The sequence below is a fragment of the Nyctereutes procyonoides genome, unplaced genomic scaffold (assembly GCF_905146905.1).
Source record: "Nyctereutes procyonoides isolate TBG_1078 unplaced genomic scaffold, NYPRO_anot_genome, whole genome shotgun sequence".
In the NCBI taxonomy this organism is placed as follows: Eukaryota; Metazoa; Chordata; class Mammalia; order Carnivora; family Canidae; genus Nyctereutes; species Nyctereutes procyonoides.
This window is the reverse complement of record NW_026575131.1, coordinates 42,279,333-42,350,278: the sequence shown is the minus strand read 5'-3', so window position 1 is coordinate 42,350,278 and position 70,946 is coordinate 42,279,333. Positions and strand designations below refer to the sequence as shown.

At 45.2% G+C, this 70,946-nt stretch overlaps 4 protein-coding genes across 5 annotated transcripts; 1 reads left to right on the top strand and 3 right to left on the bottom strand.

Annotated features, from left to right (window-relative positions):
• The first annotated feature begins 14,278 nt into the window (after nucleotides 1-14,278).
• RTP3 (receptor transporter protein 3) lies at nucleotides 14,279-20,170 on the top strand. Its single transcript, XM_055344771.1, has 2 exons — nucleotides 14,279-14,544; nucleotides 18,761-20,170. The coding sequence occupies exons 1-2, from the start codon at nucleotides 14,390-14,392 to the stop codon at nucleotides 19,497-19,499; spliced, it is 894 nt and encodes a 297-aa protein (XP_055200746.1). The 5' UTR covers nucleotides 14,279-14,389; the 3' UTR covers nucleotides 19,500-20,170.
• Nucleotides 16,799-17,853, bottom strand: LOC129522473 (transformer-2 protein homolog beta-like). The gene has a single exon (XM_055344773.1). The coding sequence runs from the start codon at nucleotides 17,763-17,765 to the stop codon at nucleotides 17,199-17,201; it is 567 nt and encodes a 188-aa protein (XP_055200748.1). The 5' UTR covers nucleotides 17,766-17,853; the 3' UTR covers nucleotides 16,799-17,198.
• A 2,821-nt stretch (nucleotides 20,171-22,991) lies between the features above and the next one.
• LRRC2 (leucine rich repeat containing 2) lies at nucleotides 22,992-61,393 on the bottom strand. Of its 2 annotated transcripts, XM_055344769.1 has the most exons (10): nucleotides 61,272-61,380; nucleotides 54,953-54,996; nucleotides 48,862-49,005; nucleotides 39,678-39,885; nucleotides 37,557-37,713; nucleotides 36,086-36,222; nucleotides 32,077-32,222; nucleotides 30,378-30,533; nucleotides 27,944-28,080; nucleotides 22,992-25,365 (listed from the first exon to the last, which is right to left on the bottom strand). In XM_055344769.1, exons 3-10 carry the CDS (start codon nucleotides 48,984-48,986, stop codon nucleotides 25,316-25,318), a joined length of 1,116 nt encoding a protein of 371 aa, XP_055200744.1. In that variant the 5' UTR covers nucleotides 48,987-49,005; nucleotides 54,953-54,996; nucleotides 61,272-61,380; the 3' UTR covers nucleotides 22,992-25,315. The 2 variants fall into 2 exon arrangements, with proteins under 2 accessions (XP_055200744.1, XP_055200745.1); XM_055344770.1 differs by lacking the exon at nucleotides 54,953-54,996 and having other exon boundaries at nucleotides 61,272-61,393.
• On the bottom strand, nucleotides 44,020-44,580 carry LOC129522474 (60S ribosomal protein L21-like). The gene has a single exon (XM_055344774.1). It carries the CDS (start codon nucleotides 44,552-44,554, stop codon nucleotides 44,072-44,074), a length of 483 nt encoding a protein of 160 aa, XP_055200749.1. The 5' UTR covers nucleotides 44,555-44,580; the 3' UTR covers nucleotides 44,020-44,071.
• Nucleotides 61,394-70,946: the final 9,553 nt, after the last annotated feature.

Below are 70,946 nucleotides of genomic sequence, written 5' to 3'. Positions count from 1 at the left end.
GAAACTTGGAGGGCTGAGGCAGCCCTGAGAGAGGAAGGACAGGAGGATGGGGACGGGGGGAGAGGGCAGTGGCCTGTCCTCCTGAAGTGACAGGAGAGAGCACAGGCATGTGGGCACTGAGAAAGGGGCAAGAGTGGGTCTGTGCCCAGAATCCCTGCTCTCCTGCAGGCCACACTGCAGATCCCACCCCCAGGCAGGAACAAGAACAAGGAAGCTCTAGGGTTGCTGGCCTCCTGACCCACAACTGTGCCCTGGTGGCCTGAGTGGGAGGAAGGCCCAAGGGAGAAATGATGCCAAGTGTGCGGAGGGATGACCTCAGACAGGACAGTCACCCAGAGCTTGAAAGTGACACATACCAGCCACGAGATGAATGGCCACGTTCAGCTTCCAACGGTGTGCCAGGGCTGAGTGGCATTTCCAATTCGCCAATTTGAGCCTCAGTATTCTCATCTGTAAAATGGGAACAATAATCTCCAGGGTTGTAATGGGGATTCGATCATTTCTATTTTAAGAAGCTTAACATGGTGTCTGGCCTAGTAAACATTGGTTCCAGTCTTCCTTTCTGTCCTGTCGGCCATCTACCAAAGCTAGGTACTGCTGGTGTGTTACAAACTGTATATGTGAATGAATGAAGGAAGGAAGGAATGAATGAATGAACGAATGAATGAATGAACGAATGAATGAATGAACGAATGAGAGAAAGGAGACAGGGAGGGAGGCAGGAAGGGAAGGGGAGAGAGTAGATAGTAGGAAGGCCAACCAATACAGATTCTACTCCCAAATTCCTCAGAGCCTCCCTAGGAGGTTCCAGGCTGAGCCAGGACTCCAAGGCCAGGCTCTTCCCTATCCAGACCTTCCCTCCACCCCACTGCACCCTGAGGGCCTGTCAAAGGCCTGAAAACTTTTGCTGAACTTTCCAGAGGGTGGAGGAGGTTCCCAGTGAGAGCCAGGCTGCATCATCCGTGAGCCTCAAAGTTCTCGAAGCCTGCAGGGATGCATGCTTCCCCTCTGTCATGACCTCGGGACGAGAGCTGTGTGACGAGGTCCAGGAGGGGTGTGGGCTGCTTTGTAGAAGTGTTCTGTAACTGCGTGCCGGGTCTGTCTCTCTCTCTCCCACTCTTCCTTCACCTCCTCCTCTCCCTCCTCCCCCCACTCTCTCTCAAATAGCTCAGACACCCTTTCCAAAAGAGCAGAGAGCTGCAGGCCCTGGAAGCCACGCTCCCCCTGGGAGGGCAGCTACAACTTGTCTCTAGAAGGACAAGCGGGGCTCCTGTCCCAACCCCCAGAAAGGTTGGAGACTGGGGCAGCCAGAGTTCAGGAAGGCTTTTAACTCCCAAAACTAAAAATCTGAAAGGCCTCTCCGGCTCAACTAGTTCCCTGAAGGTAGAGAGGAGGAGCGTGGCAACTGGCCACCCGTTCTTCCCTGGGGCTCAGATGCGGCCGAGGGACTCCTGCCATCCATTCACTCAAGAGGCATTTCTGGAGCACTGGGCTGGGCCGGCGACATACCAGTGAACACAACCAAAGTCGCTTTCTTCCTACTGACACTGTGGGGACAACGAGGTGGGGAGAGCCAGATAACATCAACTTCCCAGGGCAGAAACATGACTGGAACTCTTAAGAAATAAACTCAAGACATCTAAAAATTATTTAGAGTTTTATCTGAGCACAAATCCACAGGAATCGGGCAGCGCCAAGCCAGAGTGCTCAGGAGTGCTCGGGCGACAGGGACAGGAAGCCAGGACAGGAAACTATTGAGCGCCTGTAGTTTAAAGGCCCGTTCGCTGTGATGGGTGGTCCTTATCATTTGGATTTTGAAACCTTGAGACATTTACAGGCTTAGGTTTTGGATGCTTACATAGGGGCCACCTGAGACTAGCAGCCGCCTTGTTTCTAACCATGCCGCCACCAGGGTCCCCACAGTGGGTCCCAGCATGCTCACTCAGCATCTCCTTCCACCCCAAGGGGTGCGACGGATCCTGGGGCTCACAGCAGGCAGGGTGACAGCAGGGTGGAACCCCGGTCTCCTCACTCACAACGTTATGCTCTGCCACCAGAAGGGCTAAGGCTCTGTTCCCTGGAAGTAAATCTAGCCCACCCAGAAGAAGGGTGGTGCAACCAAACCAAGTCTCACCTCCTGGAAGGGCGGTCTCTACATAGGTTCTTGGAATTCTTCTATAAAGAAGATTTGTCTTTCTGTCTTACTTTAAATTTGCTCATTTATTTCTATCAATATGAATTCATGTATGTTTATGTTACACTTTGGGTTTTAATCCAATACTATATTACTTTGTGGCTCAGATTTGCTCCAGCTTTGGCCATCGGGAGCTCGGTCACCTTTGTCCCGGAGTCCCTTTGATGTGCCCCCATCTTTCTGACTTTTGAGCACTTCCTTACTTTTCTGGCACTACAGAAAGGCTCATCTTGTATCTCTTCCTGCCATATCACCAAGGCGCCTTCACTCCTTTACCAGAGAATGATATTTAGAAACCAAGTTGTGAGCACTGGGTGTGCTTGTTGCTACGGGCACCTCTCAGCAGACGAGTCTGGGTGGATGTGTGTATGGGTAACGAACTTATTTGTTCAACCCCAACACGCCCATGAAGTAATGTCAGAACAGCCCCCCTCTGGGAAATGAGTTCACCAATTCGGGTATGATACTTGCAGATCCTTGCATCTTCAGCCCAACTGTGTCCAGGCCAAACACTGTTTTCCAAAGTGAGTTGGATGGGCTCCTTGTCCCCAGCTGCTTTAGTGTGGTTATGTCACGCATTTGTACAGTTCTGTGTCAATGGTAAGGTAGAGCCTCCCGTCTCTGGGTGTATCCTCCAGCATCCTTTAGAATGAACAAGACTACTTTAGGGGAAGCTTTCTCGGTAGAGGGCGCTGGAGGGACGTGGCAGGAGGAAGCCGTCCTCCTGTGGTTTGCAGTGTCCGGCTGGGGAAGAGCAGGGTGTCTGTAAGGACAGGCAACCGGGCTGCAAACTGACAGCCTGGGTCTGATGATAATCCTTTCAGCAGCCCTCTGACACAGCCTGGAGCCCCGTGCTCCCTCTCCGAGGCTCTGTGTGGCAGCACAAAGTGGCCTGTGGCCCCAAGGATCATGCACTCATCTGCAGCTCCATGGCCCAGGCACTCAGAAGGCCTCCTCTCCCTGCTGGTGCCCAGCAGATGCTGGGCTCACCACACCGTATACTTCCTTCAACTCTCCTTTGGCTCTGCAGTACTATATAGAGTGACCTTACACCTCTAGTCTTGTAGTGTAGTTTATATTTCTGTATCAGCTTCCCTGCTACCCCAAGAACACTCCTGCTGGGAGAGATTAGTTGGCTTCAGACTCAAAGGAATGCGTTCTAATTTAATAAAGCAGCCAAATGATGGCACCTCGGGACCAAAGCCGGTGGGATGAGAAATGCAGACTCAGGCTGGTGGTCTGTGCCCCGAGTCTGGAGACAAGAGCTGCAGGGCTGGTTGGCCTCCCATTCCCAAACCCCAGCCTTAAGCGTTCACTTGGAGCTCAACTGTGGGGGCACTGACCAGGATCCCTCCTGGTGCCTCTCCCTGGCTTTATGTGTGCCAGTGAGAGTGTGTCTGATGTTTCTGGACCAGGTGAGCTTCTCTCTGTGGCAGGCTGGTCCCAGGGCCAGACTAAGTACAGCCTCCACCATAAGGAGGTAGGACCTAAAAGGAAACCAGGCTCAGAGAGAACCCAGTGTCACAAATAAGCTTTCTCTTATTTGAGTCCAGTGTGTTCTCTGGACCACAGTTCTTGCAGCATTTAAAAGGGGAGGTAGCATGCTCCCTCCCAAGCCTGAGACGGAAACACTGTCTAGGGCCATAGTAGGGGAAACTCATGACCCCACACACAGCCATGGGCTCACCTAAGACCCCCCAAAAAAGACCTGAGTCAGGGCACAGGGACCTGCCAAAAAAGCACAGTTTGGAGTCCTTAAAGAGACTCTGTACTCCTTCCCTCATCTGATGTCTTTGTGCTTTTAATCTATAAAATACTTTAAGCATATATGAATTGATTGATTGTAAGATTGAACAATCAGGCTACTTGCAGCTTAAGAAATGGAATATCATCAACAGAGACAATGCCCCCACATGCTCCCTCCTTTTTTTAAGATTTTATTTATTTATTCATAGAGACATAGAGAGAGAGAGACAGGCAGAGACACAGGCAGAGGAAGAAGCAGGCCCCATGCAGGGAACCCAATGTGGGACTCAATCCCGGGTCCCCAGGATCACACCCCGGGCTGCAGGCGGCGCTAAACCGCTGCGCCACCAGGGCTGCCCCACATGCCCCCTCCTTGATTGCACCAACCCTCCCTTGTGTTTATGAATTTCCTTATGTCCTAGTGCAAGTGTGTGAGTCCCTACGTGACACAGAGCACCTTGCTATGGTTCTGTCCTTCATATGAGTGGTTTTCATACTGTATATATTCTTCAGCAACTTGAATTCTTTGCCCAACCCTGTGATTGGGCCATACGTCCATGTTGATATAGGTAGCTCTAGTTCAAAGGTCAGTAAGCCTCTTCCTGGAAAGAGCCAGATAATATGAATTCAGGCTTTAAGAAGCAAGAGGCAAAATTGAGGGTATCATGTATTTCTAGAACAAGAAGGAAGTCAAATTTCCACTAAACTTTTATTGATGAAATTGAAAATATAATAATGATTGAATAAAAATTGTAATATAGGTCTAATAGCAAGAAGACCAAAAATTTTTTTAAAGATTTTATTTATTTATTCATGAGAGACAGAGAGAGAGAGAGAGAGAGAGAGAGAGAGGCAGAGACAGAAGCAGGCTCCATGAGGGAGCCCGATGTGGGACTCGATCCCGGGACTCCAGGATCATGCTCTGGGCTGAAGGCAGGTGCTAATCCACTGAGCCACTCAGGGATCCCCAAAATTCTTTTTGATTAACATCAAAGTTAAGGTTCCCTATCTCTTGCAATTGTTCATCTTTATAAACCATTCTTGGTTGTCCAATTGTACAAAAACAGGTGATGGGCCAGATTTGGTGATAGTTTGCCTACCCCTACTCTGGATCATTTGTTTGTTCTGCTGCATAAAATTCTATTGGATAGGGGTGTGTGAGTGGCTCAGTCGGTTAAGCGTCTGCCTTCGGCTCAGGTCAGAGTCCTTGGATAGAGCCAGAGCCCAGAGTCCAGTTGAGTCAGGCCCACCTGCTCAGCTAGAAGTTTGCTTCTCCCTCTCCCTCTGCCCCGCATCACGCTTGTGCTCTCACTCTCTTTCTCTATCTCTCAAATAGATAAAATCTTTTTTTTTTTAAATAAATACATAGGATCCCTGGGTGGCGCAGTGGTTTGGCGCCTGCCTTTGGCCGGGGCGTGATCCTGGAGTCCCGGGATCGAGCCCCGCGTCGGGCTCCGGTGCATGGAGCCTGCTTCTCCCTCTGCCTGTGTGTCTGCCTCTCTCTCTCTCTCTCTCTCTGTGACTATCATAAATAAATAGAAAAAAAATTAAATAAATACATAAAAATTCCATTGAATGACTCTAAAAAAATCATTTATTTATTCACAGGGGATGGAGGAATTCCAGTTGTTTTGATAATAAAATAATAGTTCGGGCAGCCCCCATGGCCCAGCGGTTTAGCGCCACCTGCAGCCCAGGGTGTGATCCTGAGGTCCCGGGTTCGAGTCCCACGTTGGGCTCCCTGCATGGAGCCTGCTTCTCCCCCTGCCTGTGTCTCTGCCTCTCTCTCTCATGAATAAATAAAATATTTTTTAAAAATAGTTCATATCTGTGCACTACATGTATAAGTATTTTTCTGGGTAGTATACATAGAAGCAGAATTGCCAATAGTTGAATAGGGCATGTGGATCTTTAATAGTGAACTGCTTTCCAAGATGGGTGTACTAATTTCTACAGAGATCGTTAGTGTGTATATGATGGGCCACATACTTATAACACTTGGTGTATCATAGTTTCAGGTTTTGAAAATCTGAATGGTGTGCGATGTTTTGACTTTAATTTTCATTCCTGGATTACAGGTGAGGTGGAGGTTGAATATTTTTTCAAATGTTCACTGACCTTTCGTACTTCCTTTTCTGTAAATTGTCTGTTCATACCTTTTGCCCATTTTTCTATTGAGTTGTTTAAATTTTTCTCACTGATTTGTGAAAGTTCTTCATCTATCAATTAACTCCTTTTTTATTCAAATGTGTTGAAAATGCCTTCTTCCACTTTGTGCCTTTTTCCCATTTTTAAGAGTGTCTTTCTTAGGAAAAGAGTTTTGTTAAATGTACAGCTCTTTTTTTGTGTGTCTTGTTTAAATATGCCCTTGAAAAACTTTTGAAATTTTGCTTTTCACATTTAGGTTATTAATCTACAGGAGATTAAGGTAGGGATCTAATTGAATTTATTGGATAGCACATTGTCCTGAAAAAATGGACTGTTGGCTCCACCTTTCCCTAATAATCTTTAGGGCTGTCTCTCTCCTATATCATATCTCCAGGTGTGGGTGGGGCCACTTCTGGACTGTTAATCTGTTTAATTAGGTAATTTGTACACATTGCTTTGACTTACTAGTGTGTGTTTGTGTGTATGTGTGTGTGTGTTTTAAGATTTTATTTATTTATTCATGAGAGATAGAGGCAGAGACATAGGCAGAGGGAGAAGCAGGCTCCCCGCGGGGAGCCAGATGTAGGACTCCATCCTGGGAACCCAGAATCACCACCTGAGCCAAAGGCAGATGCTCAACCACTGAGCCACCCACGTGCCCCTCTGCAGTGTTTTTTATTCTTTCCCCAATCAGTCAAGAACGTGGTTAAGTCCCCTTTATTTAACCCTAATCGTTCTCATTTTCATGGAAAACATCGTGAAAAACGTGTTACTTTGTGCAATACTCACTCACCTCTTCTGAACCTTGGTTCTACTTCAGGACGACTTCCTGGGGCTGGAGATGCTCCGGTTGGGGCGAGGGTGGGATGAGTACCAAGGAGGCATTTCGACCCTGGGCGTCTGTCGATTCAGCGTGTAACCTGGGGGACCCAGTGGGACTGCGGGGGCCCAGGACCCCCTCCACGGCAGGGCCCCTCCTCGCTGCCTTCTCTTTTCCCCTTCACCGTGAGGCTTGGAGTCAGTGTGTTTTATGGGGTCTGAGGGCACAAACCCTAAAACTTGAATAATTTGAAATAGTACGTGTAAGGGAGTTTGTTCCTTTACGTAGCTTCTGTACTCGAACTGCATCAGCAGCTCGCGCAGCCACCGAGCCCCCGCCTTGCCCCGCCTTGCTCTCCCAGAACACTTCCGGCCCCGCCCAGCCGCCCCCAGCGCACTTCCGGCCGCCCCTCCCCACCCCCAGCAGGCTGGAGTTCTCGCGGGATCTGTAGCATCCCGGCCACCTGGTCCACCACCTCTGGTCGCGGGCGGCGGGGGGGTGGGGAGAGGGGTCTCTCCTGGAGTGACCTTGAAGGGCGCGAAGCGCCCATTGAAAGCAGTCACCTTTAGCAGCCCAAGGCCCACACCAGGACCCTCGATTTAAATTCGAATTCCAGATGAGCAGGAATCAGCTCTTAGTATAAGATCTTAATTGTAGGGGCACCTGGGTAGCTCAGGTCATGGTCCCAGGGTCCTGGGATGGAGCCCCGGAAATGGGCTCCCTGCATGGAGCCTGCTCCCCTCTCTGCCTGGGTCTCTGCCTCCTTCTCTGTGTCTCTTATGAATAAATAAAATAAAAAATTTTTAAAAATGATACTAATTATAGTGTAAAATTGGCTAAGAATATTACTCATTGTTAATGAAATTGGAATTTAATGGAAGTTCAGATCCAAGTGACTTTTGTTTACCATTAGCAACAGAAATTTGTTTTTCATTTTAAAAATAAAAACTTGCACGAGAGGACAGAGTCTCTGCAGCGAAAGAGTCACTGCCCACCCTGGGGGTCTCCATCCTCGTGGCCAGGGCAGGTCAGGGGCCTCGTGGCTCAAGCATCTCTGGGTACCGCACTGGCCTGTACACCTCCAGTTCCAGAAGTTAGGGGCCTCTGCCCAAGCTGCCCCACCTGCTGCACCAAGGGAGAGATTCCTGTGGCCCGGCCAGGCTTCTGAAGTCACATGGTCTCAGGCTGGTTCTGGACTGTTCATTACATGAGCCCTGGCCCAGGCTGTGAACCTGAACTCCAGGATGGTGATGTTCCATCAGTGAACAGATGGAAACTTTTATCATATAGAGGACGAGTCATCTGTTGGGCTGAACTACAGATTTCTCTGTTGAATAATAAACCCTGTGGTTCAAATGGAACTTGCACAAGTCCCAGGCGTGGCATATTGTGTTCTTAGGGATTGGTGATGAGAAGACTGATGAGGGTTTTATCAGTCTCTGAGGGAACTGAATTGGTTTATAAAGTTTTATTTGGGTTTGGTTTGGTTTTTGCTCTTGCAGCCAGCACAGGGACAGTGCAAAATCGAAGAAAAATAGTGGAAGTCATTTTGATTAAACTTGACTTAGCAATTTCCTTGGGGAATAAGATCTCAGAGCCTGGTATATGGTCAAATTTGAAGGAAAAGAGGCTTGCCTTGACCTAAATGCTCTCAAAGCTAGGACTCCAGGGGTGCCTGGGTGGCACAGTAGGTTAAGCATCTGACTTCGGCTCAGGTCATGATCTTGGGGTCCTGGGATTGAGCTCTGTATGGGGCTCCCTGCTCAACAGGGAGTCTGCTTCTCCCTCTGCCCCTTCCCTCCACTTCTGCACTCTCTCTTAAATAAATAAAAAAATTAAAACAAACAAAAACAAAACTAGGACTCTGAAAGAAGGCTCTCACCCTTGAAATCATTTTGCACCTACCGTAATCAGCCCAGGTGCCAGATACTAGATAACCAGGGATAGGCTGTATTTCTAGGAACTCAGAAATTTATTCAAGTTAGCCAATCCACAGGGAGCCCATGAAACCTAGTTAACCCTACCCTGCTTGCCATATACAAACTGCCCCTTATAGCTCTGACTGTTACCTTGTCCTGAGATGCAACCCTCCCACAGGCCTCTCTCGTTCTGAACCATAAATAACAAAAAGTTCTGCCTTTCATCTATCTGAGGGTCATTGTGTTGTGCCACTATACTTTAAAACACCCTTTAGGGATCCCTGGGTGGCTCAGCGGTTTAGCGCCTGCCTTTGGCCCAGGGCGTGATCCTGGAGTCCCGGGATTGAGTCCCACATTGGGCTCCCGGCATGGAGCCTGCTTCTCCCTCCTCCTGCCTCTCTCTCTCTCTCTCTCTCTCTCTCTCTCTCTCTATCATAAATAAATAAAAATAAATTTAAAAAAAAAACACCCTTTAAATCTTATAAAACAGATCTCATCTCAAGATAATTATAGCTGCAAAGACCCTTTTTCCAAATACAGTCATATTCATAGGTGAACATCTTTTGGAGGTCCACAAATCAACCCGCTATACCCTCCTTGAGAAACTTGACATCTCATTTCTTGGATCATCCTCCTTTTCCTAATCTCTACACAATGGAGCATCACAGGACTGAGCCCTGGGGCCTCTTCATTCTCTGTATCAGTACTCACTGCAGAGATAACCTCTTCTACTCCTATGGCTTGAAGATTATCTATACCCCCAGTGACTCCCACATTTGTGTCTTCAGTCTTCCCGTACTGGGATTCATATATCCAACCTCCAGCTTGATATTGCCACCTGGGTGTTTTAATATGAACCCCAAGCTTAGCATGCACCAAACCAAACATCTGATTTCCCCCGTCCATGTGTTCCAATCCTTCAATGTCTACCTCTCAACAAATGATATTTCCACTTAATTTTGAAGTTCTGGCTCAAGCCAAAAATCTTTTTTTTTTCAAGCCAAAAATCTTAAAATCATTCTAGACTCATCATTCTCTTACATGCCCAAACCAAATCATCAGCATTCTTATAGGTATTACATCCAGAAAACACAACTTCTGGTCATCTTCTCCATGACCACTCTGGCCTACACCTCTGCAATAGTTCCCTGACCTCCTGCAGCAGCCTCTTGATGGGTGTGGTGTGTCTGCTTTGTCTTTGACCTACTAGGCAAACCCATTGCACCTTTAGCTCAATGCAGAGACAGCAGAGAGCCTGAGTGGACAGGTCAGACAATAGATATCACCATGTGAAATCAGACCTTATCACTCTTCTAGGCATAAAATCCTACAAGGCCCTGTAGCCCTCAGCTGCATCTCCAACCTCATGTATTCCTTTTCTGCTCACTTGGTTCTGGCCACCCTGGTTTCCCTCCTCCTCCACAGACATACCAGGCCCACTTCTATCTCAAGGCTTTTACACTGGCTGTCCCCTCTGATCTGGATGTGCCTCCCTGACATACATACTTGGCCCATTCCTTCACTTCAGACAGATCATGGTTCAAATGTCATCTCAAGCGGCAGCCCTCTGTAACCTCCCACTTAGAGCAGCTGTCCCTACCATCACCCCACCCACGCTGTTTCTCTCTCCATCCCCTTGCCCTGCTGTTTTCCTCCATAGCACTCGTGGCTGCCCGATATGACATGGCATATATGCTTGTTTATTGGGTCATTGTCTATCTCCCCATCTGAGTAAAACATAAGCTCTGTGAGAGCAGTCTTTGCTTTATTTGCCACTGTATCCCTGGCATCTAGAACACAGAAACTGACACTAATATTTTTGAATAAATGGAGGAACATCCTAATGATGTCTGCTGGTGTCCTTTCACCAACCACCTAGTGAATGAATGATTGAGGCTCCCAGTGGTGCCTGTCGGCACATTGTGGTGTCACACAGATGATTTCCTATGGGATTGACACAGAGACTGCAGATGCTCTACTGTTTGGGGAAAGACCCAGGAGTATCTCAGGGGAAAGCGATGATAAGAGACTCCCAGAAGTGGCCAGACTGTCTTTGGCACAGGACTTGAAAAGCACTGAGCTGAGGATGGAGTGGACTTGCTTTCCTGGAATATATACACCACTCCCCAGGTTCCAGGCAATTTGGTACATTGCAGTAAAAAGAAACTGCTGTCTGAAATGGTCAGATTTACAGTTCCTGGTGCGTTCGATCAGTTATAGCCAAAGTGAGGGGTGCACTTTCAGCAAGCCACCAGTTCAGAAGCCTCACTGGGAAAAGAGTGATACCTGGATCTCTGGGCTGCAGACAAGGCAGGGGATGGCAGAGGGCCTGGAGATACGGTGGGGTCTAATAGTAGAGCTAACTGCACTAGTCATTAGCAACTTTCTGGACAAAAACTGGCTAATGGATGAGGGCCAGGCTCAGAAGTGACTTAATTTCACCAAGCCAGTTCTCCCCATGGAAGGGTGGGAGGGAAAACAAACCACTAGGTACGCAAAGGTAAATGCAGCCCCTTCTCTTTATTTGTGGGGGTTATATTCCTATAAAGTTGCCAACAACACTGAAATAGCAAATACCGAACCATCACTCCCTGGGGAAATACAGACTTAGTTCCTGCCAGCCTCTAGTAACATCTCGGTCAACTGATCGATACATAATCTTATGTTGTTTCTGTTTAAAGACACCTTATGTGGTAAATATTGTTAATTTATTAACATTGAGCTTGCATGCGGCAGCACTAGAACTGGTGCCTGAATGAAGCTTATCTAGCACACATTCTCTCCCGGAGGCACATCTCAGCCTTCTCGCCACTGGGGGTGCTAGACCAAGCACTAGACTTCGAAGCCATTTGAAACCATGAAATCACCAACAAAAAACAACAATCTGACTAACGTGGCACAGATAGACTGTGAAAAGGACACTTGCTGTCAGTGCAAGAGCTGAGACAAGAAGGCAGAGTGTTGTCTTGCTCAAGCTCAGCTGGGCCTATCCCAAGCTTTCAGCCATGGCCCCTCCCAGCAGCAGAGCCAAGGCCCAGCCCATGTTCAGAAAGAGTCACATCAAGAGTCTGATCCTTGGGATCCCTGGGTGGTGCAGTGGTTTGGCACCTGCCTTTGGCCCAGGGCGCGATCCTGGGGACCTGGGATTGAATCCCATGTCGGGCTCCCAGTGCATGGAGCCTGCTTCTCCTTCTGCCTGTGTCTCTGCCTCTCTCTCACTGTGTGCCTATCATAAATAAAAAATTAAAAAAAATTAAAAAAAAAAAAAGAGTCTGATCCTGCTGCGAAGAGAATGGCCTTTGGGTTAGAGGCTGGGTGTGAGGAGGGCCATACCCTAGCCATTGCCCAGGAGGAAGGGAGTAAGAGAACCCTGGCCAGGAAGAGGCAGTGAGGAGAGCTTGTTTGTCTACCCAGTTCCAGAGTGGAGGCGTTTCAATGACAGTCACTGTTCCAAGTGACGCCCTGGGAATTGCTTTTTTTCAAGCTTCAGGGACAAGTGTTGGCTTTCTTCTGGTGCCAGGCATGCCTAGTAGCCTTCTGCATTGAACACGGCATTTCATCCTCAAAAATCTCGAAGTGACTTGTCCTTTGTCACACAACTATCAGAGCCCCAGACTGAAGACCCTCAGACTTTCAGCTCGATTCTGTCCCCTGACCCCTCACTCCCTTTATAAATCTTCTCTGCAGCCGCAGGAAGGCCAGGAAGGAGGTTGACAAGAGAGGCTCTAGCAAACCCCTCCCTACCCCCCCAACCTTTCCTTTTCCTCCCTCCACTTCCTCTCTCCCACCCCATCTGCCTCCTCCCCTCTTCTGGAAGCCCACTACTCAGACCACCAGGATCTGACCCAGCCGGCGGATGCAACCTGGCTGCCCTAGGACCTCTTCCCCACAAAACAGCATCTGTAAGCCTTGCTGATTTTACCACAGTGCTGCAGGGGAGGGGCACCTCTGGCTCTTGGTCTGTGATTGCTGACCAGAACCTATACACATTGTCCTGCCCTCAGCCTCCCGGCGTGGTGTCCATTATAACCAGGTCTTGGAATCGCTTGAGGAAATTTTAGAGACCTGATGCCCAGATCAATTCAATGAGAACTTCATGGTCGGTCTGAGGAATACAGATCTCCAGCTATCTTCAGCCCTGTTGAGCTCGTGTGCTTTTTTTTCTCCGGGGCCTTGGTTGGCATCCCTGCCCCCACTCGAGAAATCCAGAATTCTCTGGTAGATCAGATCAGGTAAATGATGTTACTCATGATAGTTAGAAGGAAGACATTTAGCCTATGTTAATAAATTAATTAATTTTTAGAGGTAGGGAGGAGCAGGGAGAGAGAGAGAGAGAGAGAGAATCTTAAGCATGCTCCACACCCAGGGCAGATCCCAATGCGGGGCTTGATCTCTTGAGCCTGAGATCATGACCTGAGCCAGAATCAAGAGTTGGTCACTTAACCAACTGGTTAAGTGTGTTAACTTAGGCCCACCACTGAGAGGGGGCTTTCCTCTGGGGAGGGAGTCAGTGACGTAGACCAGAGTTAGGCTATCTGCTGAGGGGGTGGTGGCATGCAGACACGCAGAATATAGCCAGCCCTCCCTGGGCTGTTTCCTGCCCCCTGCTCCTCTCTCCTTTTATCAGCCTCTCCTCAAGGAAGTGGGGTCGGGGGGCAGCCAGTGGCCCTTTGTGAGGACCTTGCAGCCTCATCTGAGCACACGGGCTACATCAGCTTTGGTTTCCCTCTCTCTCTTTTTTTAATATTTTATTTCTTTACATATTTATTTAAGAGAGAGAGAGCACAAGCAGGGGGAGGAGCAGAAGGAGAGGAAGAAGCAGACTCTCCACCAAGCAGGGAGCCTGATACAGGGCTCAATTCCAGGACTCTGGGATCATGAGCTGCTCTGAAGGCAGATGTTCAACTGACTAAGCCACCCAGCTGCCCCTCAGCTTTGGTTTCTGATGAGTAGAAGATGAGACTCGAGAGTCTCCTTGGGCAGCTTGGGGGCTATGAGATCCAGTCATGCAGAGACCAGTGGAAACAGGAAGCAGAGAGCCCAGAGCAGATATACACGGAACGGGGAGAGCCCATGATGGCCATGTCCTTCTTCTTTGCATCTCTCCTCCCCGGTCACAAGCCCAGCAGCCCAATGGATAAGGACTTCCAAGTGTTAGAACAGAAAGAGCACCTGCAACCTCTCTCCACCATTTCCAGAGGCTTCAGAAGTAAAGGATGTATCTCCAGGTTAAAGGCAGGTAATCAGCAGAGTCAAACTGAGATCCACTCCTCCCAATACAGAGTCCAGAGCCTTCCTTTGGGAATGTTTTGTTGGATGAAACCATGCATTGTGTGTCTTTGAAAAGTCTCTGTGGAAACTAATGCTGTTCTCTGAACTGGGAGCCAAATTAAACTGACCTTTGTCCTTGAGGCAAAGACCTGCTCCATCGGCCCAGGTCAGGTACAGAAACGAAGAGCAGGCCCTAGCCCTCGTTCTTTAAAGTGGGAAATCTCTTGTCCTGCTACAGACCTGTCAGAGTCCTGGAGATCTGGATGCACCCAGCTCACCACATAGCATGCAATGGATCAGGACATGGAGGTATGGAAGCAAATATTCCAGGAATTAATTCAGGAAGTGAAGCCATGGCACAAATGGACCCTGAGAGTAGACAAAGACCTTCTTCCCAACAACCTGAAGCTGGGGTGGTCACAATACCAGCAGTGGGGCTTTGCCAGGTGAGTGGGGAATGGGATGGTACATATTCCAGAAAGTTCTTGTTTATTTGTTACTGTGTATACTTGCTTCTTTTCTTGTTCTATTCCATGTTTGCAAATTGAAGACTACAGGAAGTGAGCTGCTCATCATCCAAGAAGCTTTAGCTTCAGTAAAGGTTTTTTTTTTTTCCTTATGACAGGGAACCCCAAACAGCAGGACTTGGCACTGAATGTGGGCTGCATGGGGCTGAGGGAGAGCAGTGAGGAAGAGGGAGGGGAGGAGCTGCAGGAAAGCTGGGTTAGCAAAGTTCCCTGCCTATGCTCCTGGCCTCAGAGGACCTGAAGCTCACTGTGGTGCCCAAGAGGGAGAGGTCCCATAGGCTGAGGAGTTCCCTCCAGGATAGGGCAGAGAATAGGGTAGTTGAGCAACGTGCAGCAATCTTGCCCCCTCCACTCTGGGCTGATGGACCTTTTTAAACTAAGATCCTTGGAAGTCATCCAAAGCTTTACCTTTTTTTCCAGGTGGGAAAGCAAAGCTCCAAAGGTTAGGGGGTGGGGCTCCCCCCCATCACGCCCCACACAGAGGGTGGTGACCTGAGACTCTCCTGGGACTGGGGTAGGGGCTTGGTGCCTGCCCACTGCCCTCTTCTCTGGAGGAGGATTTGGGCAGAGGAAGCAGAGTTTTCCTCTCCTTGTGGTGTCACCAGGAGCTTCCAAGTAAAATCTCAGCTCATTTGTGTGTGTGTGTGTGTGTGTGTGTGTGTGAGAGAGAGAGAGTGAGAGAGAGAGAGAGAGAGAGAGAGAGGGAGAGAGAACCTTGAACTCTGAGATGGCACATGAACAGAGCAGCATGACCCAGAGGGAAGGCTGGGGATGGCAGCCTGGGAGGGCAGAGCCCAGGCCCCTGTGCACCACTGACTCTGAATGACCCCAGGAAGGTCATCTCACTTGTGGGGTCACAGCCTCTTGGCCTCTTCCCTTCATGTCATGGCCATACTCACCCTGTCCAGTGCAGCTGGAATCAAGAGACAAGAAGGAAACCTTGACTGGCTCATTCTTCCCAGCCCCTTCCAATTCACCCTCCCAGTTTAAGCTAGGCTTGCCTGCTCTAACAGATACACCTCAGAATATCAGTGATTTGACCTAACACGTCATCCCCAGGTCACCGAAGCAGAGGAAGAGGACCTGGAGGGTTTTCCAAGAGCTTCTGTGTCAGACTTGGAAATAGCACATGTCACTGCCCACATCCCATTGGGCAACCAGTCATATTGCCCAACCTCACTGCGAGGGGGCTGGGAAGCAGACGGGAGTGCATGGATAATTTGATGAGCATGAAATGTCCCTGCTGTACTATAGCTTCTGCCTCTCCCATAATTCTTGTCCTGAGTGCAACCATATGCTTGCCTGCCTTCTTCCCCTCTCTTCATCTATCCTGACATGTATTTGTCCAAATATATGGGATCAGGAAAACGGCCCTCTTCCCTGCAGAGATGAAGTGTCATTCTCTTGTACCCTGAAGCCAGGTACACACAGAATATGGAGCTTTCCAGAATATGAATATGAATTGGGCTGGAGGAGGGGCAAAAGGAGAGAGAGCGGGGCCCTGTGATCTCCCCATAATACTGGCAGATGGGGGTCAAGATGCTCTGGGCAACAAGGCAGAGCAATGATTTTTCTAGGACACTAGACCCTCCCTGATCTGTGGATCTACAACTTACTCTCTCAGTCTGTTTGGGCAACTATAAAATAAGATGAGATGAGATAAGATAATATTAAAAATAAAATAAAAGAACACCAGACTGGGCAGCTTATACACAGCAGAAATGTATTGCTTACAGTTCTAGAGGCTGGAAGTCCAAGATTAGGGTGCCAGCTGGTCTGGTGAGAGCCCTCTTCTGGGTGGTGAACTTCTCGTGTATCCTCACATGGTGGAAGGAGCTCTATGGGATCTCTTTGATAAAAAGCACTAATCGCATTCACATAGGCCCCACCCTCATGACCTAATCACATCCCAATGGCCTTCTAGCATCATCACCTCTCGGAGCTAGGATTCCAACATGTGAATATGAGGGAGACACAAACATTCAGATAGTAGCCCTTCACAACATCCCTTGTACCATCGTGGATTTCAGTTCGGGGCTCTTGGGCTGACTTAACGGCTCCTGTTGCACCTATAGCCTCTGACCCACTTCAGTCTACATTTGAAGAACTCCTGGTTTGAGGTCAGGAGACTGGAGATCCAGTCCTACTCTTTTTTTTTTTTTTTGTTAGAAAGAAAAGTAAAAACCAAACTTTATTGTTGCTTTTTACCATTTGGTAACATTTTTACACACAGGCTTCGATCTTCAGAATACCCTGGATTCAGTAGAAAAAACCTTTTAAATGAAGTTTTGTACAATAGAAACTTCTCAGCAGTCAAAATTTAGACTGTAAAAAAATACATGCGAAACATACTTTTCTGAAAACACTTAACTTTGAACAAAGCACCGAACTACACAAATGCAGAATGAAAACAGCATTTCAACTCCACCAAAAGTAGTCATCATAAAAGGTGTAAAAGTCACCTAACTTCACTAGGCACTGTTCACTTTTTAAACAGGAGACAATAAAAAATATTGTCCACAAACAATATCCCAACTTTAGGGTAGGTTTCAGAAAGTCTTCATCTTCATGCTTTAATAGTGACGAGGTGAGTATGATCGAGATCTAGAACGCGATCTGTATCCTCCACGACTATAGTAAGGAGAAGGTGACCGCCTTCTGTAAATATGATCCCTATCTTGAGCAGTTCTCCATCCTCCTCCTCCTCCACCACCTCCTCTGTATGATCTACTATAGTAGTCACGATCATCATAGCCTCGATCATATCCTCTGTCACAGTAATCCTCACGGTGTGAGCTGCCATAGGTAGGTCTCCCCATGTAAATTTCTGGTGTTGGGTTATGTGGTCTTTTTGTTATAGAGAAATCAACTCGGATCCCAGGTCCATCAAGCTCCATTCCATTGGCACGCTCTTTTGCTTCCTTGGCATCGTCTACATTTTCAGAATATACAAAGGCAAATCCTCTGGAATGCCTAGATTGCTGGTCATATACAATAGACACATCAGCAATGGGGCCACATTTAGAGAACACTTCTCTTAGATCTCTTTCTGTAGTGTACAAGCTCAATCCAAATACTCCACAATAGCAGTTGGGGTCGGGATTTGCCCGATTCCCAACATGACGCCTGTGAGTAGACATGGGAGAGTGACTGTGGCTATGCCGTCTTCCAGAATCTTGACTGTAAGACCTGCTACGGGATCATCTATGGGAGCTGGGAGCGGGACTGAGGTCTTGATCTGGTATAATGCCTCCGAGAACTTCTTCTGGACCTAGACCTAGATTCAGGTCTGGACCTGGACTTTGATCTGGAATGCCTGGAATCTTCCTTGGAGCGAGATCTTGCAGGGGTATGCCTTGCAGATTTCCCAGATCCATGAGCACTTCCACTTCTGGAAGCAGAGCAGGATTCCCGCTCGCCGTAGTTCTGCTCGCCGCTGTCGCTCATGACTCCTAGATGCTGTCGCCGCTCGACGGGCTTCAATCGAAGCTGCCAACCTCTGGCGCCTTCTGTATAGAGGCTCTGCCGCAGCCTCACAGAAGGCACGGGCTCCCGAGCCGCAGAGTACCCAAGTGCTCCGCACCGCCTCCGGATGGGCTCTAAGTCTCCAGTCCTACTCCTGACACCCACAGAGTTTCTGCATATGATAGGCTCCAGAGTATGTGTCATCTGTAGCACTGTCATGTCAGACTTAGAAAGTCTCTTCCAGCCCCAACAGCTTGTGATCTGCTATCTTTTTTTTTTTCAAAAAAAATTTATTTATTAATGAGCGACACACAGAGAGAGGCAGAGACATAGGCAGAGGGAGAAGCAGGCTTCTCTCAGGGACCCCAATGCAAGACTAGATCCCAGGATCCCAGGATCATGACCTGAGCCAGAGACATATATGCTCAACCACTGTGCCACCCAAGTGCCCCATGATCTGCTATCTTTGTGACAGACACTTGTGGGTGACAGGACATGTTGGTGGCACAGTAGAGACAGGAGAAAGGGGCTCGCTAATTTCTCCCCCAACTAACCTTGATCCCAGTCAAGTCGCATCTCTGTGTCCTTGGGTTCCCCTTCCTCCCTGTGGCCCAGCCCACAACCTGGCCACTCCAGGGCAAGCTGAGGTTCTTGTCTTTTGTTCTTGCAGGTTCCAATGCTCCTTGTGCTCTCGAAGTTGGGCCTCTGCTCAAGTGCATGTCCTTTTCCACATGCACAAGAGTGAGGGGAAGCCCAGGGGCAAAGTGAAGATGAGAGTCTTTGCCCAGAGATGTCGGAACTGCGATCAGTCTCCATTTGAGTTTCCCGAGTTCACAAAAGAGAACATCTCAAGGATCCTGAACAACCTGGTGTTCCGAATCCTGAAGAAATGCTACAGAGAAGGATTTAAGTCAATGGAAGAGATTCCCGTGATCAAGGAAATCACTCTTGAAGGGCCACACGACAAGAACAACTGCGAGGCGTGTCTGCAGGGCTATTGTGCTCAGGGTGGGTTACGTGAGGCCATGCAGTCACCAGTGTCGCTGACACCTCCCACCATAAGCTCACCTGCTCTTGAGACAGACATTCCCATGCCCTCTCCCATAAGGAGTGGCACCACCATGGACGCCGTGAAGGGGAACGCTGGGGCCAACAAGAGTAAGGCTTTACCCCGACCCTGGTGTTCTGGGCCCACACAGAATGCGATCCTCCCCACCCACTGGAGCCCGAGAGCAAACACCCACTATGGCATGGAGAGGAGAGCCCAGGTCAGCACCTCAAGTGAGGTGCTTTATTCTCACATACCCCAGAATCCCAGGTACAGGAATTTGAATGCTTGCTACTGTTTTCTCCTTCTGATCATTGTAGTGGTGATTATCGTAGAAACCATTCAGTGGACCTCAACATGATGCCAAGTTCAAAGTCATGCAATATGATCCCACTGATAGGAAATATCCAGAACAGGTACATCCAGAGACAGGTAGTAGACTTGGTGGTGGCCAGGGGCTTCTTCAGCAAAGGGGATTAATCTGTACGGGCCTTTTGGGGGGCCAAGGGTGGATGGTGATGATGATGTCTGGCACAAGACGGAGGGAGGGGTCATACAACACTGGGCATGCAGTAAATGCCATTGAATTGTTCATTTTAAGGTGTTTGGTTTCGTGTGATTTTTTAATGGTTGGTGTTAATTTCACCTCAATTAAATTTTGTGTGAAAAACACTGAAATTCTGCTCATTCTCTGGAGAACTGAGACTAAAGCCTTTATGCTCACAGAACCACTTGGAAATCTCATGAGACCTGTGGATGTTCTTTCCCCTGAGAAGCTTGCACAGACTCTATGACATCAGCCCATGGAGGCACTTGGCATGGTTTTCATTAGGCTGAAAATCTGGGTCTCGAAGCAGTGTTCTCCACCACAGGGTCCACACAGCTCAGGGCTGCGGCAGGACCATCCACCCAGGTTGGGGAGATAAGCTTCAAATTCTATTTCATGTTTCTTTGTACTTTACTATTTCTCGCTGCATGGTGTATAATGTAGGTTAGTGTACTAATAGAATGGTGGTGTGATACGATGCGTAATTAAAGAAATATACACCCCTCTGGAATGCACCTGTTTCTCATGGACTTTTCACTGACTTTTTCATTTTCAGAACTGAAACTCTATACCCGTTAAACAACGATTTGTGGTTTCTCCCTCCTTTGTCCCTACTAACCACCATTCCTCAGGACTACCCTGAGGACCTCATGTAAGTGGAGTCATACGGTATTTGTCCTCCTGTCACTAGTTTATTTCACTTAGCATAAAGTCTTCAAGTTTCATTCATATTGTGGCATGTGATTGGATTTCCTTCCTTTTTAAGGCTGAATAACATTCCATGGTATATATATATACCACATTTTGTTTATCCATCTTCAGACATCTGGATGGCTTCCACCTCTTGGCTATTGTGAGTAGTGCTGCTAGGAATATGGGTATACCAATAGCTCTTTGAGACCCTGCTTTCAACATACTCAGAAGTGGAACTGCTGGATCATATAGTAATTCTACTTTTAAGTTTTGGCAGATTGGCCATGCTATCTTCCATAGCAATTGCATCATCTTACATTTCCACCAACAGGGACAAGGGTTCCAATTTCTCCATTTCCTCGCCAATAATGATTTTGTTTAATTCTTTTATAATAGCTGTGCCAAAGGGTGTAAGGTGATATCACACTGTACCTTTGATTTGGATTTCTAGAAAATGCAATTCTTATGATGTATGTTTACTATTTTAAGGCAATAGCAGAAATAGTATTTGTAGATCTCAGCACAGATAGAAGTATTGGGAACACAACAGAAATGCATGGGTAAATTCTTCACAGACTTGCTATTTGTTTTCAAATATTTGGGCATAGTCTGCATATCTATTCGGCAAACGCCAGAAACTTCAAATGTAATAGTGAACAAGATAGTTACAAATACATGCCTAAGGAAAAAGCATGTAAGAGAAACAAGTGTGCCCAGCAGCCTAGACGTAGCTGGAAGCTGAGTGACCAGTGAAGTAGGGAGGACATGCTGAGTTGTTAATATAAAAAGGGGGTCTTTTTTTAAGATTTTATTTATTTATTCATGGGAGACACACACACTCACAGAGAGAGAGAGAGAGAGAGAGAGAGAGAGAGGCAGAGACACAGGCAGAGGGAGAAGCAGGCTCCATGCAGGGAGCTCGACTCGGGACTCGATCCGGATCTCCAGGATCACACCCCGGGCTGAAGGCAGCGCTAAATCACTGAGCCACCCAGGCTGCCCCTAAAAAGGGGTTCTTAGTGGAAGGCAAGTCATATAATGTTAAAGATGGAATCAACCTTAGAAATCATCTTCTCCAACTACTTTTTATAGGTGGGTAAAAGCTGAAATGATTTTCCCAAAATTATGCAGTGTGTTAGTAAAAGAGCTAGCCTTGCAATTCTGGATCCGAGTCCCAGGGCTGATCAGCTTCCAGAAGAGATGAGAATGTGCTTACGTGCATGTGTGCATGTGTACACTTTTCCACAATAAAGGCAGATTACGGGGAGATGTGAAACATTTGCCAATATCTCCAGACAGACTCTACAGTATTCAAAGAGAGGCAGGGATGGGTGGAATGATTTGGTGTATGTCAATAAGAAAAATAAACGAGAAAATGGAATTTAGATCATTGGGACATTAAGGCAAGTGAAAGTTGAATGATTTGTGAGCTCAATGAAGACTAGCCTCAAGAACGTTAATTTTAGGAGCCTGGGTAGCTCAGTGGTTGAGCATATGCCTTCAGCTCAGGTCGTGATCCCTGAGTCCTGGGATCCAGTCCTGCACTGGGCTCTCCACAGGGTGCCTACTTCTCCCTCTACCTATGTCTCTGCCTCTCTTTCTCTGAGTCTCTCATGAATAAATACATAAAATCTTTTAAAAAATTAATTTTTTTATAGATTTATTTATTCATGAGAGAGAGAGACAGAGACACAGGCAGAAGGAGAAGCAGGCTCCATGCAGGGAGCTCAATGTGGGACTCGATCCCAGGTCTCCAGGATCACACTCTGGGCCAAAGGCGGTGCTAAACCGCTGAGCCACCCGGGCTGCCCAAGAAATTTAATTTCAAGAAAGAATTGGAAAGTCCTTTAAGATGCCAAGAAATGTTATTACATTATTAAAGTTTCTCTGATAGCACATACTGCTACAGACAAGTAGGTTGGGAGAAGCTAGGCAAAGTGTTGTCGCTATGAATCAGGAACAGACCAGCTCTAGGACAAAGGAAATGAGAATCACATAAACTTACACCCACCACAACACAACACCTCAAAGTACACTTCTTTCCCACTCAGGAGTAGTGAGAGACTCAAGAGACATGTTGAGGAGGGAAGAAAGGGACACAGAGAAGGAAAGGCAGTAATTGATGTCTGGAGTTTATCGTTTGCCATCATCATTAAGTGACCCTAACCTGGTATTTGGCAAGCATGCCTAATGGTCATTCTAGAAAACTTGAGTCAAGAAATGTGTGTGGTCCTTGGTGGTAATTAAAATGCACTACTCGATGATTTTACCTAAGTGTCTTTGCCCCTTAATATCCAACGTCTGAAAAACGGGTATAATAATAAGTTTTTGGAACCAGAACATTTTTATTCTTGGAATTACATTTTATTCTTTTATTCATATTGCTTTAATGCCCAATCATATCTCTTTTTTAAAACATTTTTTTATTGGAGTTCAATTTGCCAACATATAGCATAACACCCAGTGCTCATCTGCCAAGTGCCCCCCTCAGTGCCCATCCCCAGTCACCCCAACCCCCCGCCCACCTCCCCTTCCACTACCCCTTGTTCATTTCCCACAGTTAAGTGTCTCTCATGTTTTGTCACCCTCAGTGATATTTTCATTCATTTTCACTCCTTTCCCTTTATTACCTTTCACTATTTTTTATATTCCCCAAATGAATGAGACCATATAACCAAACCTATATCTCATTATGAAAATTCCTTTTCCAAATTATGAATCAGTTCATATGCAGCACATAAAATTTTCAAATCTCCATATTTCCACTAAGATGCACATTCTACATTATAATCTTGCTCCATTTTTGCATTTATTTGAATGAACTAAATAGTATCTCTACAAACATCACATTCAAACACTATAATTGGTACGGAATATTATGTAACATGAGATAATTATGGTGCAATACTTTTCCTTTGTTTATATGTAACACCAACACAAGGTTTTTGCATAAAAGACTGGTTTTATTGAAACAAATTTTACATAAGTTATGGACAATTTGTGTGAAAGCCCCTACTTGCCCCCTTTTAAGATTTATTTCCAATTTGGCTGTATATAATATAGACCTAGCATGAAATAAAGTGTCAAAATCATTCAAGTAGTACAACCAATAAATTTCAGTTCTATTTTTGAAGAGTTAAAAAGAAGAATACAATTGTTTGAGGTTCTAATGAAGTGATTTCTCGTTTTCCTACTCTTTTCATCTCTTAACCTACTTCTCAGTTTGTTTTTAACTTGAGGCAATCCTCCGCTGAAGTATTACCATATGGTTTTAGAATGCTCTGCCTGTTTTGCATCTGTTGAGGATAAAACACTTGAAATTATGATTAAATCTATCAAGACAAAATATAGAGGGTGTCAATAGTGGCAGTTCTGGGGACAGACTATTCCTCAGATAAGAGAAGATAAAAATCACCCTTCATTTCTTTCCAAAACCCAACTGGCTAGAATTGTGTGTCCAATATGGCAGCCACCTGTGGCAATCTAAATTAAATTTTTTATTTATTTATTCATGAGAGACACAAAGAGGGAGAGAGGCAGAGACACAGGCAGAGGGAGAAGCAGGCTCCATGCAGGGACCCCGATGTGGGACTCAATCCTGGGACTCCAGATGCCCTGGGCCGAAGGCAGATGCTAAACTGCTGAGCCACCCAGGGGTCCCCACTAAATTTAAATTTAATTAAAAATCCTTAATTAATTAAAAGTTCTTCAGTAACACCATTGTTCAGTAGTCAAAAAGCACATGTGTCTGGTGGTCACTACATTTGAACGGCACAGATACAGAACATTTCCATCACTATAGAAAATTCTATCGGAGGGTACTGAACTAGACCATGTAGGAGCCAATGCATATATGAATATATGTGAATATATGCACTTTTTCCTTCTTAGTCACAAAAGCCACTTGTTAAAGCTTATCTTCAACTCACAATCCTGGTTTGTTTTTTTTTTAGCCCAAAATAGTGGTATAAAAATAGATATTTGTACAATTTCCCCAAATCATATGATGTAGTGTAAGTGTTAAAAGCCCTATCATGAATCCCAACTTTGCCAGTATAAAACAGTCTCATGAGTTCCCTGTGGACCATAGCATTATGGCCATGGGCAGAGTTCTGTGGTACCTGCCAGGAAGCTTTGCTAGGGGTTCCTCATTAGTATGGACTAGTCATCCCTGCTACCCTGTATGGGCACCTTGGAGGAGGAGTCCCTGAGGGTACTGCCTCTGCTCCCTACTCTAAGGTGGGTCCCAGGACCCCCAAGATGCCCACTCAGGACAGGAGGACCACCTATGCAGGCCACATAAGGCTTCCCAGGACCAGTCAGGCCCATGCTACCTCTGCAAGGGCTACCAGTGCACCATCTGCGTGTCCTGTGCCCAATGCATGGGCAGACAATCAGCATTTCTTTCTACCTTCAATACCCATATTATACCTGAAGTCTCTCCCAAGACCCTACACTTACAAAATATAATTAAAACATATGAAAATAGCAGTTTGTATTAACCCAAGGACAGCTTTTCTCAGTAAAAGAAATATCTCATTAAAACTCTTTCAAAATAAAATAAAATCTCATTTGACTAGTCCAATATAAATGCTCTTTTTATAACCCCTTTATCCCTGGATTCCTAAAAACAGTGCAATCAGCTTCAGATTTTGGTCTTTGAGTTATAATTTTTTTAGAAAAACACATTTTCTAAAATATTAAATGTGCATTATTTAGATACAAGTATTTGCAAATGAGCCTTTATATATAAACCAGCTTATCAATTCTCCAGTCAACAGAGGGAAGAATTCACAAATGTGAAATTTGAAAGTCATTTTTCCTAACTATGACTGTGGTTTCTAGACTTTGTCCTTAAGCACAAACCATTATTTCACAATACCAAGATTTACAGCTCCACAGCACAGGGAGATTATGTAGTCTTCTGATGGATGGTATCAAAGCTGAAGGCTAAAAGATACTTTGGTGGTATAACTGGGAACAGATTCTGTAACAAAATAAACAAATATACTCAACCATTCCCCATTTTATTACAAAGTGCAGCTACATGTCATGGTTCATGTTAACACACAAATTACTACCACTTCCTATGTTAAGTATGGAAATAAATGGATTTACCTATCCCCATTAAGTCAGCTTTCACAAACGTTTAGTCATACTTTAGAAATATTTAGATCTAAGGTAGGATTATTAACTGTCATTCTTTTGCACTCTAACAAACTGACATGGGTACATCAGAATCTGGGAAACAGTATGATCCTAAAATAATAAAAATTGACAAAACAGAAATAGACAAAATCAAAGACCTGAGACACCAGGTCAGATACCAAGAAGGGAAGATGGTTTATAAGCAAAGTTTGGACTATTCTTAAACCCAGCATGATCTTAGGAAGTACCCCTTTACTCAGTCTTTCTCTTCCCACTGGTTACTGCCCATTCTCCCTTCACAGACAAATTTTGTCAAAGGATGGTCTCTATACTAATGACTCTTTCTCAAGGTGAGGCACCTGGGAACTTGTTAGAACTGCACATTCTAGGCCCTACCCCAGAGCTGGTGAGGCAAAATCTCTGAGGGCAGGGCCTGCAGATAATTCTCAAGGTCACTAACACTTGAGGACCAGCAAAGGGTCTTTGCTCTTTGTTCTTGAATCACATGAGGCTGGAAGTCCACGTGACTCACTAACGCTACTTTTTTTTTTTTCTACAGCTATGGACTTTGGTCAAAACCAGCTGAATATTGGCGATATCATATGAACAATACAAATATATGAAGGATAGAATTATTATAATTATTTAGAAATAAGTGAACGAATTCAAAAGCTATCATCACTAAAGTTAACCCTACAAAGCAAATTATTCTATCACTGACCAACAGATCCAAAGCTAAATACCTATTTTCTCTAATTCTTTCTTGCATTTTTAAACAATAGCTCTAAACTTGTAATTATGCACAAATCTATAAAATACAACAATAAAGGTTTCACAAAACGAAAACTATAAAACCCAAAGATAAATTTTGACAAAATAAATAGTTCTGCCAATCGTTTCATGTTTCACATAAATTTCTCATTTATTTCATACTATTTCAGCATTCAAGATTGGGGATGGCCGAATGGATTGGGGGTAATTGTATAAAGATTTGCTTAACTTAGTTGAAAAAAAAATGTTTTAATTTGCCCAATAAATAGTATTTTTCATTCATGTCATGAAATCCCCAAATATCTGAATGTGACCAATCATTCTTAGTCTGTGAGTGGGGAAGGATCAACCTTACATGCATATTTTCTGAGGGTGACTGAGGTACTCATTTGCAAAGTCCTGGGGGCCAGGGCTACCTCTTCCCTAAATCTTCCTGCATGACATCTTTCTACAGGTCCATACCTCACTTACAAAAACAAAAAGAAAAAGAAACTAACAAAAGAACTGGAAAAGAAAAAACTCTCAGGCATCCATACCCAGGAAGGAGGTGGTAATTAGAACAAAAGGTGACTTAGGCCTTCCCCCAGTGCTTGTAGCAGAAGGAAGGGCTACTAATCTTCTGGAACACTTTGGAAAGAGCCCCTGGGGAAATTGCTTCCCACCCTTTCCAGGATCCTGTGACCTCTCGGCTTCCTCTGAATTATCACTACCCTGTGGGAAACCAAAGCTAAAGGGATCTAGGTACTAGACTGCCACCTTGTGTTTTCCCTTTTGTGGCTTTTATATAAGTGGCCCTTGATTTATGTAAGAAACCAATTTTTCTAAAGTTGAATTTAAATGGATTTTGTTTTTTGTTTTGTTTTTTTTTTTAAGATTTTATTTATTTATTCAGACAGAGACACACAGAAAGAGAGAGGCAGAGACAAGGCAGAGGGGGAAGCAGGCTCCATTCAGGGAGCCCAATGCGGGACCTGATCCCGGGACTTCAGGATCACGCCCTGGGCCAAAGGCAGGAGCTAAACCACTGAGCCACTCAGGGATGCCTCAAACGGATTTTGAAATGGAATTTTATTTTCCCATTAACTGGGATACTCTTGTCAAGGTCATTTTGTTAAAAATTCACGTACAATTAGTAAGGCAACGTCTTAAGTGTGTTTCCTGGCCTCTCTGTCAAATAGTTGATAATGTATCAAGATTCAAGTACACTATAAAAGTTGGATATTTTAAAGAAACTATATATGTGTGTGTGTATATAGACATACATGTATATGTATACATATATAATTTGATATTTTAAAGAAACTATATTAACTATATATATATGGTACATGGAAAAATAACCAATTAACCTTTTGTCATTGTGACTTATGTCAATAAAAGTGTTGCATGAGTACATGGAATTCCTTATATCTATTTAAAAGAATTTTTTTAAAAGATTTTTAAAATTTATTTATTTAAGAGAAAGAGAGAACAGGAAGAGGGACAAGCAGAGAGGGATAAGCAGACCCTGTGCTGAGCACAGAGCCCAAATACAGGGCTTAATTTTGGACCCTGAGATCATGACCTGAGCCAAAATCAAGAGTTGGACGCTAACCAACTGAGCCACCCAGGCGCCCCCAAAATAACTTTAAATATGATTAACATACCTCTTTCTTTAAGATCTTCAAGATAGGCTTTCAAAACTTCTTTATCAAAGCATTGACGATCTCTTTCACTTTCCATCACTTCGACATCATCTTGACACTGGGTGTTATCAAGAGGATTGTCCATGAGGCTTACGAATCTATTCAAGAAAATACAAACTATATCACATTTTCGCCTGTGTATTTTTAACCACAGAATTCCTCTCATAAGAAGTCAACCTCCGTGGTACTGAATCCCAAGTTCTTACTTTTCCTTGCAGGTCACAGCAGACCACATATTACTAACATGAGCAGAACTGCCCTGTGGAATAATCCAAGAGGATTATGGCATCAGTCCTGCTCACTGCCCTGCTGAGGGAATGAGAGCTTCTTAGCCATAGATGGAGGACAGCGGGCAGGTGGCCGTGAAGTGGACACTGACACTCGCTCTCCATCAGACCCTTCCACGTTGGATCATGCCTACTATGTTTGATATTACTCCCAATGAATGATATCAAACTCTAAGGTGAAGTGGGGTTCAATTACAAAGGATTCAGTCAGACAAAATCTCTGCACCTGAGAAAATGGAGACTCCTACCAAAAAAAAAGAAGCTCAAGAAGAAAAACTGAAATGACATTTGATCTCCTGTCTTCACAGTTTTGAAAGACATGTTGACAGGAAAGGCAGTGTAATTATTTCAATTCAAAATTGGAAATCCCTTGAATCTCTGGCTGCAAGTGTGGGTCCTGCTGGCTTGAGTGGTATCATTCTCATTGGTTTGTGGAAGCTCTCTATACACATGGAAGATAAAGCCTACCTGTCTTATTTTAGTACTTATGTTTCCCAGTTCATTTTCTTTGTAGTTTTAATTAATGTCTAAATGCAAGGAAATTTACAATACATCTTTCTTAATATTCAAGACCTCTTTGATAGCCTTTGGGAACACGTTTTCATTTTCTTCACATAAGAGAGGTATTTTAGTAGCATTTTTCTAGATTTCTTTTTTAGGTTTTTATATTTTTAGGTTTTTATATTTTTGGCTAATACAATTACTGGCATATTCCTTCCATTATCTTCTATAGATTATTTCAAAGAAACTGTTAAGACATAGAGATCTTAATGTAAATGCATATCTAGTGTTTTCATTAAACTTTTATTAATTCAAGGAGCTTCCATCTGATTCTTTTAGATTTCCAAGTCCTACAGTTGTATCATTTGAGATGACTTTAGTTACCCGCACACAGGTCAGTTCTCCCCTAACCAGAAGTTCCCTTCCTGTCTTTGGTTGTGAACCTGCCACTCCTGCTGCTGAATGTGGAAGGGGTTGGGGGGGGCGGTATCCTGCTATCCCTCCCACCAGGGGGCCTTTTCCTGAGACAGCCATAGGGGGAAAACCCACTCCAATGGAAGGAGTATGGTGGGTTAGTGGGAAGAAGATGTTATATCCCTGCTCATCTTGTGCTTACACGGGAATGAATTTAATCTCTCCTTTTGTAAGTTACTTTCTCTATATCTGTCTGCTATACATCTTATTGCCAGGAACAGAAGACAAGGAAGATATATGTCAATAGTGAGCATTTACCACTGAAAGAACTGAATATCCCAAGGAAATCACCCCTTGGGTGATGGTTTTAGCAAACACCCGGTATTCAAGGTAGATGGGTCTCTGGACACAGGGATGAAGTGGCTCTCACTAGAACAGCTTCGTGTAAGGGTTTCTGGGGAGGCTTCATGCTGCTGGCTGTGGGTCAAAGTGGTCTCAGGGTAGAGGTAATGGGAGGATCCCAAAGCCTCAAATTCTGGCAGGACATGCTAGCAGGGAGCCAAGGGGACATGCCCTGGAGTCAACTTCAGGGGAGTGTGAAGTGGGGCTTTTCAAGTCCACTTCCAAGATAAGAAAGACTGTTGGATGTCTCATGCCAGATTAGAATCTGTATCACAGGGGCACCTGGGTGGCTCAGCAGTTGAGCATCTGCCTTTGGCTCAGGTCATGATCCCAGAGTCCTGGGATCGAGTCCCGCATCAGGCTCCATTCAAGGAGCCTATTTCTCCCTCTGCCTATGCCTCTGCCTCTCTCTGTGTCTCCCATGAATAAATAAATAAAATCTTTAAAAAAGAAAAGAATCTGTATTGTATTTGCATGGATGGTTTTTCTTAGTTTGGGGTGTTTTACAGGTTCCTTAATGGAAACCAAAGAAGGATAAGACAACGAGGGAGACATGGACATGCATTTTGTTGCACTTCAAATAGCAGTAGCATTTATCCACAAACCCTCCAAGTTCTACCTCCTCATGTCAAAAATTTCAATATCCTGTAAAAAGGCATCAGAACTTCCATAAACAGGGATCAGGTCCTCCAAGTACCAAAACCACATAATCCAGTTCCTGAGACGGTGGGTGCCCAGGCAGCAGGTGCTCTTTACCTTGCGTCTGAATGTCTCTACTGGGATCTACTCACTTTAAAGGTGTGGAGGAGTCACACAGCGCCGTTGGGAGCTCCACTAAATGGTCCCCACTGACGACTAGTAAGGTGAGCTTCTTTAAGTTAAGCAAGGCATAAGGAAGATAGGTCAGCTTGTTCTTATACAAGAGAAAGGTCTGCAGTTCTTCTAGCCTAAAAAGAAGTCAAAGGGATCAGACCATAAGGATTAACTTCATTAAAAAGTGAATGGCAAATTCAGGTATGAAATCCCTACATAGTTTATATATGTGACCCTTATGAGAATAAACTGACTTTAAAGTTTAAATAAAACCATGCCAGTTGACCTGATTTGGGTTTTTTTTAAGTTTTCATGGACTTAATCGCCAATGGAGGACAAATACAGCAGCAGGATAAGCAGATTGCACAAGAAACACTAGTCTGGGAGCGGCCAGACAACCAGTACACCTCTCCAAGCATCTGTCACATTCCTTGGGGGCAGCAGGGCATGGGAAGGGAACTCTACTGGAGTTGGGCCTAGAATGAACAGATTTGAGCAACAGATTTCCTGGTGTATATCTTGAAAGCACAGTATTCTTCTCCCGTCTGATATTCTAACTTTAAAATGGAAAGAAACCTGCAGAATGAAAAGGAAATGAGCAAAATGAGCTCCAGATATGTTTTATTTATTTTCCATTTTATTCTAACTCGATGAGCCTCCCCTAGTTTTTTTTTCTTGCATTCATTTGCAAAGTCTTGACCGATCCCACAAATATTTCACAAAGTCCCCCTTGTGTTTCAAACTAAAACAATTCCCACTTAGTCTCACAAAGCTGGAAAACACACACATCATAGGTACCAGGAGTAGAAAAAGGTCATATGAAGGACCAGCAGAACTAAGCCAGTTTTGGCTTATGTGTCACAACAGCTTACTTATCATGCTGTATCTTTATAAAGAAGTCTGTAGATTCCAGGAGGCCAGATATTTTGTTTCATTCACCATTTTAAATTCCTGGCTTCTCATACAGGAGCCTGATATCATTGGTGGAATGAATGAATGAATAAATGAGTGAATGAATGGATCTTAACATGGTTCGGTGTAATTTTTTTTTTTTTAAGTAAGCTCTATGCTCAACATGGGCTTCAACTCACTACCCCACGATCAGGAGTTGCATGCTCTACCAATTGAGCCAACCAGGTGGCTCAGTATAATTATTTTTTAAACACAAAATACAAGGATACAATTGGAAAAACCTGACTATTCATTTCAGTTTTGTTTGAAAGGTGATGTGTGATAAATCAATAAATGAAACCAATAAAAATTATTCTCAATGATATTCTAAACATGGAGCAAAACATTCCTCTTCCATCTTTAACATATAGGTAAAAACATGGAGTGGTAGGTTTCTCTTCCAAATATAATACTATACTTTGTTATTTCTGTGGGGTAAAGGAAAGTTAATGATGTCATTCTGTTGAGGACTCAAGTAAATTAACAGTCACCAAGATAATGGAGATGTGTTCAAACGCACATACACACACGTATAACATGTAGGACAGAGACTGGAAACTATCTTATTATATAAAGAACAAAACACATTTCCCAGAAACAATAAGCTCTTGGAAAATTCATTGATTTCAAAGACCATTCTCATGTTATGCATGTTAAAAATGTTAACGGTGTTTAAGGCGTTAGTAACTGATGCATACACCTCACCTTCAGGATGCGAGTAGCTACCTGTCTATATCTTGGGGCAGGTCATTCAGGCTATTATTGCTCATATCCAACCACTGCAAATTACACATCCTCAGGACACAGATTGGGACACTGGCAAACTTGTTTGCTGAGATATCTACGAACGTAACTTGCTTCAAGTTACTTAACTAGAAAGGAATAACAACATATTCTAATTACTTTTGTAAGACCGGGAATTTTCAACAAATAATTTTCAGGGAATATTTCATCCCAGAGGCACTTCTAAGAATATATGCAACACAGATCAGTAAAGTATGTATTTTTGGAGCGCTGACGATGTGCTCCATGCTGGGGATGCTACAGTCAACAGCACACAACAGATGCCCTCCAGGAGTTCACACTTTTGAAAATAAGCAACACAATTCTATGTAGCAAGAACTAATGTGAAGAAGTTTTCAACCAGCAGTGCTTGGTAACACAGACCTAAGGGGCTAATGTGCCAATGTCACGGTAGGATAAGGGCCAGGGGTCAGAAAAGATTTCACAGAGAGTGGGCTTTTTGCACTGGGTCCTGCAGTTCCTGGACAGGTAGAAAGATAGGGAAGGGAATTCCAGATGGGGAACAGCATGTGCAAAGTCACAGAAGACAAAAAGTGCAAGTCTTAAAAAAATAGAATGACTTAAAGACAGCCACAAGGAGTTCTGGCAAATCTTAAAAAGACTCACATTTGAACTCATAAAAGGACATGGCAAGTAATCAGAAATCTCTACTCTTTATGTCTCCATGGTAACTGGATGTGAAGGGAAATATATGTTTTTTATTTTGAGCTCAAATCTATGACAACTGAATAAAGTAGGAAAAGTGTCCCATGTTTGGATTTGTTTCTGTAAGTCAGGTCGTGGTTATGACATCCAGAAGGAGCTACCTTTTACTGACTTATTTTCAGAGCCCACAAATAGAATTTGGCCTGCCTCTCAGAATATATTTTCAAGACTGTTATGTAATATGCAATATGGAGCCAGTTGGACCAACAGAAGGAATGACTGAAATATAGAAAAGAAAGAAGCAATAAGCTTATGTCTCTTTTTACCTTAATATAATACCTTGTTCCATACTGCTACATTTGCTTTAGTGGCACACAGGTCAAACTCACCCCCTTGAATGGGCATATTCTAATTTTACCCTTGTTTTGAATTTATAAAAATAAATGTGAAGACAGTAACGTGACAGCAAATAAGTCATCAAAAAAGATGTTTGGGGTGCCCATAACTCAGTCCAAAGTCTCTGTGTTGCTGGGGTTCTCAGATCAGCTGAAAAATCAAGACTGAATTACCTAGTGTCTCTTGTGTCTCTTATCTTTCTTCTTTTTACAATAAATGTAGAAGGTACATTTTTCAGACTGTAAAAGAAAAAGTTCTTTACTTTTTCTTTTTAAAGATTTATTAGAGGAAGAAAGAGAGAGAGAGAAAGATCACAAGCAGAGGGAGTGGCGGGCAGAGGGAAAAGCAGGGAGCCTGACATGGGGGCTTGATCATGTCCAGGGATCATGACCTGAGCTAAAGGCAGACTCTTAACTGACTGAGCCACCCAAGCACCCCAACTTCTTTCCTTTAAATATCCTCAATATATTAAGACTTTTGTGAAAATTAAAATAAGGAAAATCATAATGGCATTAAACTAGCAAGGAGAGCAAGTGCCTAGATATAGTCACTCCTCACTAGCTACTTTCATCAAGGGCAAAATGAAATAAACTCTTTTGAAATGTAGTTATATTTGCTTGAAAATTCCAGTGCTGTCCAGATAAAAATCTGACATTCTGTCAGAGTAAATACAATACTCATTTACACAGAAGTTTCCTTATCTTTACCTTTGTCTCAAAATTCCTGGTAGTTCCCTCCATGAGTCATTCATTCTACTTGCAGTCTGTTTGAATTTGATTTCTAAATTGCATCAATTATTTGTGAGAAACATCCTCATGAAGACAGGAGCAACGATGTGAGTACATTGAACCCTACTGAACCATACACTTAAAAATAGTCACAATGGTAAATGTAATATTATGTTTCTAACCATAAAAAAAAATTTAGGGGCAGCTGGTTGGCTCAGTCAGGTGGCTCAGTGGTTAAGTGTCTGGTTTGGTTCAGGTCATGATCTCGGGGTCCTGGGATTGGGCCCCACATCGGGCTCCTTGCTCAGCAGAAGGTCTGCTTCTCCCTCTCCCTCCTCCCCACTGCTCATGTTCTGTCTCTTTCTCTCTCTCAAATAAATAAAATATTTTAAAAAATGTTTTTTAATGCCAGCATTTGGATATGGCATCCAGGAAAACAGTGCTTTCCTGAGTCTGTAGAGACCAGAACCTGCAGTGCTATGTGCTTCCTTTGGATAAATACAAGGTTAAGATATGACCATGCAGCCCGAGACATGACCATGAAGCCCGTCTTCAAGCGGAGACGTGACCCGGCAGCCTGTCTTCAGCTACATGGTTTGTATGTATCTTGAATAAGCCATAATTTTTAGTATGGCTAAATTTGTGGCTGAATTTGTGGCCACTGAGAACCATTCAGGCTTGAATTGGTGAAGATAGTAAAGAGTCAGTGAGCTATTAGAACAGAGCCAACTGGGGAAGTATAACAAGTACAGAGCATTTACAGAATCCCATTCAGAGCAAAGAGCCTAAAAATCTATATCCACAGTACACTTGTTCCCACAGATGTCAATATAGGTTAAGTGGATCAGCAGCACATGGCCGTTTGCCAGGAAAAAAGAAAACAAATTGTGGCTGCCGAGTCCTGCCTTATATGCCATCTCATGTGGACTAACTGCAAACAGGCAAGACTGAATTTTGAGCAAATGATAGAATTATCCTAAAATTGAATTATGGTGAATTGTACACTTATAATGGTTGATATTGGGAATATACAAGTTATATCTCAATAAAGGTAGGAGGAGAGAAGGGACAGAGAGGAAAGCCTAGGAGGCTGTTGTTCCAGGCCAGATGATGGACAGCACGGGCTTGGACTCGGGTGTTAGTGGCAAGATGCTGGGTGGTAGTCAGATACAGAACCTATTCTCAAGGGCATGTTCAACAGGACTTACTTACAGAGTGGATACAGGGCATGGGAACAAGAGAGGTCATGATGACTTGGCTTGCTTCCAGCCTGGATGACCGAGAAAAGACTGAGCCAGTTTCTAAACTGGGGAGGCCTGGAGAATGAGCAGTCTCATGCAGGGAGTCACGGCCCTGGGGGACACCCTCACCTGGACCACTGTTGGGCATTTCCTGGGGCAACAGTAGAAGCAGCCACTTCCTCCCACCCAGGAATTTCCAGGCAAGGAGAGTAACACCCAATCTAGGACCATAATCAGCAGCCAGGGCCTTGTCAGCACCACACTAGCAATACTGTCTCCAGTCTGTTCGTGACCAGCAGGATTATGAGATGGCTATCTTCCTTCAGCATGAGAAGCCTGTTGAGTTTTACTTGCCAACAAACACTCTTCCCTCTCAGCTGCTCCATTTTATCAGAATGTGATTTGAATCATTTCTCCAATGAATACAGATCAAAAGTCACCAATGAATATGGTTTAAATTAATGGGCTTTCAAAATCCTATCTGTAAGATTACTTTGTTTACCTGCCAGTTTTTATGAATATATCAACTTTAAAAAAAAACTTTACCTCTTAATTTCCAATTGTTTCCAATTTATTGTGCCACTATGGATAAATAAGTCTGGATCTGCATTGCAGACAAGAGGCATCATACACTGAATAGGTATTAAATAAAAATATCTCGTATGAAAACAGGATGTTTTGCCTAGTTTTGTTTATTTTTGATAGCTTTTCTGAACTGAACTTACACTCAGCTCCTGGCCTAGTGTAAGAACATTATAAAAGATCTTCTAATTGCTGGTATAGGGTGATTAAAGTGTCAAGAAAATATAACATAATAAAGATAGATTTCACCTTGTAAAATATCTCCCCTGCATTATGGATCATCCCATGTCATAAACCAAATAGAAGTAAATCATAGTGCAAATATAATTGCTTTCTTACTTCAAAGGGGAGCTCGGTTAATTCTAGGTTTCCAGAACAGTCCAATCTCTCTAGATTTTCACAATCCCCCAGTTCTGGAGGAATGCTCTTCAGATGGTTGAAACTCACATTTAGCTCTTTCAGGTTCTTCAAACAACCTGTCATCAGAACAAATGAACATCCGTGGGGGAAGATCCCTTAAGGTCTTTTAACAACAAACATGAAACAAAGATATAAAACATTTTTATAAATGATGATGGGGGAGGCATGAAACATAATTTTGTATTTGTTTTTTAAGCACCTTATTAAATGTCAACTTGTCTTTAGCCTGAGCATGTCAGTCTTTGATCAGAGAATATTTTGCTTACTCTCTGGTAAGCAAAATCCTTCATGGAACTACTGGCAACCCCTAGATCTTCGCCCCTAACACTCCAAGAGAAAGAGAAGCAGCAATGGTCATTATAGTCTTCATTTTAAGGTACTGCAGCTGAACAGAAAAATTATGGAGATTTATAAAATGTTGATCAAAAGGACATAATAGGCAAAACTTATACAGGAATAAGTGGTTGTATTTTATGTTAACAGTGAACATGTCATTGCATGCTTAACTTTCTAAAACTAAAAGAAAATATGGGTGCAAGCTGGTGCTGCCACTCTGGAAAACAGTGTGGAGGTTTCTCAAGAAGTTAAAAATAGAGCTACCCTACAACCCAGCAATTGCACTACTGGGTATTTACTCCATGACACAGAGGTAGTGATGATGGACACCTGCACCCCCATGTTCATAGCGGCAACGTCCACAGTAGCCAAACCGTGGAAGGGGCCACAATGTCCTTCGACAGATGAGTGGATAAAGGAGATGTGGCATATATATACAATGGGATATTACTCAGCCATCAGAAAGGGGAATACCTACCATTTACATTTGTGGATGGAACTGGAGGGTATTCTGCTGAGTGAAATAAGTTAATCGGAGAAAGACAATCATCATATGGTTTCACTCATGTGAGGAATATAAGAAATAGTGAAAAGGGCTGTAAGGGAAGGGAGGGGAAACTGAGTGGGGAAAAATTAGAGAGGAAGACAAACCATGAGAGACTCCTAATTCTGGGAAACAAACAAAGGGTTGCAGAAGGGGTGGTGGGTGGAGGGATGGGGTAACTGGGTGACTGGCGCTAAGGAAGGCACATGATGGAATGAGAACTGGGTGTTATACTATATGTTGGCAAATTGAAGTTAAATTTTTTAAAACAGAAAAGAAAAAGTTCTGGAACATGGCATTGCTCGCTCAAGGGACTTCTAGCTTCTGAGCCATTGGCAAATGTCTGTGCTGAGTTCTGCAGGTGGGATGGTGACATCACTGCCCTGAGCAAGGTGCAGCTCTGGGAACACAGGAAACAGCCCGGCCCAGCAGCGACCTGGGCCAGGAGGGGAAGGAAGCGCCAGGCCACCACCTGTCCACCACCTGCTGTCTTGCCAGACGAGAACATACCAATTTCAGCTGGAAGTCGGGAGATTTGGTTTTTTGGCAGATCCAGAATTCTCATCGCTTGAAACAGCTCAATATAGGTAGGAATGTTTTGAATCAGGGTATTACTGATGTGCCATTCTTTCAGGTGTGTCTGCTCCTTCAAGGAATCGGGGAGCTCCTACAATAGAATGAATTACATCAGCCACAGCTGGTTCCCCAAGGTGTCGGAGCCCTAGCTGAGTGGCGGTGTGCACAAAGCCAAGTACAACCGGGCATTAACATAAAAGACAGAGGCAAGGGGCACAGGTAAGAGCATTAGGCCTTACCTTAGCCAGCTCTACAGTCACTCCACGCAGCCACTTTCAGATTCTGCGATTGCTCTTGATTTCACAATAGCAGATTAGCCCATTTCAAAACAGCTGTGAATTCACGATATTAAGATCAAATGCCCCAGTGCACACAGACAACCAGGCTCACACCCACAGCCACGGCATATATATTATTTACAACGCACTACTTTATTTTTTTAATTTTATTTTTATTTTTTTACAACGCACTACTTTAACACTTTCTGAAAACAAAATCTGTCCATGTGCTAGATTTTAAAATCTGTGCTACATGTCCCTTCCCAGGTAGCTGCTTGATAGAGATCTAATATTTGCCGTGCCAAATTTCTCAATGTTTTTATGAGTCAATCATATGAAAGCACCAGAAAGACAGCGAAGAGACCGGAATTCTGGGCCAGGCTCTGCCTTTTTCCAGGTACACCACCACCCTGCACCTTCATTTGTGAAGTGACAGAGGAACTGGGCAGAACCAAGACCTCTCCCAGCTCGAGGGCTCTGGGATACAATTGTAAAGGTGCTGAGAAGTGCTTCTCAATGTAGGTTCTCCAGGTGGGCTGGGTAACCCCTATGGGGTAAGTGCTTAGAGCAGGACCATGTTTGACGATGGCAGATGAGAATGACTTACCAGCGGTACTTAATTAGAAATCCAGAAGAGTACCCACTGATCTCAATGATAGGGATGCAGGAGAAATATGACTAGAGGTTGTACAGTAATCATCTCTCCCTGTTTCAGAGGGCCGTGTGGCTAACAAGTCAGGGTCATAGAATATCGGCTCATTCAGAACCCACAACAGCCCACAGAGGGAGCCAAGGCAGGCATTAGCACCATTTTACTGGGGAGAAGATAAAATATATGAAAGTGGAGTAAACTACCCCCAGATCACATGGTCAATAAAGATCTGCCCCACAATCACCCCTCAAAAATTCAGACTCCCAGCCCAGAGTCACTTCAGCCATAAGTTGAAGAGATAAAGAGATGGAGGGCAGGTTGCAGAGAACCCTGTCCCCCAGAAAGGGACCAGAGTCCCCATTTGCTTGCTCATGACATGCTCAGGTGCTGCTTCCACCAGAAAATGTCAGATGCCTCTCCAAGCAAAGCAGCAGGCCAGGGGCAGTGGGAGCAGGAGCCACCTGTAAACACCTGAGGCAAGAAACAGGGACATCTTTGTTCTGGCCTCAGAATCTCAGGAGGAAAAGTAGCTAAAGGGTTTGTCACCACCCACTGGGGGATGTTAGGTGAAAGGCTCGGTTCATTTTAAAAAGGGTTGGGGGAGCAGCCTGGGTGGCCTGGCGGTTTAGCTCCACCTTCGCCACTTGATCCTGGAGAGCCAGGATCAAGTCCCTCGTCGTCAGGCTCCCTGCACGGAGCCTGCTTCTCCCTCTGCCTGTGTCTCTGCCTCTCTCTCTCTCTCTCTCTCTCTCTCTCTCTCTCTCATGAATAAATAAATAAAATCTTTAAAAAAAAAAAGGTAAAGGATGATTTTAAACATCTGGGGGAGAGACTGCAGAAATACCCATTTTAAAGGCTGTGCCATCCTGGGCTGTCCCAGCCCCTGCCTGCCAGCCTCGGAGGGATCCAAGGGGATCCCACTGCCCTTCCCAGGACACAGAGCCCAGCCCTGCTCTGCCGGGAACAAGGGGGACAAGAACCTGGTTCAGAGCAGGCAATTGGCTCCTCCCCATCCAAGGGAAAGCTCTCTAGAGGCAGCAGCACTCTTTGGGGCAAAGCCAAGGCCTAACAATGCCTTGAGCTCAGCTCAGCAGCGCGCATCGGACATCCCCTTGCCACACTCACCGTCCACTGCTCCCCCGAAAGTTCAAACACAAACGGACTGCTCTGTTTGTCTCTCTCCTTGGAAAGCGAGCTCTGCCTGGTGAGGGAGTTCCTTTCGATCTTTTCCAGAAGCCTCACGCTGGTGTCTACGAAGCCATTCTTGCAGTAGGCAGCCTGGGGGATGCCTTTCCTCCTGCACTCGGCCACGAAGTTCCACTCCTCCTTTATCCTAAAGGGGCAGCAGAAGCTGAAGTCACCCTCACCTGCCGAGAGAAGCCGGCAGGCCACCAGGGCGCAGGCAGGTGTGATCCTTCCCCAGGCGGCTGATCTCAAGCACCACCCCCTCCCCCAACCCCAAACCTCAGCCCTCCCCTCTGCTCTGGGAACGTAGGGGGCATCTTAAACCCTCAGAGTTGTGGGTTATCAGCAACGTTGACTAAAAAAGTAGAGAAGGTGAGTGGGATGGAATCCCTGCCTAAAATTTCTACCAGAGTTACCTACGCATTTGATTAATTACAATTCCCTTTGATATTATGTGCTTGCTAGCCCAGGTTGTTTTTTTGTTTTGTTTTGTTTTGTTTTTTTAATGCAGGGCCACAGGAATATGCTACTCCTTCAAGGGCATCTGGTATGAAATATATAGGCAGCCCTAGTTTATAAAACACCTGACAGATCTTTACCTCTCCGCACAGATGAAAGTGAACTCCTAGGGGCACCCCGGTGGCTCAGTGGTTTAGCTCCTGCCTTCGGCCCAGGGCGTGATCCCAGAGGCTCGGGATCGAGTCCCACGTCAGGCTCCCTACATGGAGCCTGCTTCTCCCTCTGCCTGTCTCAATATCAATCTCTCTCTCTCTCTCTCTCTCTCTCTCTCTCTCTGTCATGAGTAAATAAATAAAATCTTTAAAAAAAAAAAAAGTGAACTCATAGAAATCTTGTAGCAACACAAATCATTCCTGACCGCAGACACACAAATTCTGTCCTGTCCAGTGGAGGGACAACCCTCCCCCACCTCTGAAGACAGTGTGTTCCATTTGCAAGTTCATCAATTTTCCTGGTATCCAGATGTATCTGTCCTTATGATTCTCCTTTGAGCTGGCCGTAACACCTCACTGCTTGTCCTCTTGATCATAATGAGAAAAACGGGATTTTTAATGCACATTTCTTTTATATCTGCAGCAGAGTCATAACTGCACCTTTTTTGAAAGCTAACCTTTAACACAAGTTGGGCACCCTGTGAGAAGTCGGGCAGGGGTGCGGTGAGGTGGGGAGATAAAGCCCAGACCTCTTCCCCTCATCCCGTGTTGGATTGGGACCATCAGGGCTCAGAGAATCATGATCACCTTCTCCTTTATATAGCTTCAACTGCTTCCAGTCCTGCCTGGTTTTCGTGTCACCCCTGGGCACTCCGCATTAGTTCTCCACTTGATAAGATCATAATTGCCTGCTCCTAAGTAAATCTGATGTGCAAATCCTAAAGAATGAGTAAGCAGGGAAACCAGAGAGGCAAAGCTGCCCAGACAGTGTGCAGAAGACCTGACATCAGCAAGACACCCCTGATTCAGAGACAGGACCACTCTGTTAAAGGAATCACACGTGTTGGAACATTCTAGTAGGTGCTTATAGATTGTCTTCCCACCAGTCAAAAGTTAGGAGTGTTAGCAAAGCTTGGTGGCAGGACTAGTGTGTGGTCAATGTCAGTAATTGCTCAGGAATGCGGGGGTGGGTGGCTGGGGACACAGCCTGACCCTGCCAGTCACCAATCCTCTAGATGCCAATGGATTTCAGAAAGATCACATGTGTACCGTATGATCCAGACATTCTACTCCTAGGTATTTCTATAAGAGAGAGGCAAGCATATATCCCAAAAAGTGGGGATATGTTCATATAAGCTTTATAGCCCAAAACTGAAAACAACCCAAATGCATCTTGGCATGTGAATGGATGGACACACTGTGGCTTATCCACACCATGGAATACTACAACGCAGTGAACTCTTGATACACATATGAATGGATCTCAGTGCCATTAGGCTGAATGAAAGAATCCAGAATAACAAAAAGAAAAGATTCCATTCATATAAAATGATTTACAAACTCTAATAAATCTCTAATAAATGCAAAATAATCTACAGCGACAGGAAGGAGTGATTGCCTGGGCACCAGGGACAGGAGATGAGAGAAGAGAACCACCAAGAGTGAGGAAGAGGCTTGTAATGGGACAAATATAATCCTATCTTGATTGTGGAGATGATTTTATGGATGTATACGTATATCAGACTTTTCAAATTGTATACTTTAAATATGTGTATTTTCTTGGGTATCAGTTACGTTCCTCAGTAAAGCTTTTATAAAATGCATTTCATAATCCTCATTTTTTTTTGAGAGAGAGAGAGAAAGAGAGAGGCAGAGACAGGCTCCATGCAGGGAGTCCGACGCGGAACTCGATCCCGGGTCTCCAGGATCAGACCCTGGGCCAAAGGCAGACGCCAAACCGCTGAGCCACCTGGGCTACCCTCATAATCCTCATCTTAATCACATCCTGCATTCCTTCTCAGCCCCCTGACCCCCCTCTCTTGCTCTTTCATGTACACCTGGACAGACCTCAACTTAGCTGGCATCCACTTCTCCCCAGCTCTGCTGCACCTGCACCCACCCAGGACCTGAGCGTGGAGGAAAACTCACCACCTTGCAAACTGACCTGGCTTTGAGTGGTGACCCCTGACCTCAGGGGCCCCTCGCTGCTGCCCAGCAGCCCTACCACACTCCCAAGCTCATCCCTTTGCCCCAGGCCCTAGGTGACTCTTGCACATTTTCTCCCTTTCAGTCATACCTCCATCACTGGCTACCCCATCTGCCTCCATCTCAGAGCTCCTAGCTCATGGAGGGAAGAAATGAAAGAGAACAGAACCCCTGGAACTCCTAGCGCCCCATCCACGCCACCTGCTCACATGTGTTCCTGTTGACTCTGCCTACATTTTGGCTGGTCTGGAAGAACTGTCCCAGATCCTCCCAGTGGCCAGGCCTCACCCCCTCTAACGTTAAACCCAGCCTCTCACCCACTCAAGGATTTCCTGCCCGGTTCTCTCCTTCTCCCTGGAGGATGTCCCTCCGGTGGATCACTCCCATCAGCACATGTGCAGGATTATTTTTCCCAAATTAAAGAGCAACTCTGCCACCCACCCACCGCCTCCACCTCGACCCCCTCCTACTCCACCCCCACCCCCTGCAACCTCTCCATCAAACCCACTTCTCTGCTTCACTTTAAGCCAACCCCTGAAAGAGCTGTGCTGGCTCACATCTACAATTCTCTGTTCCCACCCCCTTGTTCTCTGTTGACAACCCCCCCCTTCACTCAGCATTCCCCTTCTTTGGAAACTGGTCTCAAGGCCATCATGACCTCTGCTTTGCCAGATCCGGTGGTCAAATCCAGTCCTCACCTTCTCTGACCCATCTGCAGCATTTGGCAAAGCCCTTCCTTCCCTGTGAAGCCTGATTGCTATTTGGCTCCCTCTCTCTGCCCATTCCACTCCTACCACTCTAGTTGCTGGTCTGTCTCCCACTCAACTTCCCAACCTCCAATCTCCAAGGGCCCAACTCCCAGCCCTTGGGTCTCTGCCCGTCTCTATCTACACTCACTCTTCTGATATCTCCCAGTGCCGTGGCTTTAAATACATCTCTATGCTGGTGATGCCCAATTATAGTTCTCTAGCCAGGACTGCCTCACTGAATCCAGCTTCCTCACCTCCCCCCTATCTCCACCTAAATGTCTAAAAGGTGTTCCTAAATTAACATGTTCAGGGGCACCTAAGTCAGTCAGTGGTTGAGTGTCTGCCTTTGGCTTAGGTTGTGATTCCAGGGTCCTGGAATCGAGTCCCACATTGGGCTCCCTGCAGGGAGCCTGCTTCTCCCTCTGCCTATGTCTCTGTCTCCCTCTGTGTCTCTCATGAATAAATAAATAAAATCTTTTTTAAAAAATTAACTTACTGCAGCCCAAACTCCTGATCTTCACCCCAAAACTTGCTTCTTCCCCATCTCCGTAAAAGGCTTCCAGATGCTCTGGCTAAAAACTCAGGCTCATTGTTGGCTCTAAGCTTTTTTCCTATCTCATATCAAATCCATCAGGAGATATGGTCAGTTCTGCGAGAATCTGGCCACTCTTCAGTATCTTCCCTGCTTCCATTCTTGTCCAACTCACCATCCTCTGCTTGCACCACTCTTGCCTCCTGATGGTCTAAACTCACCCAATAGTTAGAGTAGGCCAGTCACAATGGCAGTCACACCCTGTTCTTGGCTCCTCATTTCATACAGTAAAGCAATGTCCCACTGTGGCTATAAGGCCCTACAGGTCTGTGCTTTCTTTTTTTTTTTTTTTTTTTTTTTTTACAATCCTGAGGTCTTTTATTTTCTTTACAGTTATCATGCCATGAATTCATAGGGAATGGGTTCCAGCAGTTCAGGCTCCTTTCCATTGGTTCTCACAAAGTGTGCTTCTCTGGGTGGGGCAGGCTGGCGCTTCAGTTGGACCCAAGTACCTTTCTCTTTGGCTTCCTTCTTTTTCTGATCATTTTCCTTCACACGCTTCAGGAAGCTATCTCGGCTCTTTGAGTGTTTAATATGCTCAATGCGGACATTAATTCTCTTGGCAAGAATCTTGCCCTTAACTTGTTTGTTTACAACAATGCCAACAGTATGCTGAGTAACATTGTAGACCCTTCCAGTTTTGCCATGGTAACATTTGTGGGGCATTCCTTTTTGAACAGTGCCCATTCCCTTGATCTCCACAATATCACCTTTCTTATAGATTCGCATGTATGTGGCCAAAGGAACAACTCCATGTTTTCTAAAAGGCCTAGAGAACATGTAGCGGGTACCTCTCCTCTTTCCCTTTGTGTTGGTCATTTTGGCGAATTACTGGAAGATGGCGGTCCCGGCCGAAAGGGAGGTCTGTGCTTTCTCCTGCCTGGCTGGCCACATCCACTAGTGCACTGTCACTTGCTTTTTCTGATCCACTGACTGGCCTCCTTGCTCTCCCTTGAACACCCAGGCCAACCCCTGCCTCAGTATTTGCATTGCTCTTGTGTCTGCCTGGAACATTCATTCCTGAATTTCTGCAGGGCTGGCTCCCCAGGTCTGTATGCACACTTTTTGTTCTTCCAAAACTTTGGGTATCATTGGAGTTTCAAGCTTGCTATTAAGCTAGGAGAAAGAGGAGCATTTGAGAAAAGTATTTTGCTGCTGGCCCTGGCTAGTCCAGCTACCACCCTATCCAGGTCCTGCTCACAGTGAGCTGAGCTGGTGTAAGCACTAAGCAAGTAGGTAGGGCTTCAGGATCTGCATATGAAGTCTACATGTAATGTAATAAAAGTGAGAAAATTAAAAATACCAGCACATGGAGAGAGATGAATTTAATACTGGGAGAAAATGGCAGGATTGGCTTGGGATTGTTACTTTTCATTATTAGCTCTTCTGTATAATTTAAATACTTTAATACCATGTGATAAAAATAAATGTAAATAATTAGGGGCACCTGGTGGCTCAGGTAGTTAAACATCCAACTCTTGATTTCAGTTCAGGTCATGATCTCAGGGTCCTGAGGTCAAGCCCTGCATTGGGCTCTGCACTTGGCGTGGAACCTGCTTAAGATTCTCCCTCTCTTTCCTCTCCCTCTGCCCTTCCCTCTGTTCTCTTAAATAAATAAATAAATAAATCTTTTAAAATAAATAAATATAGAAATGTACATTACTGCCTACAGATCTAGATCTGATTATAGCAGGGATGTGGGGTAGACCCTGGGTATAAGACATGCAGATTGAATGAGCAGCAGAAATTCCCCTCAAAATGTCAACAACCAACAGCATAGTCACTGCCAGGTCTTGTGTTCACCAACTACTTTTCAGGTTAGCATCTCTCCTACCCTCATTTCTTAGACCGAATCTGAAGGGATATCATGCCGATGTAATGAAACGATGCTCATTAAGCCCTACAGAATATATCCTTCCTACATCACAAATTACAAGCTAATAGAAATGGCTCAGATATCTTGGTACACCCAACATAAAATGGAGGAAAAAAAGGATATTAAATATATCTCATTAAAAATTATAATATACCAAATCGTTTCAGGATTTCTTTTACACTTGATCTTAGCCAAAAGGCCAAGAAGCGATTTTGGATTTCTTTTTAAATGTTTTATGTTCCATTCCCTCCAAAACCTCATGAGAATATAAATGGTTTTTTGGTGAAAGCCAAGATGAGACTATACACTCTTTTTTAAATTCCTTTCTCGTCCTGAGCATAATTAAAATAAGTAAACTGTCTAGCATAACGTATAGAGTTGTCAAATCCCTATGTTGTACACCTGGAACTAATATAACATAGTATGTCAGCTGTACTTCAAAAAAGAAAGGGAAGAAAATATCAAGTCAGATAAACTGTCTTTGTCTTTATACTTTATCACCCATATAACTGAATAATCTTCCCCTTGAATCAATTTTAGTAGAACTTTAAATACAAGACACACATGTAAAACGATGCCATTAGCATTCCTCTAATTAAAACAGTAAATGTGCAAATAAAATACTCTTTCCTTAAGAAAGGAACCCACAGTCCTGGCCTGCATGGCAAAGAGCCTCACTGGATGAGAAATTCCTCACTCAGAGCATTACAGCGGCCGTTCTATTTCTCCCACTCAGTGACTGAGTTTCATTCAGACAGAGTGCTATTCTGTATTGCATCTCTGCTTACAATTTTTTTAAAGATTTTATATATTTATTTGAGAGAGAGATCGAACGAGAGCAGGACAAAGGGGGGACATGCAAAGGCAGAGGGAGAAGCAGACTCCCCCTACTGAGCAGGGACTCTGATGCGGGCTGGATCCCAGGACCAGGACCCGGGGATCATGACCTGAGCCAAAGGCTAACTCAACGGACTGAGCCACCCATGTGCCCATCTGCTTACAACGTTTCAGTTTTGATGCATGCGTCATGGAACAACTGCAGTCTTACAAAATGAGTACCATGAAATGAGGTCACAGAGCAAGATAGAGGGTTCTGCCTATTTTTGTAAAATTGAATTAACTAGATAATTGCTTTTTCTGATAAGGCATTCATTAGTTTTTCAATATACTAATTTCCCCACAGGAAACTTAAGGTTAAACTTCAAATAGTATTAGTAATCACAGGGTAAATCATAGTATGGAAACTCAGAAACACCTGCAAAAAAGGTAAATTTACTACATTCATTTTTTGCAGGTCCTGGGAAGCTAATCAGCTTGCTCCTTGAATACCCACATTCTTGCCTCCACCATCCCGACTTTCTCCTCACCTGCCCTGCCAATTTGATGGCTGTTTTTCTTATCTTGAGCTAGAAAAGCCTAACAAATCCCTAAGAAGTTGTCTGTCTTAGGGCAAGATACGACATGGCGCAAGCCCAATGTCATGAAGCCCAATTCAGGTCTGACCCAGTATACAGAAGACATGTGAAGCTGTCCACGAAGCCATTTAGCACCACGATGAAAGATATACAGCCCAAGCCACAAAACCCACTCCACAGCAGCTGAGAGAACAGTTTGTGGACTCCGGGTCTCTGCAGATGCCACCTCCTCCAGGAACCCTCTGGGGGTCACATCAGCTACAGACACTTTCCTAAAAACCCTCAGGGTTCGGGTCCCCATTCAGCAAGTTGTCTCACCCTAGAGTAACCCCAGATGCTAGGAGTGGGGAGAAAGTTGGAGCAGAGCTGAGAGCCACTTTGAGCTCACAGAGCCCAGGGACCTTGTGTAATTTGTGCTACCATAGATCATTCAGACCCATCACGGCAGATGTTGCCCAGTCCAAGGTTCCAATTCTTATTTTTTTTAAAGATTTTATTTATTTATTCATAGAAACACAGAGAGAGAATGAGAGACAGAGACACAGGCAGAGGGAGAAGCAGGCTCCATGCAGAGAGCCTGACGTGGGACTTGATCCAGGGTCTCCAGGATCACGCCCTGGGCTGCAGGTGGCGCTAAACCGCTGCGCCACCGGGGCTGCCCGGTTCCAATTCTTAAATTCAAGATTCACATCATGTTGGATGACCTCAGATTAGTGCAAGTGAAAAGAACGTCCCAACCATCTGTGATTACAGCATTGTGCGGGGGGGGGGGGGGGGGAGCTTGGCCAAATTCTCCACTTACCAGCTGTGTCAACTCGGGCAAGTCACTTAGATCCCAACTTCCTTGTGTTCAATTTGGGGATAATGATAACCACCTGGAACAGCTGTGACGCTTTTACAGTAACAGCCTAATTTTCAAGCATGATCAGAATAGGTATTGGTTGGATCCAAATAGTTCATTAAAATAGAGAACCAAGAATAGAAAGACACTCATACCTTACACATTTTGTTTTTAACTTAAAGCATAGAAAAATATCAACATTTGCAAACTTGGGATAGGGTCACGGACCTCCTCCAAGAATGGGTCTGCCAATCACAATCCCATTCTGCCTTTCTTTTATAAACTACATTCTTTGCACATCACCCAAGAGCTCCAGCTTTGGTTCCTTCATAGAGAATAAAAAGTACAGACACACAAAGCCGCCGGAAAGCACAACCTCTCCAGCTTGTCATACTTTTTCGGACTTGTGCGGTGCTGAGTCAATTGGGTGGCTCATGGTTATCCTAAAGGTAGTTTTTCCCAAGCACTCAACTTCATGTCATACACATATAGCTCTCTTTTACTCATATCTCGTGAGTTTACACAAGAGTAGTCAACATACATCATCTCAATCCAAGTCAATATGGTATCAGTACAGTGAGTCTTAGCCAGCATTCAGCCCAATAGGTGAGGGTGGAAATGCATGACACAAAGTGGCCTTCAGCTGCCCCGGGGCAGTCGTCACATGACCTGCCCAGGTGTGGAGACCATCAGACAGCCTAGGGAGGCCCGCTGAGCAGCCCCCCACAAAGTGTACTGTAGAGGGTTACTGTGCCATCACTGTCTCTCCTGTGCCTAATACCGTGCCTGGAATGTATGTGGGCCCATACAACCCGGGGGTTATTGTTATAGGAATCAAACATTTGCTCTGGGCAACAGTGTGATGGCTCTGCAGTCCAGTGAGCAAGTGTCACCAAGAAATCCCAGAAGAAAGGCATCCCCCTCACAACATGACTGCAGCCTGCCTGGTCCTGATTCGCTAAAGAAGCCACAGGCAAGTACAGAAAACACATACTTTTCCAATGCGCTTTTCTCGAGCCTTTCTTTCTCCTTCTTCTGCCAAGCTTTGTGCTTCTTGACACGCGTTTCCCACAAGGCTCTGACGACAGAAATGTCAAACACGACCACTTTGTGTCCCATTTTGGGAGCATGAAATTACCTATTCAAGAAACGTATATATGTCAGCTTTACACACAAACAGAAGAAAATCATTTTCAGCATGAACTTTATTATTTATAAGGTTTTATTTATTTATTTTAGAGAAGAAGAGTGAGCCAGCAGCGGTGGGGTGGAGAGCAGAGGGGGAGGGAGAGGGACAAGCTCCCCACTGATCGTGGAGCCCCACACGGGACTAGATCCCACAACTCTGAGATCACGACCTGGGACCATGACCTGAGCTAAAACCAAGAGTCAGACATCCTACCAACTGACCCACCCAGGCACCCTGGTTTTAGCATAAATTTTAAGATGACACATGAATGGGGGCACGCGGGTGACTCAGTGGTTGAGCATCTGCCTTGGGTTCAGGTTGTGATCCTGGGGTCCTGGGGTCAAGTCCCACCTCAGGCTCCCTTCAGGGAGCCTCCTTCTCCCTCTGTCCATGTCTCTGCCTCACTCTGTGTCTCTCATGAATAAATAAATAAAATCTTAAAAAAAAAAAAGAAAGAAAATATGAATGAACCTATTGTCTTAAGTAATGATAGAATGCCCTGTTACTTCCAGGATGCCAGTTTGCTAACATTCTTAAAGCCTGATAGTACTCTGGGTAAGTCAAGTCCAACACCCACCGTGTGGCATCTCCTCTAGAAAGTCACACTTGTGTCGTTGCCTCTCTGCCACATTGTGGGTTCCCAAAGCCCCCTGGGCCCTCCCCAAGCCTCATGGTTCCACATTCTATTGAATTCTCTGGCATCTAATCTTCCCAATAGGCTGTAACATACTCAAGGGTAAGATTGTGAGTCAACCAGAACATACACACACACACACACATACACATTCTCCTGGTGACCTCAGGCTACACACCAGCCACCATTACGTGACAAAACCAATCCTTGCACCTCGCCATGAGCATTTCCCACTGGGGACTGACCATACAACACAGCATGGGGATGGGTCCTGTGAGGTTCCCCTCCAACATGAAACCTCACAAGCTGCTGATCTCTGCTTATGTGGACTTCCAAGTGCAAGGAAAGTCAAAGTCAGGTACATCTTGGCCCTTCACGGGAGTGAGACTCAGCACAGTTCCTGGCACACAGTGGGTCCTCCATAAATATTTGTGGAAAGAATATATGAAAACTGAGTAAAAGGTTCGCATCCTGATTATTCCACTCTCAGACTGCTCAATGAGCTCGCTCTCTCTCTCTCTCTTGTTTTTATGTTCCAATTTGGTTTTACTATTTGCTCTAAGTGATTCATTTGCTCACTGCAAAAAAAAAATATCAGGACTTAAAAGTACATTTTAATGTCCATTCCACTAACCTACACTGATCTCCTTTATCTAAAAATAACTTCCTAGTTATCATTTTAAATTTCCCCTACTTAACAGCATTGAAATCTGGCTCCATCCATTTCCTGATTCATGTGCACACGCACGCACACACATACACACACAGCATGTCAGTTGGCAAATAGTAGGGTTGTTGAATATTCTCTTCTCTGGTTCCAGACGTTTCTAAATGGCAGTCAGTGGGGATACAAAACCAAATATTTAATCTTCTGACTCAGCTGTGCACTCTCCATGAATGGCTTGCCAGTCTGAGTGGAAGAGCCAGCTTATGTTTGTGCAGGGGAATGCTGGAGAGCCATAATTTTCATCTAAAGAGCTGAAAATGCTGGCCCCAATTTACTTCTGTCTTTCCTTTAACTTCTGACATGTGAGACTGTCTTTTGTCTCTCTTAAAATTCTTTTACCTAAAGGAGATTTCTAACAAAGGTGCAAGTGGTGCACCTTTTCTGTGGACCTGTGTTTTCCATTCTCTAGAGTAAATACACTGGAGGATCCTATGATAACTCTGTGTCTAACCTTTTCAGGAACTGCTGGACTGTTCCCCCAAAGCAGCTGCATCATTTTACTGCCCCAGCAGCCATGCATGAGGGTCTCTGTGTGTCTACATCCTCTCCACACTCGTTCTTCCATCATGGCCTTCCGGCTAGTTGAGCAGTGGTCTCTAGTGGTTTTCATTTGCATTTCCCTGGCAGCTAATGATGTTGATTGAACATATTTTTATGCGCTTATTGACCATTTTAATGCCTTCTTGGTAGAAATGTCTATTCAGATCCTTTGCCAAATTTTAAACTGGGCCATTTGTCTTTTTATCGTTGACTTGTAACAGTCTTTATATATTCTAAACACAGGTCTTTCATCAGATATAGGATTTGAAAAATTTTCTCGATTCCACCCTTTTTTACATTTATTCTAAGTATATGGCTATATTTGATGTGAGATTTTGTAGACAGACCCCCCATTTTTTTTAGTAGACTCCACACCCAGTACGGGGCTTGAACTTACAACCCTGAGATCAATAGTCACATGCTCCACTGACTGATCAAGCCAGGCTCCCCTGAAGACAGAATCTTGTTGGATTATCTATTTCCCACATTCCAACAGTGTCTTTTAATTGTTGTGTTTGAGTAACTTACATTTAGTATAATTATTGATTCTTTGCCTTTAGGTCTGAATTCATTTATTACCCATTTTCTGCTTGACCCTTCCTTTTTTTTCCCCCTCTTTACACTTTCCAGCCTTCCTTTGTGTTTATCCGAACATTTCTTTTAGTATCCCATTTATTTTCTCTATTGTGTTTTGGACTATGTTTCTCTGTGTAATCTTTTCTTCTTCATGGTGGCCCTAGGGAGGATAAGCTCCCAGCTTCACTTCTCACAGTCCATCAGAGACACTATTTTACCACTTGAAGAGAGGCATCGAAATCTTACTACCACCGAGGTCACCCACTGGGCTCTCATCTTGGTGCTGCCGTACTCTCCCATGCACTGAATCTGTCACTGTTCTATTTTTGGCTTCCAATCATGAAATTTATTTTAAAGAACTCACGAGGAGGGCACTAGCCTGTCACGTCTGCCCTGATATGTACCACATCTGTGGCTCCTCCCTCATTCCTGGTGGCTACCTCTGGTAGAACTTCTCTTCTGCCTAAACAACTTCCCTTAACCGTCCCCTGGAACAGAGGACATCTACTGCCAGATGCTCTGTTCTCCTTCATCTGAATATCTTCTTTTCACCTTCACTCCCAAAGAGTACTTTCGCTGGATAGAGAATCCCGAGATAATTCTTTTCACTCAGCACTTTTCACTCAACACCATGCCTGCTTTCTTCTGGCCTGCATGGTTTCCCATAAGAAGTGTGCAGTTGTTGCAACCATAAGTCTTGTCGAGGTGACACGTCATGGTTCACTCACGACTTTTCGAGACTTTTACCTCGTCTTTGGTTTTCCTCAGTTTAATTATGATGAATCTGGGCACGGATTTCTTGGGATTTATCCTCTGTGGGATTTTCCCGGCTCCTCTGGTCAGAAGGTTTTATCTTTTGCCAAATTTGGGGATTTTCAGCCATTCTTTCTCTAGCTATTTCTTCTGCACTGCCCTCTTCCTCCCCTCCTTCTGGGAATTGGACAAGACAAATATTAGCCCTTTCAATAACGTTTCATAGATTCTTGAGGCTGTTCGGTTTTTTTAGAAGTCTCTTTTCCTGTTTTCAGATTGATAATATCCAGCAAACCATCTTCAGATGTCCCACCTGGATGACTCAGTGGTTGAGCATCTGCCTTTGGCTCAGGTCATGATCCCAGGGTCTTGGGATCAAGTCCTGCATTGGGCTCCCTGCAGGGAACCTACTTCTCCCTCTGCCTATATCTCTGCCTCTCTCTCTGTGTCTCATGAATAAATTTTTTAAAATATATTTTTTTAAAAGTCCCATCTCTCCCCTATATTAACCCTATTATGTTTATGAGTCTATCCAGGGAGTGTTTTATTTCAATAATTGTCTATTTTACTTCTAAAATTTCCATTTGGTTCTTTATACTTTCTATTTCTTTGCTGATATCTTCCATCTTTCCATTCATGCCCAACAGTAGAGGGAAAGTACCCCAGAAAGGAAACACTTGGAAGGACTTCAGACCTTGTTTCAGAAGTTGTGCTTCTGCCCAGCAGATAGCAGGGAAGTCCTCTGGTTTGGGCAAGCTGGTCTGGCTGGGGTGGAAGACCACCTAACCAGCCACCAGTGGTGTGGACATGCAGTAGGGGATCCAGAGCCCATGGGCTCCAAGATGTCTGCTATCTAGACAGAGAGAACTGCAGAAAGGTTCTTGCTAGCCAGGGCAGTCAGGGTGCAAGGGACCACGTTCTGGGCCTGGGGCTGGGGCAGGCTCCAGGAGATGTGCCCCCAGCTGGCCCCCTCCTGCCCACACTGGAAAAGGCAGGAAACCTCCTCCTACCACACCATCCCTCCAGGGCCTTCCCCTGAGAAAGTCTAACATGGTGTTCCCTTTAAAGGACAAATACTTAAAGGAACAATGCTGTGTGTCACACAGTACATACGCCGAAGTCTACTTCCAGAACCAAGCTGAGAGGCAATAAATTGATGACTGACACAGTAGGTGATGAATGTGGATCAGTTCAGACTCACATTCCCTCCCTCCCACCTTCTGGGGCTGGAATTTCCTTCCTCCTTTGAGGGTTCCGTGCAGTTCAGCTGCCCAAGTGCGCCCCCCAGTGGCCATCTTGGATGGAGGCCATGGTCCACCCTGGCCTTGAGTTCTAACAGCAGAAGGCATGCTGGTTAGGGTCGGCTGCACAGCTGCAGCTCAGGAAGGAGCCCAGGAGCTCTAAACAACCTTATGGTTGTTCTCTGAGCTCTTTCCTCTTCTTGTTTGCCTCGATTCTTCTAGATTCCTGGGGCTCCCTTTTACAGTCCTCTGGCCAGAGACCTATGGTTTCAGTCCATCTGCTTTGCTGTGCACCTGCTTTGGGGCGCCAAGTAGCAGGTGCTCCTGGAGAGGGAAAAAGCAATGAGAGTTTTCTCCACCTTCTGGGGCCTGCAATTCCTGTGATCCAAAAGGAAAGACCTCTTTCTCAAAATATTGGGGACTGAGGCCCTCCACTATCAACCTCACCTCAGGCCCCGGCCCCTTCCTGCTATCACAGAATCCTTTGTGGGCTGAGGCATGACAGAATGAAGAAAAGAAAAACAAGGATTTGAATCCACTCTCTGAGCATTAGGGGGGTCCCCTTTTCCACTTCTGCAGCAACATTAGGTACCCTTGTGCCCAATTCTGACTTCCAGGCTGCCTTGAGTCCAGGCTGCATAACACTGGAGGGGAAAATGGGAAACATACCATAGGCTCTCTGTACTCGGAATTCTGATATCTTTCCCCTCCTCTCTTGCAACCAGTTACTTTTCAGAGTCTTGATATTCCTGCTCTGTGTATTCCTTTTGGGTTTGAGAACTGCATTTAATAGGAGAGACATGGTGGAGGATGCCTAACACTGTCTCACCCAAAACCAGAAACCACTGCATTTAATTTGTCTTTTACCACTTTTCTTACTCTGTCATTTTGAGCTCAGGAGCACCTAAGCTGCAAAGGTCTTAAGGTTTTGGCTTTTGACAAAAAATAAATTAAATTAAATAAGATAAAATAAAATAAAATTGCATCAAAGCATGCCAAGCACAGCCTGAAAACAAGAGAGTACAGTCCCCAGCCTGTAATGGAGAAAAATGAGAAAGAGAGAATCAGGCAGACTTAAACGCTTTGAGGAGATCTCTACACATAACCCAAGTCTACACATAGAAGCAAAGCAAAAAGCCAAAGTAAAGTGAGCTTTCCCAGCAGCGTGGACAGCCCAGCCAGCCAAGGGTACTTAAAACTGGAAGGATTGCTCTATGTTCAGGGAGTGTGTGCTCTAGATCAACCAGCATGGCTCAGCCTTTGTTGAGTGACTGTCATTTTCTTAGAGCAACAAATGCTTGTGGAGTAGCCAGATCTGTCCATTAACTGTGCATTAAACAAACACACACACACAAACACACACAGACCATTGCTCATTAGTTTCTATGCATTCATTTGGAAATGTAATTCAAGTTTGCATCTTACAGGAATGGTCTCTTCTGGATGCTTTGGGTTTTATTTTTAAATACCTGCAAATCAATATTAGTGTCAGTGTTTTGGTGGGAAAGAGCATATCCTATCTGCCATCTAACCATGTTCCCCGTTTCCCCTGTATCTTGCAAAGCAGAGAAGGAAGTTCTTTTCTTCAATTAAAAGGGTTTAAAAAAAAAAGAGAGAGGGGGTTTTGAATGGGCTGGAATTTAAATCAAGATCTTGCCCATGAGATGTTCGGTTTGCAAATGTATATAACAAAACGTAGAGGCTTTAAGAACACTGAGAGATGACCACGTTTGCTAGAGATCTGCATATACTGTCCAGAAATCCTGGGAAGCTAAGAAATAACCAATCCTGGGATCTCTGGATGGCTCAGTAGTTTAGTGCTTCCTTTGGCCCAGGGCATGGTCCTGGAGTCCCCAGATCGGGTCCCACTTCAGGCTCCCTGCATGGAGCTTGCTTCTCTCTCTGCCTATGTCTCTGCCTCTCTCTGTGTGTGTCTTTCATGAATAAATAAATAAAATCTTTAAAAAATAAATAAATAGGGGATCCCTGGGTGGCTCAGCGGTTCAGCGCCTGCCTTTGGCCCAGGGCGTGATCCTGGAGACCCGGGATCGAGTCCCACATCGGGCTCCCTGCATGGACCTGCTTCTCCCTCTGCCTGTATCTCTGCCTCTCTCTCTCTCTCTCTCTCTCTGCTCTCTCTCTCTCTCTCTCTCTCCCTCTATCATGAATAAATAAATAAAATCCTTTTTTTAAAAAAATAATAAATAAATAAATAAATAAATAAATAAATAAATAAATAAATAAATAACCAGTCCGTGAATGCCAGGTCCAGCTCAGCCCCTGGTGTCCTGTACAGGACAGTGCTGAATCTAGGCCTCCCGAGACAACTGGGCAGGTTCAGGATCAACCCTGGAGACAGTAGCTCTATGGGTGGGTGTCAGATCAGAGAAGTGGTTTTATAATAGGAGCCAATGAGTCATTCTAGAACAGCAGGAGATTCTCCATCCAGAAGCAGAGAGGAGGGAGTCTGGGATGCAGAGAGGAGGGAAGCAGGGAGAAAGGAAATGTCAGGGACACATGCAAGTGCCAGCCACTCAGCAGGTTGGGGAAAGAGAGATGGTCCCCTGACAAATTTACAAAGCTAATCTCTTCTTTGTAGCATGAGCTCCAGCCAACACAACCTTTCAGGCAAATACGTAAAATGTAATTTCCTAAGCATTGGGTTTCTCCAGAACTATAGAAATAGCACCATGATATACTATACCAAAGCAGTAAAGAGAAGAAAATTCACCTCTACAGGATGCAGTGTGAGAGAACATCAATTCAAATGAAGCAATAACCTCCAAGAGAAAACACAACATCCAAGTAGACTCTCCTGAGGCACCATAAAAAATGCAGAGCGTCAGCCTGAGCCCTCAATGGATTTTACAGCAAAGGTTCATGGATCCAAGGGGACATCAGATTCCAATTCCCTGCTGGAGATCTGGCTTTATGGTTACAGCAGAATCACAAGAACACAGATCCCTACATTTGGGCTGCATGGTCTCAGCCACAGAGCATCTTCCAGAGAAGAAGACACAAGGGACTAGAGGAGAGGAGAGGATGACAATGACATCACTTATGGCAATAGAGAGGACACTGGGGCAGAGTGCCATTGGCTCATTTTTCTCCAGCACTTGGTGTTCTGGGTCCTGAGTGAACACATCACAATCAGAGACTCTCAAAAGTTGGATTCATAGTGGAAAGGAAATTTTCTCCCGGAAAAACCTTCTGCTTTACTGCAGGGGTCAGCAAACATTTTCAGTAAAAGAGCAAGATAGTAAATATTGTAGGCTTCACAGGCCAACTGACAAAATGGAAGATATTATGTAGGTACTTACATAACAAAAGAGAAAGCTCTTGGACTGCTCCTCCCTGCTGACTTGCCCTGGGCCTGCCAGAGCCATGAGCATGCTCCCATGCTTCGTGCTCAGTTGCCACTTGCTAGAGACATTCTCAGGACAAGAGCGACTGGCTCAAGAGGGAAAGGCCTGGCAGGCCAGCACACAGAGGGACTGGGAATGGGGACCTGCTGTCGTCAGTTTCACTCTCTATCCCAGTAACACCCAGATGCTGGTGGTTCCTTCTGTCCTCCTGTCAGCTCAAGGTGGGTAGCTGGCTAGTGGCTATGTGGACTTGCTAAATCACCAACTCCTGAGCAGAGATTCCACTGCTTGGTGCCTGGCCATTGTCAACAGCAGAGTCTCCAACATGTAGAGAGCAACTAGCATGGGCCTTGGGTAGCAGCAAGATACAGCTGGCCAAGTAGATAGGCACTGAGAGTGGAGGGGAATAAAGGGAGAGGGGGAACTCCAGCTTGGGCTCCATGGCTCAGAGTGCAAGCCCCCTCCAGTGGTGCCCATGTGCCATACAAAAACATGTGCCAGTCTTGTTTGTGCATCTCAGCTTTAGTGAACAATAAAATAGATTTTGTTTTGTGGATATGATGGCTTTAACTTGTACCTACAAATTCCTTGACATTCTTTCCTGTAAAAGGCTAGAGCTTAATTCCTCCCCCCTTGAGCATGGATTGGATTCAGTGACTCACTTCTAATGAATAAAACGTGGTAAAAGTGATGGCGTGCAACTTCTGAGACAAAGTCCCACCAGGCACTCCTCTATCTATTTCTTGGGTCATGCACTCCAGGGGAAGTCAGCCACTGTGTCATGAGGATGCTCAAGTGGCCCTATAGAGAAGCTTCATATGGAGAGGAACAGAGGTCTCCTGTCAGTAGCCATGTAAGTGGAAGCTGTCTAAAGGTAAATCCTCCAGCCCCAGTTGAGCCTTCAGATGGTAGCAGCCCCAGAAGACATCTCAGATGCAACTTCACAACAGGCCCTGAGCCTGGACCACCCAGCTAAGGCATTCTCAAACCTCAGACACTGTGACATAATATGTTTGTTGTGTTAAGCTGTAAGTAAGTGTTGGAGTGGTTTGTTATGCGACAATAAATCATTAATAGAGTGGACAGTAAAATAAGAGCCACTTAAAAGAATCAGTCTCAATTTATAGAGAAATCTGGTATCTATATCCTGCTGCCTCCTTGATATATCCACCTGGATGCCCCATGCATAGCTCAAAGAAACACAATTCCTTCCAAAGTCCCTCACTTAGAATCTAACCATTCCTGGCTGCCTTAATTCCTCTTCTTGACTCCATCATTACCTGGAAGTCACTCTTTTACGCCTTCTGCTTCCTCAGCCCTACCCGCCATATGGTCACAAACACATACACGAGCACACACATTCATCCACACATCCAATGTATCACCCAGGTCTTAGAAGGCATGCATTTCTCACTACCAGTTAGTGTCACAGCTGGCCTCATCATGCAGAAGCCTCACAGCTGATGTCCCAACTTCCCACTCACCCACGTCCAATCCATTTGTTACACAACAGTGAGCATCATTTCCCGAGAAGAATGAGATCATGCTGCTGCCTGGCTGAAGTGCTCCAGAGACTTCCCTTTGGGATGAGGGGAAGATTCCAGCTCCTCACAGGGCCCAGTGAGATTCTGGCATGATCCACCCTCAAACCCCTTCCTCCTCAGTGTGTCACTCATCCCACATTTCTTCCTACTTCAGGTCCTGAACACACTGCGCCGTCTGCCTAGACCCTCTTCCCCCATCTGCCTGGCTTCCTCACACCCCATGCACCCTGAACTCAGCTTCAGTGTTCTCTCTTCAGCATGGCCTTCATGGCTTCTTTATCTAGGGTAGATCCTCCGGTTATTTTCTCTCTCAAACTGTTGCTCGTTCACTTTACAGCACACAATACAAGTTGAACTATTTGCTCCTTGGTTTAATTATACTTTGACGGTGGGTTGCACTGAGAAGGGCCATGGTTTACCGACAGAAGCAGCCACCCGAGAAGCCCCAGACGTGGACTCAGAGTCAGCCACTGACCCTGAGCAGTCACTAGGTGACAGACGGTGACAGACGATAGCCCTGGAGGGGATGTGGCCAGGCTCCTGCTTCTGGACCTCAACACAGAAACCCTGCATATTGAGCCAGTTTACGTGGTGGGTATCTCTGTTCTTTGATTCCTGGGAACCCCAAATAACTGACATTATGGACACTCGTCAAATGTAGAAGGATGAATGTCCGTGCCCCTGAGCTCTCCATCTGGAGAAGAGAACAGAAGCTCACAGAGGTATATTTCAGTGCTGCGTGCAGATCTGATAATGGGGGCTGAGCAGACATTGTAGTGTCAGAAGAGGAACTCCCTCAAATATGTGTGGGGAGTGGGGCTCGGGGCCATCCCACAGGGATCCTGAGGAAGGGGAGAGGGAGTCTTGGTGCAGATTTGCTTGAATAATTGTTCACCCGCCCTCCACAACCCAGGTACATTAGAATCACTTTACAGAGCCATCCGCTGTCTGAGCCAGAGGGCATGACTGGAAAAACATGTCCCCTGGCACCAGAACACTCGTTCCCACTCAGAAGACGTATGCCAGGGTTCCAAGAGGGAGGGGGACATTCTACTCACCTAGTCCTCTCCCTTCTGGTCAAACAGCAGACTGGGCAGAGAGAGGTCAAGAGGTTGGGAACAGGCTTCACATCTCTGAAAGTCTAAGGTACAGAGTATCTGAGGGAGGAGACCCAACAAAGCCCACAATACAGGTGCCCAGCCATTCTGGGTGCTCCCTCCGCCAGGGTGGCAGAGGGATAGAGGCAAGGGGGGAGCTGTGTCTAGGCAGGGGACACAGTGTATGCACAGTGTGAGGGACAGAGCTGAGGTTGGGGGGGTCACCTGAACATCCATGGGGAGAGAGGCCTAGACCTGTTGCCCCCACCAGCTCTTCAGAGCCCCCAGGGCCACTCTTTCCTCTGGGCAGACCAGCTCCAGAACCTCCACAGCATTCTTCCCCACATATCCGCCACATGAATAAGACATCTATTGTCGGCCTTGCTGGAACTAAGGGGGTGACTATGACCATAGGGATTCCTGGGGACACCAATGCTCAGAGGGGACAAGAACATAGCCAACAAGGGGCTTTTGATCCCATTCGATCCTCACATAATGCCACTGCTTGGACCCCAGAGTTGGAACCCAGAGTGAGTGTTCTGATAGAAACAGCAGGGTTGCTGAAGGCTAAATACTCAAGGGAGGTCAGTAGAGTCACGATATTTCAGCCCAATTCTGAATTAAATTACATTTTCTGTCACAAGGTCAGAGTTTCCCTGGGAATATCCATTATTTTTACAGTAAATTTGTTAAAACAGAAAATCCAGGCAGGGAGGCGGAATCTCCGGACAGGATTAAAAGGAAGGACCCTGTCAGAACCAACCTGCTGGAGGCTGGAGTCCTGCCTCCTCCACTTAGAGCTGTGCGTCCCTGAGATGGTCACCTAACCTCTCTGCACCCCAGTGTATTTATCCGAACACTGGTGTGACAGCAGTACCCTGCTCATAGGACTGGGGACAGGATCAGGTGTGATCATTTGTGTCAAGTGCTTAAGACAGTACCTGGCACCTGGTAAAACTCCAAAAATGTCAGTTATTAAAAAGAAAGAAGAAAAGAAATGAAGACAGACATGGTCACCAATGAAATGCAAGATAAGAACAAGAGGTTCATGAACAACCGAGGATTCTTCTGCACCTGGAATGGTTAGGAGAAGTTCTCTGCGAGATCACCCCAGTCCCTGAGTTACTGGAGAGAATTTGGTAGCGTCACCAGCACAGCTAAGCTACTTACAAATCCAGATGATTCTCCCCGGGGTTTCCGATCACTTTCCCACCCTCACCCTCTCCCCAAGGGGATAAGACAGTCTCAGGAGGAAAGACTCCCCCCCCCCACCCCAGATATCAATCATCCCTTTCAGGGCACCCAAGACACAAACAAAGTTGATTTATCTCCCCTAGACAACACTTTGGACCAGAAAGCTCTGAGCTCAGCCTTGGGCACCAGGGCAGTTTACTGGGAAAAATCCACTAAGCAGGAGCAGGAACCTTGGACACCCCCTGCCACAGCAGCAGCCTCTCGGGGAACCACCTGCCCCTGCCACATTTTCTCCTTCTCCACTCAATTCCAGTTCTTGCCCTAAAATGTAGATAAATGCATAATCTGTGTTCCACTGGGAATGTTTACCCCTGTCCTGCCAGGCTCGGTGGGACAGATGTAAACAAGGAGGTACTGCCCCCGTCACCCTCCCCAGCAGGTGCCACAAGCCCCCTTGCTCCCATTCCTTTCACAATCCCCCCGGTCTCCGGAGCAGGTGCTCACTTGCCCCTGCCGCGTCCCCACCGCCACGACGGCCACCTACCCGTGACTGCGTGACCACGCTGCCGCCCCAGCCCCTGCCCGCTGCCTGCCTAGTGGAATCCGGGCTGCAGAGCCTGTTGACGCCGCAGCCGCCACACACTGGAGCCTCCTGGCCTGTCACTAACGAGCTATATTTGTCAGTGGATAATATGATCTGTAGGACATGTGCTGATAAACGGTCTATCTATTCAATGTGACTCAGCCCGGCATGAGACAAAACGCATTTCAAAGGGGAGGGCTTGGCACAGGGCAAATGACAGGCTGGCCAATGTGAGCCCTATAACCCGGGATTACAGATGGCACAGCCTTTTTCCACGGGCTGTCCTGAAGTGTGTTGAGTAAAACAGGCCAGAAAGGGGAAAGGGCTTGTGCTCTTCGCACTGTGAGCTAAGAACCAAACAAAAAGCAGGATCAGAAGGCCATAGACCCAGCGAATGTAAGAGTGTTTTCAGTGTTCGAAGCAATGGTTATCACAGGTCTGGGTTTCACCTTGTTTTTCTTTTAAATTTCCTAAAACATGTGAATTTAGGTTCTCTTTAATGATTTTATTAATTGGGCAAAGATGCTTTGTTGAAATCCAACACTGTGACAATTTGATAATTAATCAGGAATGGCTCCTACCTCACTGCATCCCCCAGCCCCACTTCCCTCACCCCTGCCTGTTCCAAGAGGTCCTTACAACCACCCCCACTTCTGGGCAACAGACTCCTCATACCCCTTCATCCTAAACAGAAGACCCCCTTTGTCTACTCTAGACATAATAATAACTCTAATTACAAAATAGTTGGATTTTGAAGGGAGTATTTTCTATTTGTTGACATTTATAATTATCATTTTATTAATGCAATCCCTATTAAAATACCAACAGCATTTTTCACACAGCTAGAACAAACAATCCTAAAATTTACAGGGAACCACAAAAGACCACAAACGGCCAAAGCAATTTTGAAAAAAAGAAAAACAAAGTTGGAGGTATCATAATTCCAGACTTCAAGCTGTATTACAAAACTGTAATCATCAAAATATTATGGCACTGGCACAAAACCAGACACATAGATCAATAGAACAGAATAGAGAACCCAGAAATAAACCCATAATTGTATAGTAAACCTTCAACAAAGCAAGAAAGAATATGCAATGAAAAAAAGACAGTCTCTTCAACAAATGGTGTTGGGAAAACTGGACAGCTACATGCAAAAGAATGAAACTGGACCGCTTTCTCACACCATACACAAAAATAAACTCAAAATGGATTAAAGACCTAAATGTGAGACCTGAAACCATAAAGATCCCAGAAGAGAACACAGGCAGTAATATCTCCGGCATCAGCCATAGCAATGTTTTTCTAGATGTCTCCTGAGGCAAGGGAAACAAAAGCAAAAACAAACTACTGAGGTCACATCAAAATAAAAAGCTTCTACACAGTGAAGGAAATGATCAAAAGACTAAAAGGCAACCCATAGAATTGGAGAAGATATTTACAAATGACATATCTGATAAAGGGTTAGTATCCAAAATATATAAAAAACTGACACAATTTAACATCCAAAAAACAACCCAATTAAAAACAGGCAGAAGATATGAACAGACATTTTTCCAAAGAAGACATCCAGATTGGCCAACAGACATATGAAAAGATGCCTAACGCCACTTATCATCGGGAAAATGTAAATCAAAGTACAATTAGACATCACCTCACACCTGTCAGAATGGCTAAAATCGGGATCCCTGGGTGGCACGGCGGTTTAGCGCCTGCCTTCGGCCCAGGGCATGATCCTGGAGTCCCTGGATCGAGTCCCACGTCGGGCTCCCTGCATGGAGCCTGCTTCTCCCTCTGCCTGTGTCTCTGCCTCTCTCTCTCTCTCTCTCTCTCTCTCTCTCTCTCTCTCTCTGTCTCTCATGAATAAATAAATAAAATCTTTTAAAAAAAAAAGAATGGCTAAAATCAAAAACACAAAGAAATAACAAGCATTGGCGAGAATGAGAAGAAAAAGGAACCCTTGTGCACTGTTGGTGGGAGTGCAAAATGGTGCAGCCACTCTGGAAAACAGTATGGAGTTTCCTCAGAAAGTTAAAAATAGGACTACCCTACAGTCCAGTAATCACACTACTGGGTACTTACCAAAAAAGACAAAACCACCAATTTGAAGGGTAAAGTGCATCCCTATGTTCATAGCAGCATTATTTACAATAGCCAAGATGTGGAAGCGGGCCAAGGGTCCATTTTATCCAGCCATAAAAAAAGGGTGAGGGGATCCCTGGGTGGCGCAGCGGTTTGGCGCCTGCCTTTGGCCCAGGGCGCGATCCTGGAGACCCGGGATCGAATCCCACGTCGGGCTCCCGGTGCATGGAGCCTGCTTCTGCCTCTGCCTCTCTCTCTTTCTCTCTCTGTGACTATCATAAATAAATTTAAAAAAATTTTTTTTAAAAATTTAAAAAAGGGTGAAATCTTGTCATTTGCAATGACATGGTTGGAGCTAAGCAAAATAAGTCAGCCAAATTCTATATGATTTCACTCATATGTGGAATTTAAGAAATAAGACAAACAAGCAAAGGAAAAAAGAGAGAGACAAACCAAGACTCTTAACTACAGAGAACAAACTACTGGTTATTAAGGGAAAATGTGGAAGGGGTGAAATAATTGATGGGGATTAAGGAGCACACTTGCCCGGGATGAGCACCGGGTAATGTGTAGAAGTGCTGAATCACTATATCGTACACCTGAAACTAATATAACATCGCATGTTACCTATATTAGAGTTAAAATTTTGTTAATAAAGTTTTTTATTTTAATAGGTAAAAATTTTTTTTTAATTACTGTTTTACTTTTTTAAAAAAAGGTTTATTTATTTATATGACAGAGAGAGAGCACAAGCAAGGGGAGTGGCAGGCAGATGGAGAGGGAGAAGTAGGCCCCTCACAGCGCAGGGGGCAGATGTGGGGCTCCATGCAGGGCTCCATCAAGGACCCCGGGATCATGACCTGAGCTGAAGGCAGACGCTTAATGGACTGAGTCACCCAGGCGCCACAATAAATTATCATTTTAAATTACATACCAGATTGATGGAACTAAAATAAATCTCTGGAACAATATTAAATCAGACCTTTAAAGTGTTAGATGTGCTTTTTATTACTTAGAATTTGAATAGTGTTTTTCTCTTTTGATAAATAATGTAAGTCTCCTAGTCAGTAATTGTCGCATTTGGTTTTTGTTTTGTTTTGTTTATGGCGTTCTGAACCAAAGAATATAAATTGAAAAGGTAGTTTCAGGTCAAATGCTGCTTAAATACTTTTTCAATTTATAAGAGGGCTAGCTATTCAAAAGCTCAATCGTATTAAAGTCGAAAAATATTTTCCCCCACAAATACATTCAAATACCATGGGCTTCCTTTACGATGCCAGGGTTAGAGAAGCAGGCCATTGTTCAGCCCAGGCTCCTGAGCCTACAATGTGCACCCAAACAGGACTGAGAAATTTAGCAAATAAAAATTCTTTCAGTTATATTTGAATTTCAGATAAACCACAAGTAATTTTTTAATAAAAGTATGTTTCCAATATTGCATGAGTCATACTTAAAAATTATTTGTGGTTTATCTGAAGTTTAAATATTCCTGGGTGTCCTGTATTTTATCTGGCAACCCTCCACCGTAACCACCTAGGATCTTACGAAACTGCAAAGTCTGACGCAGGAGGCCACAGAGGGACCCATAGTCGGTCTCCCTAATAGTGACAGGGAAGCTGCTGGTCCAGGGGCACCAGAGCACAAGGAGCCCTAAGGCCCTGGAATTAGCACAGTGGGGGGCAGGGGTACCCAGGACTGGCCTTGTGGGCGTGGCCTGGGTCTGTGTGGGCGTGGCCTTTGTGGGCGTGACCTGCTTGTGGGGCCGGCCCTTTGTGGGCGAGGTCTGCGTCTGTGTGGGCGTGGCCTGATTGTGGGGGCGTGGCCTGCGTGGACCCCTCTCCCCCCAGGAGGTCCTGACTGAAGTGTGCGGTGAGGTCCAGTGATCCATAATTCAGCATGTTCAGTACAGTCGCTTCTGATTCACAGGCAGGAAAATGAATCAGGAAGTACTTTAAAATACATAATGTACTTTTATTAATACAAGGAATTGTTTTTATTGTGTTAAACTCACTGTGTGCAGATGCTCCATCTCTTGGCTGTATCAGGGAAGAAATTCCAGGGGCGTCTGGCTGGCAGGCTGGGTCAGTACAACGTGTCACTGTTGATTTCCCGATTGTAAGTTTGAGCCCTGCCTTGGGTGTAGAGATTACTTAAAAATAAAATCTTAAGAAGAAAGAAGGAAATAAAGAACTTAGTGTCCGAGCGCCCAAGGGGCAGCAGGTAGGACTGTGCCCTGTGGTCTTCACCTCACCGTCCAGTGCCCCCTTATGGTCCCAACCCTTACAAAATCTTAATATCACCAACCCCATGGGGCGCCTGGGTGGGACAGTCCATTAAGCACCTGCTGTGGGCTTAGGTCATGATCCTGGGGTCCTGGGATTGAGCCCCACATCAAGCCCAGGGTGGGCCTTCCTGCTCAGGGGGGAGCCTGTTTCTCCCTCTCCTTCTGCCCCTCCCTCCTACTCGTGCTCTATCTTTCAAATAAGTAAAATCTTTAAAATATATATATATATTACCGACCCCAGCTGCTTGCCCAAAGCTGGACGCTTTTTTATGCACTTTAGCTCCCAATGACCTTAGAGCCTCTCACCAATTGTAGACCGCAGCTTCAGTGTCTCCACGGGGAGGCCCACATGTCTGCCTCATTATCCAAGGGGGGGGGGTCCCCCACACAAGCATGTGCAGCCGTCCACAGGGAAACCAAGTGCTCTCCTCACAGCCATTCTGAGCCTAGGATGCCTGTGGGAACACTGAGTCACATGCACTGCAAAGCCTTCTTCCAAGTAAATCCCTGGTGTCACACGCCTGTTGTCCCCATTTCGTGACATAATGATAGAAGAGTGAAAAACCCAAAATGTTATAAACCGATTCATCCTACTGCAGTGACCGTGACCAAATGCCTCTCACTGAAAACTGAGTATGTGGTGAGGGCCCCTGCCTTACCACTTCATGGGTGTCACTAAAAGGCCCCAGCACAGCCTGGGCTGAGGAGGGCTGCTCCGCCCCCGTATTGCAGTAACTTACACTAACTACATAATCAAATGATACTGTTTGGAATACATTGGGTTAAATTAAAATATATTATGACAGTTTATTTTACCCAATTCTCTGTACCTTGCTAATGCCGCTAGCCAGAAAATTGAAACTCACACATGAGACTGGCATGGCTTTTCCATTGGGCTGCGCTCCCCGAGGAACGAAGCCTAGACTTGGGTGACCCCAGTGGACAATCCTGAGGGCTGCTCCCCTCACCACCAGGATGCCCAGAGAGAGGACTAAGACCCCGGGATCAGAACGTGGCACCTTCTCAAAGACTTTCATGTAGTTAGTTTTTCTCTGGGGGGAGGCCAAACCCCTTCCAAAATATAGTTATTCAACTGAAAGAGGCCAGAACGCAGATCTGTGCCAGGTCTGCCACTGTGAGCAGAGTCATCTGTACCCTGGAGGCGGACAACACATCCCTGTGGTCCCCTGTGGCAGTGCGGACAGCGCCCCCTGGAGGACAACTTTGTGGATGACTCGGCTCTACTAGGAAAGCCAGGGATGCTTTGGTCATTCCCACTCAGCCAAACTAATTATCAAGAATACCAATCTTAAAATTCCCATTGGCAGCTGTTCATATGTGCTGGTACAATTGGAGATGGGGCTATTTTTCTTTAATTTTTTAAAGATTTTATTTATTCATGACAGACACAGAGAGAGAGAGAGGCAGAGACATAGGCAGAGGCAGAAGCAGGCTCCACGCAGGGAGCCCGACGTGGGACTCCATCCAGGGTCTCCAGGATCACGCCCTGGACTGAAGGCGGTGCTAAACCGCTGAGCCTTCAGGGCTGCCCTTTTCTTTTTCTCTTATTCCTTTTTTTTTTTTTAATTTCAGTACTATCCTTAAGATTAAAATGAAACACACACAGAGTCAAAACACAACACAACAAAACAAAAAACCAACACACACACACACACATACACACACACACCACGAATCATTGCTCACACTTTTGGGGGCCATACAATAAGCCAGGCACAGCACTAGGTGATTTATGACATATCTAACCGTGGAAAATCCCAGAAACAAAACAGGAGATAAAATGTACCACTGTCCTTAACTAGCAGAAACGACACTCATCATTTTCTGTTATCTCATCTCACGCTGGCCACAACACCAACAGAGATGCATTACTCCATGCGTTTCACTGACGAGGCTATGAGGTCCAAGGATTCTCTGTTCTCACCCTTGACCTTCCTGAGATACGGTGCTGGGTCCAGAAGCCTGGCTATGTTTACTTTATACATGGATCTCTTTTTTTCTAAGCCCTTAGGAAACTAGAAACTGCACAGTGTGCTCAAAGCAGATCACTACTTGCTCCTGCACCCCCTGCCCCTCTTAGGGCCTGCAGGTCCCCCCGGCCCACCCTCCGCCGCATCGCCATCCACTTCTCCAGCCCCACGGCTGAACATCACTTGAGGACTGTGCGTTTCCTGGCTGCTCTATGGCAACAGTCGCTCCCAGCTTCTGTGCCAGCATTATGTCGCTCTGATGCCAGAGATCTGCCCAAACCCTCAGACCTGCTCAAGGCATTCTCCTGCTGGATGCTTAATAGTGCTTCTCTAGGACCTGCCCCCTGCCGGCCTGTAGGTCTCACAGGCCACTGGCATCACCACTGCCTCCCCCATCACACCTCTCCAGCTCAACCACACCCCATCCTGTTCCCTCCTTCAGCTGGACCCAGCCATCCTTTTGTGCCTTAACTCTGCAAGTACCTGTCCCTGTCTCTGACTCCTCCGTCTCTGAAAAAGTGACCCCTTACTCCTTTTGTCACCACAGCATCAGCAGCACAGACCTGCTAACACTGATGAAATGCATTTAATTACATGTTTATTTCCTCCTGACTGTTCCTTTATTTATTTTTTTTTAAAGATTTTATTTATTTATTCATAGACACAGAGAGAGAGAGGCAGAGGGAGAAGCAGGCTCCATGCAGGGAGCCTAATGTGGGACTCGATCCCGGGTCTCCAGGATCACACCCCAGGCTCGCACGGTGGTGCTAAACCGCTGCGCCACAGGGCCTGACCCTTGACTGTTCCTTTAAATCTTGGCAGTCATCCTGATGTAGGAAAACAAAGGCAGAAGAAACATTATTAAATTTCCTTACTACCTACAACCCATTGACAAATCCTTGAAACAGGCAGAGTGAATTCCGTCTAGGGACTCAACTACCTCGATATTGATACCTTACTAAGGGTAAACCGTAATCTTAACCCAATCCCCAGGATCCTGTATGTCTACTTTAACATATAAAAATTCCTTTAGGGCAGCCTGGGTGGCTCAGCGGTTTAGCGCCACCTTCAGCCCAGGGCGTGATCCTAGAATCCCAGGATCAAGTCCCACATTGGGCTCCCTGCATGGAGCCTGCTTCTCCCTCTGCCTGTGCCTCTGCCTCTCTTTCTCTGTGTCTCTCATGAATAAATAAATAAAATCTTTTAAAAAATTCCTTTAGATCGGATGCCTGAGTGGCTCAGCGGTTAAGAGTCTGCCTTCGGCTCAAGGCATGATCCTGGAGACCTGGGATCAAGTCCTACATCGGGCTCCCTGCATGGAGCCTGCTTCTCCCTCTGCCTGTGTCTCTGCCCCACCCCCCCCGTGTGTGTCTCTCATTAATAAAGTCCTTTAAAAAATTCTTTTAGAAATTTCATTTATCTCTAACCCCCGCCCCAAGATACGTGTTGGCAATCATCCCCCAAGCATATGGCTCACCAATATACATACATCTGAAGAGTCTCATGACTAGGGTGTTATTAGACGGTAATAAGTTACCTTTTCCCAACAACAGCTAGCCCCCTCAAAGTCCTGGGAACTTTACTTCCAAAATTCCTTCGAGACTTACACCATCCCTACCTGCCTCCCAACTTGAAAGTATATAATGGGCCACTTCTCATGACCCCAGTGCAGCTCTTTCTGCCCGCAGGTCCTGTCCCTGGGATTTAATAAAACCACCTTTTGCACCAAAGACATCTCAATAATTCCTTCTTGGCTGTTGGCTTCGAGCCCTAATGTCTTCTTAAATCAATCCACCTAGCCTGTTACCTGGCACATGGTAGGAGTAACCAATGAACGAATGTCTGAGTGTTGGTTGACCTGCCTCAGGAGGGAGAGAGATATATAGAAAGACAGTGACATTTGTCAAATGCCTCAATGTGCCAGAACTATAGTAGGTATTTATCTAATAAAGATAAGATAAGATATCTTATAAAATATAAGAAGCCCATAGTAGAGCATCTCTGTGGGGCAGGTGTTCATATTCCCATTTTAGGAGGATAATGCAGGATGAGGAGGCTGAGGCTTAGTAATCCCTTTAAAGCAGGTTCAATGTGCCCAGGAGTATGCACTCACCTTCTCCCTTCCGCCAGCCTTCAACATACCTGTTGAGAAACTCCAAGAAGGATGTCCTTGGGTGCTGGCATCAGTGTGGCCTGGAACATGAATACAAACAGCACCCATAAATAATACTTCATAAACAACGTCCGTGTCAGTGATGAATCTTGACCAAACTACACCAGAGCCTGTGTAGAGCTCTGAAGAAAATCCACTCCGGAAAACCCGAGTAGTTTATCTGGAGATTAAATAAGACAATGGATTTCAGACCTGATGGTTTTTATGAGTAGATAAGGAGAAAGGTAAATACATACTCAGAAATCGAGATGGAAAAAGATGTATTTTTCCCCCTATTATTAAAATCTTGAATTTACTGTAGCCTTGCTCTAGTCCAAAGGATCCAGTTCTGGATGAGCTAGTCTGCTCAGTGTCCTGTGCTGTCTTTCTGATTAATTGCCCTTGTGGTCTTTTACTGTCAGATTTGTCATCAATGTGTCTGTTCAGGTACTGTCTCCATCCATTTGGGCTGCAATAATAAAGTACTGTAGATGGGGTGGCTTATAAACAACAGAAATTTATTTCCCACAGCTCTGGAAGAGGGCAAGTCCAGATCAAGTTGCCAGCATGGTTGAATGAAGGCCCTCTTCCAAGTGGCAGACTTCTCATTGTTGACCTTGTATCCAATACCCTTGTGAAACTGACTTCTTGTGTAAGTGTGCCAGGGCTGCCATAGCAAATACCCCAGACCTACTGTCTTTTATTTTTTTAAAGATTTTATTTATTTATTCATGAGAGACACAGAAGGAGAGAGAGGCAGAGACACAGGGAGAGGGAGAAGCAGGCTCCATGCCGGGCTGCCCTAGACCTAGTGTCTTAAACAATAGATGTTTCTTTTCTGTCTGGAGGCTTGAAATCCAAGATCAAAGGGGTCAGCAGGTTTGATTTTCTGAGGCCTCTCTTCTTGGCTTCCAGGTGGGTATCTTCTCCCTGGGTCCTCACACAGTCTTCCCTCTGTAGCATGCACACATCTCTGTCCTAATCTCCTCTCCTTTTAAGGACATCCATTATCTTCAATTAGGGCCCATCCACATGAGCTCATTAACTACCTCATCAAAGGCCTTATCTCCAGGAGTCATTTCTGAGGCTCTAGGGGTTAGGACTTCAACACATAAATTTTGGGACAA

What these genes read in the sequence shown, in the direction of transcription:
- LRRC2 (XM_055344770.1), bottom strand. Translation starts at nt 48,986, where the DNA reads ATGGGACACAAAGTGGTCGTGTTTGACATTTCTGTCGTCAGAGCCTTG. An exon ending in GAGAAAAGCGCATTGGAAAA is followed by an intron (nt 39,886 to 48,861) that starts GTATGTGTTTTC and finishes CTGCCCCTTTAG; the next exon opens with GATAAAGGAGGAGTGGAACT. An exon ending in TTTCGGGGGAGCAGTGGACG is followed by an intron (nt 37,714 to 39,677) that starts GTGAGTGTGGCA and finishes ATTCTATTGTAG; the next exon opens with GAGCTCCCCGATTCCTTGAA.
- LOC129522474 (XM_055344774.1), bottom strand. Translation starts at nt 44,554, where the DNA reads ATGACCAACACAAAGGGAAAGAGGAGAGGTACCCGCTACATGTTCTCT.
- LOC129522473 (XM_055344773.1), bottom strand. Translation starts at nt 17,765, where the DNA reads ATGTCTACTCACAGGCGTCATGTTGGGAATCGGGCAAATCCCGACCCC.
- RTP3 (XM_055344771.1), top strand. Translation starts at nt 14,390, where the DNA reads ATGGATCAGGACATGGAGGTATGGAAGCAAATATTCCAGGAATTAATT. An exon ending in CAGCAGTGGGGCTTTGCCAG is followed by an intron (nt 14,545 to 18,760) that starts GTGAGTGGGGAA and finishes TTGTTCTTGCAG; the next exon opens with GTTCCAATGCTCCTTGTGCT.